A 72,089-nucleotide genomic window follows, 5' to 3' on the forward strand; every position below is an offset into this window, starting at 1 on the left:
GCATACTTCACAGCACCACTCCTTGTGCTTCCAACTAGTGTTGGAATATTTGCCTTTTCCTGTGACCTCTGTGTGCCTTAGATACTTGTATATAGACTGAAATGGAAGTTACCTGCAGTATAATTTTCTTGAAGGAACTGGATACATTTTTTTTTATTGAATTAATGAGTTCTACATGTTTTATCTTCAGATTGCTTTTTTTTTTAATTCTTGTTTTGTTTTGCATATAGCCCTTTAGTTTCAAGACAAGATTAAGATCATAGCCATGATGGAAATTCCTAGTTCTAAATCACTCTTATGGATTCTTGGCAGTTCTGATCTAGTCTGGCATGTGTCCTCATTCTTTTAATAGAACTCAGAAGGTGTTCAGCAGTAAGCTGAAATTTGCACTTTCAAAGAACAGAAGCATCAGAATTGTTCTGATAGTTTCTGTACTACACTTACAGTTCCATAACCTATGACAGTGGTAGATATCAAGACTGGAAGCACAGGATACTTGACAACCTGAATCTGGAAATTTGTAAGCAGTAAATCTATGATGGTCATCTTAAGAAAAACTGTTTCTTAGGCTTTCTGAAAAGCTGGCATTATTTTTTTTATTATCAGTGGTCACTGTGGTCAAGTACAGTGACTGGGACAATGTAATTTTCTTTCTCTGTGAATTAATATTCTTTCTGTGAATATGAATCAGTGATAACTTTGATGTGAAAGAAGAAGGTGTTGAATATCTAAGATTTTATGCTAAAGAAGTTGAAGAAGAGATAGGATTTATGCAGCGAATATTGTTTGTGCATCTACTGTGGGACAGTTGTATCTTGTGTTGTACCTTTCTACCTAGTTGAAAACTCACGAATTGTCCTAATTGTAAAAGCGGGTCCTTCTCCCTTGGCTTTTCATAATTTTCCTGGGTTTCAACCTATGGGACAAGTTTTTTTCAGGCTGGCCAAGAACCACATCTGAGGGTATGAACCTTCTGTCCATGCCAGTATTGAACATTATGAAAACAGAGACACTTTCTACTGTCTGGTCTTATGGTAATCACATATCCTCTGAACAGAGAGAGAAAGAAAATCTTCTCCCAGGATTTTCTTGGGAAGCTGTGAGAAAGCTCAGAGAAAAGAATGAGAAACAATTCTTATCTCCACTTGCTAAACCTGTTGTTGTGCACATGTGGAATGTGTTATAGAGATTTGTTTACCAAAGGGAGATTTCTTAATTGGCCAATGCTGATGGTGTTTGGATTGCGATTAATGAATCTGGGCTGTCTGTATCAGACTGTCAGCAAAAGCGATGAGTGTTTCTTAGTAGCAGAGTATAGTGTAGTATAGTACAGTATAGTACAGTACAGTATGGTGTAGTATAGTATAGTATAGTGTAGTATAGTACAATAAAGCAATTGATCAGCCTTCTGCAATCATGGAGTCAATGTTAATTATTACCCAACAGGGACCCCTGCTACAATATGGTCCCTACTATGCTATTATTGAGTTGATATTTAATGTATTTTGTGAGGTTTCTGTGCCTATTCTCAGATGTGTGGGTATGACTAGTGGTTGGGCTTTTGTGCTTTCCAAAACTTAAAATTGTGAATGTGTTTTCTGACAGTTAGTCTCTAGACTTTCTTCACTTAAAACACATACCTATTTTTTTAATTTTGCAGATAATAATAAAGTATAATCCACTGAGTAACTAATAATCACCTTAGATAAGGAAACCTTTTGTTATCATTCAACATCTCCTTACCTTATCTAGATGAAAGAAGCATCTTCAGGAGGCACATATTTTCTATTTGAAGTGCATTTTAATTTTCCTTTAAAGTCTTCAGAAAAATGTATATACATATGATTTCCTTTCTCCTTAAAATCTCTGGACAAGAAATGAAACCAGAAAAACGCTACCAATTAAATGTAAAGTGTCTACCCTGTATTTCCTGGTTCAACAGACAGTAAAAAAAGCTATCCTAAGATACCCTGTTCTGTCATAGATAATATTGTTTCTAACCTCTGCCTTCTCATTTCAAACTTTTTTTTCCTCTTTTCTAAATAAAGGATAAGAAGCAAAGCATGTCTAACTTTTCTTCTTTTTATCCAGATGTCCTATTTAAACCTTGGCAACCGGACAGAAACATAAAACAGAATGAAAAAACTTTGAAAAATCTCTGCATCTTCTTTTGTGTCTTGCCGTATGTACACTACTTTAGGTTTTATTCCTATTTTCTTTTTTAAATGCTAATACCTGAAGGACAAAGAAACCCTGCTCCATTATCCACCTGATGTGACTTTTGTACAGTCATTTTTTATATTCAGAAAACTACTATTTCTATATTTTGCCACCAATTCAGGAAAAATACCATTACCAGTTCTTTATTTATCCATCTCTGAAGTGGCTGCAGTTGAACAATTTATTAGGACCTTAGGGACAGAAATCAACAGAAAGCCTGATTTTGGTTTGGTTTGGTTTGGTTTGGTTTGGTTTGGTTTGGTTCAGAAAACCAAATTTCATTGAATTGCAACTTCCAAAGTGTTACAGTTGATAGCTGGACTATACCAGAAGTAAGTATACTAGTTTGAAAGCGAACTGGTGGGAGATCCCTAGTCAGAATTAGAATTTAATAGGAAAATTAAGATAAAGGCAATCATACAGAAACACTGGCTTAAAATGACAGTCAGGATACGACCTGACACCCTGTTGGTCAGGGTGGCAGTAGAAGTCCAATTAAATGGTGGCTGCAGTCCTGTTGGAATGATGAATGTGATTCTGTTGCAGTGGTGATCCTGTACTGAATTTGGTCCTTTTCTGGAGTCCAGTATTGATTATGAAACTCTTCTCCTCTGGGAATACAGTGGGTAGCGCTGCTCATGGTGTTCCAAGCCCAAATTATATCCAAGTAGGAAAGTTTGGTTCATTCTCCTGGGCAGAGCATCTCACAATGGGATGATGTAATTTTATCAGTTACGCAGGGAGGCTTGATGTCTCATTAGCAGAGATAGTCCCAGAGGAAGTTATCAAGGACGAATCACAGAAGAGATAAAGAATATTGCCCCACATGTTTTTAACAGCTTATGAAGATGCAATAAAATACCCACTTCTGGTTACATTTTCCATTATAACAAAAGACACATAGAAAACTATAAATTTGCATTAAATGGATAGCACTTTTCAGTGTCATTAAGAAAATTAGGAGAAAGTGGTCTTCCTTCAGAAATGCAAACATTTGCTTTTCAGCTGTAAGTTTATATCCTCGCTATAGCAAAGGCTGAAAAATATTTCCATAGTTGTGCTCACTTCACAGCTTGGAGTGCTAAGCATCCAGTCAATACAAGCAAGAAGCAGGTGCTAATTTCAGCCCCTCAGGACTGAGGAGACTTAACTCACTGGGTCTGTTTTTTTTTTTTTTTTTCTCTCTCGGCTGATATGAAATTATTCAAACCAGAATATGATGTAGCTTATTCAAATGCATACATGTGTTTTCCAGTAGCTTGGGTATATAGAATGAATTTCCAAACAAAACCTTCCATGTATATAGGATTTCATCACACTCAAAATGGCAAATTTGGATCTTACTCTCTTCTCTTTCACTGTTTGTCTTTGATTGTTTTTTTCTGTTTTGATGTGGGTTTGCTGTTCTTGGCGAGGGTGTTGCTTACATTTTTAACATATGTATTTCCTCCTCACAGAACCAGGTAGTAATCTCATTAATTAGTTTACTTGCAATAAACTGGGAAACTCTAAGAAAGAGAATGTCTTCAAAATCAGATATCACAAAATCTGATATTACATTTTGAGTCCCTCCCAGTGTCCCATTGCTGAGGGTTCGTATAGATCAGTATACAATAGATTGCAATAACTTGGTTGGTAACACATTGGCCACTGTTGACAGGTGAGATGCATTTCAATGTCTCTGTGCATGCACCTGTCTTTGTAATTGAGGTGGAATATGGAGTACTGGCTAGTGCATATCCCTGAATTGTCTTTCAAAAAGTTTTTACGGCTTTGAAAAAACATTGGAGTTTGTTGGTTTGGGTTTGTTTTTTTTTTTTTTTTAATTCTAAGCATTCCTACACTAACATATTTTAGTGTGTTTTGCATGAGCTAGGAGCAGATAGTCATTTAGAATTGAAGCTTTGTAGCTTTTTAAACTGCAGTAATTCTCTCATTCTGTAGTCCTATGTCAGTACCCAAAAGTTGGGTGCTGTGTAAATCTTCTCCAGTTGTTCTCTGTGTTTCTGGAGCATTCCTATTCTAGTGAGGTTTTCACAGCTCCATTCCTATGCTCAAAGTATTTCTCTTCCTGTGATTTATTCCTGGCACCATTGGCTCTTCGTGATTACTCAGAGCCAGAGTCTTAACAGAATTCTGCTTCCTCTAGTGCTTCACTTTGTACTGATCAGAAATGTTGAACATGACCCCCTGAACAAGAAAACATACTGTTTCTATGGGAGAAACATGAAAATGGGAACATTTTACCTATAAGATCTTCAGTACAGCTGGAAAATAGGGCATCATTAGCTGTCAAGAAAGACTGTCACAGATCTACAGACTGAGAAACAAATGCAGAAGGGTTATATCAGGACAATTTTACATTTTGGATGGCAGTACAGAAGAACATCGTGAGTTGAATAAGAAGCTGCTGGATCATCTTCTCTCAGTAAGTGCTGAATAAATACATGTGAAATTTTTGCTTGGAAGTCCTAGCTGTGAATTTCTGGGGAACCTGTGGAGAGCTGGACCTTAAAGGATTTAGGGGAAGATTTTAGAAAGTATGTAGATGCTCCTGAAATTTCAAGCCATGGAAGGCTGTAGTTCCCCCTAACATATATTAGGGGGAATAAGGCATGCAGGTGTTCCCACTGGGAACTTGTTCTTGTTTACAGTTGGGCAATTTGGAATGAGGGCCTCAGTGCTGGGAAATCTGAAAGTACTGAACTCCAAGCCTATCCTGGGCACATCCAGACAGCTATGGTACTTTCCACTAGTTCTTTCAGTTAATGCTCATGTTTGTGGGAAAGGAAATAGGCAGAGGGATATTTTTTGGAAATCTGCCTGCTATAAACCGCTTAATAATATGCTTACTTACAATGCATTAGATGATTGAGGCAGTCCACCTTCCACATAAGGACAAGAGCCTGGAAAATAAAATTATGTCTACAAATAGGTATTTGTAAGGCTAGGAGATTTTTATGTTCATGTATACATGAGACATTGACATAATAAATGTTCAGATGCTTGCCTGATGCTTTACTGAACCTTCAGGTTCTCCTCACTGTAGACCAACATTTTCTTCCTTAACTGAGATACATCTTATCCAGTCAAGGATAACAACTACTATTTTCTATTTGACTTGAAATGAGGTAATGTGACCATACTAGGTTATCTCCAAAGTGGAAGAAAAAGTCTGTTTAAACGAAATAGATCATAAAAAGAAAAAAAAAAAAAAAAAAAAAAAAAAAAAAAAAAAACAAAAAACAAAAAAAAAACCAAAAACCTAGCATCCAAATTCATCAACTGCAAGAATGATAGCTTTCACCATGGGTAGCCAGGTATATTCTTCTTTGTTCTCAAAGCTAGACCAGAAGCATCTGAACCATCATAAAATTACCCCTGTGCTATCCTTTATAGAGCATATATTCAGCAGATTCTACATACAGGCATGGAACAAATGAATATATTTTTAGAATTACTTTCATCAGCTTTTACTTGGATTTATCAAAGATGGTAAATATATGAGTGGAAGAATGCACTTATTTTCAGGGGCTTATTTTGAAGAGATCTACTTTCTAAGTCAACATATCAGAAAGTAAGCTGTAATACAAAAACCCCGTTGCACATTTTCAGATCTATCACTATCACCCAGAAGTGAGCCTTTTTTTGACATGATATAATAAGGCAGAAGAGTGTTTACATGAAAACCAATGTTTTGATAGAGGAACTAAATGAAGACTCCAAAGAGCACTCATGTTCCAATATTAATTGAAAGTAGAATTGGTAATATCAAAGTCAGATACTCCTTACACAGTTTTACATGAAAACCCACATCCTTCTAAATGTACCTAGAACCTGTCTATTTTAACTGCTGATATGAGAGCTAAAGGTTCACAATTTCTGGTGTTTTTGTAGAGGTTTACTGTCTTCCTGACCTATAATTAGTGAAAAAAACCCATATGTACAAGAAATATAAAATTTAGACCAGATTTTAACTCAAAAAAATTATGAATGCTTTCCCCTGGTGATTAAAGTATCCCCTTCCAAGCTTCCAAATATGAAACAATTTCAGCATATAAAAATAAAGCCAGCCCTTCAAAGTAAGTGCATTGCAAAGGGTTAGGCAAAAAGCAGATTCTCCTTTATGAAACTGGATGATTATGTAAAATGCAAGCAAAAAAAAGTTTCCAGCACATATGGCAGCAGAATTTGAGAACTGGTGTCTGCAAGTGTGAGAAAAGTTGTTCCTCCTTTTAGCTGCTGGTTAGAAGGAAAAACAGTCCTGAGGAGTTTATTCATTGTTTTCCTGGATATAAAAGACATTATATATATATATCAGTCCATTCCTGCAATACATGCCATATCTTCAAAGGGGTCTAAATTTCACTTTGTCTTTTTTAATGGTTCTTTTGTTGATGATCTTGTTTGTTTTAATTACAAGGAAATAAGGACAAACAATTATCACAGCTAGGTGCACCCTTCAATATAACTGACTTATTAAAAATCATTAGTTGACTCCCTATTAAAAATTTGCATGTGAAACAACTGCAATATTTTTGTATACTTGAAAAGATTACAAAAATATGTTTAATTGTTTTAGACATATAAATTCTAGCCAGTGATTCCTCACTAATTATGTGCTATGTTATTTGTAAGTTAGATTTCCTAATCTCTTGTAATTTTTACCAGTTAATATTGTTCTATTTTGTTATTGGATATAAAAACCTTGAGAAAATAAAGAACACAAAAATGAAACACCTGTGGGAAATTACACACTCTATATATTTAAATAAATATTTTTATGCACATAAACCACAATTTCTTCAAGAGTCTGTAATGACACTTTCTTTTGATAGACTAAACTGTTGTTCACATCAACAATTTGGAAATAAATTTAAAAGATACAGTATCATCAAAACTGTATGGTGTGCTTGTGCCAATGAATACTTACTCTCAGAACCATTATTTTAATTATTGTTTTCTGCTGTTTGCTCCTTTTTTAGTCCTGAGTTAACAAGTATATTATGTATGTTATACATACATAATTATACTATGTAACTTTAGCAAAAGAGGGAGTCAGTGATTTCTTAAGCTCACTTTGATATGAAAGGTTAACAATTGATTAGAGGCTGGTGTAAGTCTCAAAGAGTAACTACAAATACAGTGTGTATTAATTTAAACTTTGATTACTAAAAGAGAAAAATACAATTACAACTTTTAGAAATTTCCAGTATTTTATTTTACTGTTATGGAATTAGTGTCTAATTTTGTCATATTGCCATAGAACATGAGGATGCTACCATATGTTTCTTTTTATGACAAAAGTGTAGGCAGATATTTAAGTATAGTTAAATGAAGTAATTTATCTACAAGCTACTGGTATCTTTCTCTTCTAGCGTACTTATTTTCATTCAGTTCATACTTTCACCCATTGACTTACCAAAATATTATTTTCAATAATAGATTATTTAGATACTTTTTTTTCTGTTCTGAATATTCATAACACTCTTTAAAAGGTGAAATTGCTTTTTAATGTAAGAAACCATCCCTAGCTACTCCTTCTGCCCTGTTTTATTAGACTAAGTAGGAATGGAAGTATATGATGCTAAACTAATAATGGACTAGCAAGAGATAACCTTGGTCTGTACATGAAATGCATAGATGGCTGAAAGGAAACAAAATATCCCAGAGCAGCAGGAAAGATGAAGCTATCCTACTTATTAATGACTTCTCAAATAAAAAGTACTCTTTGTTCTGAATAATGGAAAGCCAGTTCGTGAAGGCTAGTAAACATAACTAATTTTCTGTCATAATTGGTTCCTAAGAACTGCACCCCTCTTATATTTCTTGTCTAGATTTTTCAAAAATTAAACAAAATTAAATATTGTTACAGTAAACTATTTACTAAGTCTTCAAAATAAAACCTATGAAAGCAGCCATTTTCATGGCAAAAAGCTTTATTAGATAGGTATTTGTTGTCAGCTTGGCCTCAGGATGGAAAACTAACAAACTAGTTGCTAATTACTTAAATTAGCTGGCTTCTTGGGAAACAGAGTTTCAATAATGCGTGACTTAAACACCACACTGTGCTGTTTATCCTTTACAAACGGTATCTGTTCCCTGCTGTTGTGTCTATTCTGTGGTTTGGAAGACATCATATAATAGTATTTAAAAGACTCGTTACACCAAGCCTGTTCAAGACAAATTACTCATGAAAGAGGGGACAGAGAGAATAGATGGGCTCCACATTTATTTAAAAGAATAACCTATTGCTCTAGAAATTTTCTTCTTGATACTACTTTGTTTTCATATTGCTACCCAGTTGTTATATGAGCTGTCATTGTGAAGAAGATAATTATTTAACTAGGAAGTGTCCTACAACCACAAAAGCAGGGTCATTATGCCAACTCCTAGGCTTTGTAAGATTCTCTCCTGTACAAAAAGTCCCCATGCTAATGGAGGGTGGAAAGGGCTTTTTTTTGAAGCTTAAACCAACTGTTTCTGCAAAGGCCCATGTTCACTCTTCACTTTGAGGTTATTTTTTGGATGGGGAATAAATGCAATTGATTAAGAATAATTGTATTTGTCAAGTGACTTTTATTTTCAACAATAAATAAAGAACACCTGCAAATCAGTTTTAAGGCTTCAGAAGCATTAGGCCTTTTCACCAAAGCATAGAATAAGTACAATATAACTTCAAAGACCAGCTTCAATGAATGTAAAATATTCATATTAAATAGCTGATGAAAGTGTAGTAGGAAAAAAGTCTTTTTCTTTTTAATACAAATAATCGGTGAAATAATTTTAAATAGTGAATGAAGCAATTTCATATGGGTGAACAAACATAAAACCTGACTTCTCAAATAAGTTAAAGACAATGAAAAATTGACTTATTTCAAATTGTGTAGAGATGGATAGAACTTTATGCTATACTAAAAGCCAACACACTCAAGCTTATAGAATTCATTTTCCAGAGAGCTCTCTCCACCAGGAGAATTTTAAAAATATTTTTTTTAAATGTTATATGACAGTTTAGGTAAACTTCCATTGAGGAAAAGTTTCATGCTTAACATTCTCATTTCTTTACTTCAAGTCTCGTTAATGAGATAAAGCAAATAAAGATTTGCTGTGATTTGTCAAGATATAGTTCTAATTTAATTAACTTTTTCAAGGCACGTGGAAATAGAAAAAAATAATTATTTCTTCTTAAATGAAGCATTACTTCCCCAAAAAAAAAAAAAAGGATTAAAAATCCAGTGTTCTTTATACTTGTGTTTTAATTATAGACAATATACATGAATTTCTAAACAAACTCCATAGTACATATGAGCTTCCAGATGCATTCCAAATTTTTCTTCCAATACAAAAAATTTACAAAGCTTCCAAGGGAGACAGATAATCTTTCTTATGAAAGTAGGTAGTGAAATAGTTTGAAAAATAATTACACACAAAAATGGATCTCTTTCAGGGTCTTTCTGACGCGTTCACTATCTTCTCAAGAATTCCTGGAGTCAACCTAATGCATGAAGGGCTAAATAATATCTTCACCACAATACCAGTTTTAGGAGTTTTTCCTGTCTATGAACTTTTCACTTACAGTTAGTCCTGAGTGTGATTCTTACGTAGCTTTCTCACCATTTGGTAGTGACAATTTTTGCATTACAACTATATGTTGCCATTTTCCTCTTGGGAAATTACAACTAAATAGTGTACCGAGCTTGCAAAACAAAATACTATACACTGTCTCTCAGCCTTCTAGGACAGAGCATTGTTTGTGCTACCTTTGACACAGGTTCCCCTGAGTTAAAATTCTAGCTGACTACAGATGGAGTGTCTATAATGCAGCACTTCTGTCTACCACCAAAGCACGTGTCCTGTACAGATGGAGGTACGCTGCTCATGGTTTGGCTGTACAGCTAGCCAGAATAGAAAGAGAGGCATTTTGTGGTTTTTATCCAAATTATCAGTGGAATGAATGCAAAGGTCTTGTCAAGGTTGCCATTCATCAGTATGAACAGCAAGCAGTAAAATCTTAAACGAAACAAGTAAAAAAACCCATAGAAAATCCCAAACCCTGAATGTAGAGGTTTAGTCTTACAGCTATATGACCTGTATGTATATAAGTTATATATAGGCTTATAGCTTACACTTTGAGTAAATTTATTGTAACAACAACAGGGATTGAATGTAGTACAGTTCACTTGAAATATTACAAGGAAAAAACACATTAGTCTAATTAATTCCCCTCTTAATGACTGAATGAGTGGCAAATTGTGACAAACTTGGTACAGCCAGGATCCAATAGACACTGAAACAGCTCTTAGAGTCTTACAGGAGTGCCCACACACATTGTCAAGAACATTGCTGTAGCAGTGCCTCAAGCTGTAACACAAACCTCAAACACTTAGATCAGCTCTGCGGAGAAATTAATCTTTTGCTAAACTCATGCTAAGTGGGACCAATGAGTCCTGTGGTTTGTATAAAATAAGAACACTGACTTCTCATTTTCAAATGTGTCCAGAAAATAGCAAAGACAACAGAATGCATCCATTGCCCTGCTTTCCTCATTTTCATATGCCTTACATTGCTAATGCTTAGTGTACTGGCTTTTCACTGTTCAGTGCTCTCTGGCACAGTCAACTTTTCACTGGTTCAGTGAATTGTTCCAGAGAAAATACACACATTATTACACTTAAGCTCAGACATGTGAGCAATAATGAAATGTTAATGTGCAGCAGCCATAGCGTACTGATTATTGACATAAATAGTAGCTCAAAAAATGGCTTTTTTTTTTTTTGTATGATGACTGAGCAATAATCAATCTAATATGTTTACCCATCTCTTGCTAGGAAAATAATGTAATAGGGTAGCACTGAAAAGAAGAAAAAATGTACATATACATATATTAGAGGTACAGAAAGAATCTGCTGAGAATATGGGCAAATGAAATATAGCACTTCTCCATAAGGGAGATGTGAGCTACAAATAAAGTGACAGAATTAATATAAGTTGTCTTTGTTTGGTCCAAAATATTCATGTGCTAGAGCTATATTAGGAAATGTTTTGTGCTTAATAAGGTCTGATATAATGTGCATTCTGCTTAATTTCAGTTCATCGATGGCATTCTCAAGGCAATTATCAACAGCCTTTGAAACATATAGCATTAAAATTTCTAAATGCACTCACATTTTTTTACTTGAATTACCAAATGACACCAAATTTGATATATAAAACAGATATGAAAATATGTTGGTAAATTTAGAATATGGCCATCTGAAGTTTTAAGGATGGTATTAAAGAGATTTCAGGATTTAGACACAAAAATCCAAGAGGAAAAATATATCTGTTTTAATCTCCTAGGGAATCTTGATAAAAATTTATGTTATTCATCTACTTAATTCCTTTGTCATGCTATATGTAAAAAAAAGGGGTGGGATTCTTCTCCATCCCCAGAACACATTGGTAAACAGAATTAATTTATCAAAACCTTAACATCGCTTATGCAACTGTCATCTTTTGTCAGCATGTGTTTGATTTCACTTTCCTGGGTGCTACTCTCATTGCACCCAGGTTCTGGGTGTACTAGCTGCAGACTTCTTAGCACTCTTTAACACAAAAAGAAAGCAAAAATGGAACTGAGTCAGTGGAAAGCTCCAGGAAGTTTCGAAGTCTGTTTTTTGCTCCTGAAAACATACTAATAAAATATGATCAAATATTCTGATGGGATAGTATTGTGTTCTCATTTTAAGTAATTTTTAATTCCTGATGTCTGTTAATTATTACAGCAATAAACTATTTTAGCAAATGTGAACAGAAGATGTAATCCTCAAGCACTGAAAATCATAGCTCTACAGAAGTCATTAAAAAAATATGTATTTTCCCCTACTGTTTAGTTATTATCTTTCCCCTTCTGTAATTCTGTTAACTTCTTTCTTTTAGTTTAGGAATCATATTTCTCTTCTGACAAAACTCTTAATTGTGATTGTCCTGGATTTTTTTCTCCTTCTTTTCACATAACACAAGCCAGCTTGCATAGCTCTCCAGAGACTGCTGCAAAATTGTATTTACAGACAAGACAGCATTTTTGACTAAGTGTTATCTCACATAGCCGTGTGATTTTGAGTTTCCTTTGCTTTGCAGGAAAACAAGTCAACATTTTTCATGCACCTAGAGTCCACTTTTCTTAAATACTTTGATATGTATTTACTTTTAAAAATAATATTATGTAGACATAATATAGATAAAATTTTAACATTTTAATGCATAAAAATTAATATATAAAAACGTTTAATTGTTAATAATATTAAATAAAATAACATAGAAGGGGAAGTTTAAGAGATACAGTCATTAGGAAAATTAATATATATAGTAATTAAGTAATGAACGACAAGTGGGAAGCTTCAAAAATTACTTAAGGAATTATACATTGAAAAATGGTTGAAATATTTCATTTCTTCACAGACTTAGCCTGAAGTCAGATACTATATATACTATACAATGAATAGTTATCTAAAATTTTGCTGGACACAGCTGTCATAATCACGTGGTTTGGGATTGCATATACATGAGCATTTTGGTATTACATAGAAAAGCCCTTATATATGTCACCATTTTTGTTAATAGAAACTACTCTTCAGTCAGGACTTCCTTCTTTGGGACAGAGCTATTTCAGTTAAGCAAACAAGTTCAAGTTTTCAATGACAGTACAGGATGCTTTTGCATCTTACAATGGACTTAATTGTATTTTCAGATGTGGTAACCAAAAACCCAGTTTAGGAGTGCTTCTAATGGACTGACTTTAACTCATTGAGCATTGTGATTAACAGGGGATGAGGGGAATTTTTTCTTCTCATTTGTTTCCCAAACCTGTAGGGTTTTTAAAATTTACTTTATTGATCATTCATAATGCATAGAAAGAACATTATTTTTTCTTTTTAATTTTGTTTTTAATTTTTAAGGTTAAAAGTTAAACCAAAAATTAGATGGGTCTCTTTTTTATGTTACTTGAAAGTTGATGGGGTTTTTTTGCATACAGTATGGGCTAGCTCTCATAAGAGATATAGTCACTATTTCACAACTAGGTTACAAGTTTCTTACGAAATTCAACTTCTGTTCATCAGAAGCCAGACAAGGAATTAAGCAATGTACCTCAGTAAATGTAAATTGCACATTACAGGTGCAGTGCACTTGCTGAAAGTATTGGGCTGAATTCCCATCAATGGCTAGGTCTCTGGATGTTCATGGTAAATGCTGTGTGTGCTCTGGTGCTTAAGGAACTCTATTAAAAATTCATGAATAGGTGATATTAGTTCATTCCACATCCAAAGGTTTACAGAGTCTCCTGAAGACACAGACAAATCGTCTTTCTTCTTTCCCTACAGACACTTTCTGTTCTCACGCCTTAAAATAAAGCTTTTTAGAGTCAGAGGGAAAAGCCTCCAATTTAAATGCAGCAAGCCTTCACTTGCTTGAGGCAATCACAATGTGTTAGAGGGTATACTTCTTCCTTTTACAGTGGTCTGTATTTACACGAATTGACCCACATACAAAAATCTAAAATTGTTGCACAGGTTTGCTCAGCCACTGTCTATTTTCAGAGTAATAAGGAAATTAGACTCCCTCCCCTATTTTATTCAGAAGAAAAATAAAAATAGAAAACAACTGACTTTTAGATGGCTTCTTCATATTCTGCAGGTAGCCTGCATCATGAGAGGACTCAGTATATAGTGGTCTGCAAATTTGGAGACTGCTGTCACAGGAAGAAATAAGGCCAAAAAATGAAAGTTTTTCACTGGAAATCACAAACTTATATTGTGTATAGTCCGGGAGCAGAACTCAGTGGAAAAAAAAATGCCTTAAGTGTAAAAATTTCCGCTGGGTAAGTAATCACTAGGTAAAATGAATGTCCCTTGCTTGGATTCCTAAACTTTGAGTGATCAGATTTTTTTTCTCAATTTCTTAATTATAGGAGAAGGTAGTTAGATTATGTGTTTTGTCCAGTCCTTGCTTAAATACAACAACTGATGTGTCCCTCTTTTTGTCTGTCCATTATGCCAATGGATGACAAACTTCATTGTCATGTGACATTTTCTATGTCTACCAACCAGCAATCTGAGACAACTAATGAGGTTAATTATTCAATTTTCAAGATACAATTGTGATGGCATCTTCGATGTGCACATGTACCGGCACCATAAATTTTCTAAAATTACTGTCTTTTTCCCTTGTGGTCAGAATAAAATAAGAAAGGACACGAAGATGGAGAGGTAAGATTTCATCTGAGAAAGCTGTGCAGCTAATCTAATAGTTAAGTTTGAAAAATTAAAGCGGGCAAACCTTAAGGAAATGCCTACTTCATTGTTTGACTTAATCTTCTCTGCTTTTTTTTTCAATGCTGTCGTGTGGGAAAAGCTAGATTGGGCTCAGGCTGCTTCTCAGGAAGACTAGGAACAATCTCTGCCAATTTATGAATTTGTACAACATGACACAAGAAAACTTCAAAAGGAATTCCTGTTGATGGCATTTTTAGAACCACCAAGGCTGTGGAGGAGAACCATTTGCTGGAAAGAGCACTTCCAGAGCTACTTCCAAAATCATTAAGAGCTTAGATCATAGAATAGTTCTTAAACTCCATTGCATGTTTTTCCCTCCATGTATGTTTCATAATTGCTAATCTTCTGAACCTTCTGAGGAAGACTTTTTTTAGTCTTCCTCTTTTATATTTAATCTTTTGCACTTCTGGAGCATCTGGTTCATAAAAAATCTAAATCATAAATATAGCCATTTCTATTTTATTGTGACCTCCCTTCTTTAAAATATATCTGAGAATGCTTCAGTGGTTAATACTAAACTCTTTTCTTATGCTTATGCTTTATTTCACAGTAGTCATAATATCCCTTACAATACTAGAGAACTTTTCCAAAGGCTTTCTGAAGCTTCTGACACTCTCTGCTATAAATTATAGTTGTACTCTCCACAGAAGACTGAGAACTACTTTGTGCAAATAATGGCACAGAAGCTCTTGCATTTCTGCAGAGCTGCTGAAGGCTTCTTTTCCCCCCAGTTTGCCTTCTGCTGTCATTCTAAAATCTACTAGGGTAGCCAGCTACATGTCATATCTGCATGTCGTATCCTGTAGCATCTCTCAGCCAATTTCCAAGACCTCTCCCCTGGTGATGGCAGTGACTAACCACCATAGCTTAGTCCTCCTGGGGAGAAAAGACAGACTCTCCCATGGACTCCCCCTGGTTTCTCCTTTCCCTGTTCCCTCATTGGTTGGATACCCCTGGTGGCTGTGCCCTTTCCTCTGGAGGCCAGGCCCCTCTGCCCAGCCCTTAGCTCTGCCCCCCACCCCTTCCCCTTCTTAAGCTGCCTGCTCCACAGGCTGGTTCTCTTCCTTGCAGGGTTCCCTTCAGCTTCATGTGATTTATCTTGCTGGAATAAAGCCTTGCAAAAAGAGCCTTTCTTGCCTCTCTCACTGAGCCAGCTGTGGTGAGTGTGGTCTGGGGATCTGACTGTGTTGCCTGAATGTTTACCCAACCTGCTTTTCTACAGGAGAGGTTTGTTGGGAACAGATATTAGGCAGCAGCAGCCACCATCCATCTCCCACATTTTTAGTATCCCCCTTGTTCCCTGTACCAGTCCTGCTTCCTGGAGCATTTTAAATTTTCTAGTTTCACCTAAATTTTAAAGGACTTGTTGAGTCTTGTCAGAGGGCTCCAGTATCTTACAGCTGAAAAAAAAAAATCAATTTCTAGTTAGTTGATAGCTGAGAAGTTTCCTGTTATAAATTGGAATTAATAAACTGCAGATTTCAGTTTTATTTTATTTTATTTCAGTATTCTCTTTTCAAATATGGAAAAGAGAATACCGCAGTGTCATAAAAAGTGTCACTAATCACAATCACAATCACTTTACATCAATATTCACCTGTAAGTAGTTTAACAACATACAACCGAGGAAAACACTTTCTTTTTAGTACCATTCTTTTGTTTTCTTCATCCTTATAGCTTGTCACTGTGTTTCCAAATGGAGCAGAAAGTTCATAAAATGGTTGAATATTTGGTCATTTTCAATGTTAGTGAAATAATTTTTTCATCCTCCCCATTTCTTACCTCCCAGACTTCATGCTTACTGCTTATGGTGCAGGGTTTTCCTCTTTGTTTTTTTAAATCAGAGGAGGAAGGGAAGGGAAGTTCCAGGAAGGGAAGGGCCAGTGTTCTTTCATCTGTTATTGAGTGCTTAAAAATAGTATATGTATCAATTTAATCTATTGTCAAAAATACTTACTCTCCTTCCCAATTACAGTGTTCAAAATTAAATCTTTGCCTGCATTAACTTTCCTGGAAAATTTATGTGCAATGATAACCATTGTATAATTTTAACACTTTAATCCTGCCATACCACAGGTTTGGGGAGATTTCTAGGAACTCCTCAGAAAAATACAGCAACTGTATTATGGTTCCTGATATTTAGTTTACTCATCTGGCCAGACTGTTGGCCAGTTTTTCTGTAGCTTAACCTCTGTTGCACATGCACACAATAAAATTTCAGCCATGTTCAGTTTCATAGAAAAAGGAGACAACCAAAGGAAATTTGTTTTTACGTTAAAATTTTTTTTATTAATTTCTTGGTATTCAGACAGCTCCAGGACAATATCCATTAAAAAGAAAAAAATCCAGTTTGCAACCTACTGACTTTTGTGTTTTCCTTCACATAATCTGCATTCATGGGCCTGCTGGGAAGAAATAACAAGTGGCTAGACAGATAAAATAAATATAGGGAAGTATTACTCCAAAGACTTTCTTTTGATGATATAATTGATTTGATGCATTTCTTTTTGTAAAAGTTATCCAAGATCTGTAATATATACCTCTAGTACAACAGTTTGTTTTAGAGGCTTGAGTATTATTCATAGAAATGAATTTTCTACAACAAGTCTTATGTCAGAAACATTCCATTAGAAGTGACATTTGTGTAGAGAAACTTAGATTTTTCTTGTTCTAAGACCTCACTCCCAAAAGTTTCTGCTTGCCAAAGTGATAATAGAACTTGGAGTTCAAAGTGCTTTTGACTGCATGCCAGGTATTTTGAGATGCCTGCAGCTAACACATCGTTGCCTGACAAATTATTTCCACTAACTCCTTTGGAGCAGACCGTCTGTTTGTCTGTTAAGCTCCTAGTTACTGGGAGGTCTCTTGAAGATCTGAAGTACAAGAAATCATCCACAAAGACATCTGTGGATGATTACTGTGTATTTTTGCACTTGTCAACCTTTCCTGTTAAGTGCTACTGTTTGGAAATGGAGGAATTCTCCACTTTATGGAGTAGAAGTCTCATTTATTACTGTTAAGTTAACATGTAATCACTGCTTCTCATTCACCACTATGACTATATTAAGTGCTACCAAGAAGCATTTGAGCAGTATAACTTCTTGCTAGAATGCATTATGTAGCACGTGTCCAGTGGGGGAAGATTAGGAAAAAAAAAAAAAACAGCAGCACAAAATCCTCCCAGCTAAAGATTGAAGTGTAGTTCTTTTGTTCTGAAAGAAATTTTGGAAGATTCATTCTTATCATAGAAAATATTGTTTCCTCTCTTGACATTATAAATTTCATAATAATGATTCCCTTAATTGTTGTTGTTGAAAAAGAAATGCCCAGAATATTCCACAAGTTATTTTCTTAAAGAAATGTACAGTCTGATGGTAGGAAGTGTTGAAAAATATTTGAGGGAATCGAGATCAAAATATCATGAAGTAGTATTTTAATCCTGTGATTTCATGCTTAGTAATGAGTGCCATCCATTTGATGAAAGACACCAGTGCTTGGATTTTTTTATGGTCTTTTTTTTTTTTTTTTTGGTGAGGGTTTTCTGCTGGTGGTTTTTACTGTTGTTTTTGTTTGTTTCAGGTTTTTTAGTTTGGTTGGTTGGTTTTGGTTTTGGTTTTTTTTGGTTATTTTTTGATAACCTAAATTGCAGAGTTCATTTCCTTTCTTTCTTTTCCTAGAAACAAGCACCAAGAAGTTTGGCTTTGTGGGAAGTGGACCATGTACATCTAGGACTAGGAAGTTTCCAAGAGAAGATAATTCACAATTATTTACATTTACATTACAATTTGTGCAAGAATGTTCTTGCACTAAATCTATCACTCTGCGTCTCTCAAGTTCACAATTTAATAAGATTACTGTAATTTGTGAAATGACTTTTTTTTACATTATTGCCTTCTGTTAGAGAGAGTAGTAGGAATAACGGGAATTTTAAATTGTTACTGTTTAATAAGTAGAATCTCAAAGGGAAGTTTTGAGTTTCATATAAATGTGGAAAGACTTGTTATCATACTGAATTCCTAGAGAAGTTTTAGACCATCTGAAAATGATACCAAACCCTTGTAGACTCGGCAGAAGAGATTCATAACTGGAGTTAGCTGAGCATCAGGGATTGCTAGATTCCAGTGAATGATAAGGTATATTTATGCTGTAACTGTATTTTCCTACCCAAGAATGAGAAGGAACTGCAGAAAATTGAAAGATGAGAAAATTGAATTGTAGGGAAATGAGAAGGGATTGGACAAACATTGTGTGCCATCAATGTTATGTGTAGCCTAAGCATCCAGCCATGATAGAATAATTATTCAAAGGTTATTCTAGTCCAAGCAGAGGTAAAAAGTACTCTAAGTTTCAAATGGAAACCTCTTTTCTGAGGACTGCTGGTTGATATTTTCTAGCATAAGCACTTCACATAGATTGTATTCTTAACCACAGGTTTTTATCAAAACCAATTTTGGACTATTTTCAGAATAAACATACTTTCTTCTAGGACGTGTACATTTGCAAGAGTTACATGAACTGAAGCAAATTGTTGGGTTTTATGTGTCCACATAACAGACTTCCATATAGCACAGATTACTTGAAAATATCACACCTGTTTTCCCTTTTTACATGGCTGCCATATGGAAGACAGCCAAATGTGCAGATGCTTTCTTGTCTTCATGGAAGTCAGTAGACTATGCACAAACTATTGAAAAAATAATCTTTAACCCTACAGTGAAAGCTGGTGTCAGCACTTCCATTGCTTTAGCACAGTGTACATTTGTTCTCTAAAATTAAATGCTGGGATTTATTTATTCTTATAAATAATGTCTCCTGGGAACTGAGGACCAACAAGATCCCCACTGTCATTTAATCCAGGTACAGGGATGCTTTCTTTCCTGATCCTGATTTCTAATGCAAATCCATAGAAGCACATTCTAGAAATCTTCACAAAGACATGGGGTAAATAATAAAATTTATAAATAAATAAACCTCCAGTGTTAATTTTCTTTTTCTTTGAGAATAAAAAAGAACAAATAAATACAGAACAGATGTTAGCCACACTACTTAATATGCTACAAGAAGGCACGCTGATGTTTCAATAATTGCAGACAGAGCTGAACCTGAATGGAATGAAGCAGACATTCAGCAGTAATGTGCAGCCTCCACAGAAATAAACCTGTCGTATAGACAGAAATATTAGACAAAGTTAGTCTGAAAACCACATTTTAATTATCAAAATTATTTTAACCTATGTATTCATGATCCAGAACAGGTTTTATTCTCAGGACCATAATTATATTTATTCATAAATATAATGAAAAAATGTCTTACAGACTGATCCAGATACAGTCTTTTACCATGCACTATATCTATATGGTAGTTTGCAAGAATGTATCAGGTGCCAACTTGAGACAGTTAACACCTGACTTGGGAAAAGGCAGCATTTTCTTTATTGAAGCTAGTAGATCATCAACTTATTCATCTTATCCATAGTGTCCTTTCTTGCCTTTAGGTCTCAAGAAAATGTAAATCAAAAGCTTTGTGAGTTATGGTTCCTGATGATTCACAAAGTAATCTTGCAAACACAGCAAGGAAATATACGATTTGCAAATTGCTTAAATGACATCTTTGCTATTACCTTAAATTATTGTTGCAGTAAATCTTGTTTTACAATATTTCAGCTTGATAATATTTTAAAATTGTACCTTTATCAAGATAAATACTCTACTTTTTATTTGCTTACGTGTTTTTTTTAACTTTATGCCTACTTAAGGACAGAATATTTTATCTCAAAATCACCTATAGTTCATTTCTTTATGCCAATCTATGTGTATTTAAACTAATTCTAAATCCTTAGCTAATACCAATTTTTATCCAGAATTACATTAGGATTTGCCTGAAAATTAACATTTCCAAATCGCTAAAGACTTCAGGTTCAGAATAACTTTGGATTAAGCATAATGTTTGCCTAGGTTTCTTAAGAGTATTACATTCCCTTCCAATTCCTAAAAGCAAATAACAATTTATTAACTATTTCAGCCCATGGACATATATTGTGAAGTATCACCTTCTGGTTTGTATGGAAAATGCTTAAGATATCCTATTAATAGTATCATGTTGTATTTAGCTTGGTAAAAAAAGCAGTCTAACTTCATGAAGACAGATCTCCATTTTCTATATTAAATGTAAGACACTTTAAGGTATTGAGGTTATAAAAGGCTAAAACTACCCTTAAGCATCTCTAGATCTGCCTAATTTATAGTAACATTTTTAAAGTGTATTTACAGAGGCAGCTACTTTCAAGTAATTATTACTTATTGGTGGTGGCATTGTTTTTTGGTTTTTTGCCTAGAGAACCATCAGAAACTGCAGTGGCAGTGAAAGTTCTTGTAAGACCAGAATGTGCTTCCAATGGATAGATGTCTTTCCAATAACAGAATTTTTATTATTTTTAGAGATTCTAGTAACCTATATATTTGGTATGTGTAATGTATATTTAATATGACATATTAAATTTGTCATGTGCTTTTAAACTTTTATTATATTTCTGCTTTTATTATAATTTACATAAGAATAACACCTCAAGCATTATTCATCCTACGAGAAAAGGTTTACTACTCAGAAATTGTCTATATGTCTGAAGGCACAATTTTACGCCATTCTTTGTGTCCCTTGAAATATAAAATCATCTGCAGAGAAATATAAATATAAAAGAATATATTATTTCTGGAAAAAAAAAACCCTGAAAAATCACTTAAGAATTTAGGTATTATTGTGAAGGTTGCTTGGGTTTGGTTTTTTTCTATTTTGTGTACATGTAGAATTATTATCTGAATGCTGCTTTTTAAAAGCAATTAAGCATTTAATCAGAAATTTTGGAAAATAAAGCCCTTAGACTTTAAGTCTTTATGAGTTAGGCATGTTTGAAACTACAAACCCTATATTATCATTATTGGTTAATGAATTCCATATATAAAATTTCTAATGGGATCCCAATCCAGGATGGTAACTCACATACTGGACTGAGACTGCCCCTCAACATTCTAGATATAAGATATGGATTTCTTAGGTTTGTGAGTTATTTTCCAGAAAAACAAACAAACAAAAACAAACAAACAAAAAAAAAAACCAAAAAAAAAAACAAAAAAAAAAAAAAAAAAACAAAAAAAAACAAAACAAAACAAAACAAAACAAGATAGAATAGAAACTCATCAAAGCAAAACCAAGCCAAACAAAAAAAAAGAAAAAATACAATGTTTTTACAAGGCTTTTTTTTTTTGTGTAAATATTTCCAAGAAGGTTTGATGCTAACACAAATCCTAATGACAAATATTTTGCAGCTGAAACCTCTCTTGCATCCAATTTTGAAAAATAATGTGCTGCTATAGAAATCTGCCTTTGTCTGGGCAAAGTGACCATTTTTTGCAAAGATACTTAGAGACCTCCCTTTAAAATGCATCGAGTGGCATTCAGGACTTTCAAGACTCATCAACAGGTCATACAGGGTAGGTGCTACCCTGAAATAGTCCTTTTCCATGAAACCAGTTTTCAGTGTTGTTACTGGGAAAAGGGCACATAATTTACTCTTCCCGTCAGTGTTTTAATACTGAAATGGATACGTTTCAAAGGCTTTTAATTAATCAGAAATACAGTTATGGAATGGCATGAAGTTGATGGTTGTAAAAGAACAGTCTTGGAATCCCAGATTGTGAGCATCATTCCATCCAGTAGCTAAGTGGGAGAAGGGTATTTTAATGAAAGCAAGATAAGGGATTTCTAAGGTCCTATCCATTATGACCCTTCTCTCTCCCAAGTGTTCTAAGTATCATACTTATTTTACTGAACCTATTTGTTCTTCCTCTACTTTTCTGAATTTTCTTTATTTAACACAGCAAAAGATTGATCTTTCTTTTAAAATTTTAAACTTAATTAAAATCTGTGGAGGAAGATTGTTCTCTAAGGGCCTCCCATGTGAAAAGGAAAGGTTAAAGGGTCATAGCTAGATATTGCCAACCAACTTAAAGAAGTGAATTTGTTGAAATGGCCAGGAAAAGGAAAATTCCTTCCATTGAGACACTGATGTAAATATTTGGAATGTGACAATGTTTATGTGACATTTCTAACCATAGCTGTAATGTTCACTAGTACCAGGTCTACTCTTTTATTTTTTTTGATCTCACCTTAAGTCCAGGTGAGATCTATGTTCTGATAGAACATAGTCAGCATTATATCTGCAATTTTGTGTGATATTCATGTCTGACAAGGCAGGGCTCTTTGAGACTCTGTAGTTGTACTACCAATGAAACAATTGATAGAGGGGAAGTGTATCCTACATGGTTTCAACAAAAAAAAAAAGTATTTCCCGAAAGCAGGAACCTGTGGGAGGAGATGTTTTCCACTTTCCCTTTCTGTTTCATTTCTGCTTCCCGTTTTCCTTCTCCTCCTCCTTACCCTTTCCCTTCCCTTTACTGTTACACTCCCTCTTCCCCTTCCCCTTTGCCTCCTTCTTCCTTCTTCCTTACATTTTCTCACTCTTTCATGGCTTTCTGCTCTAGAGATGTGCTGAAGCACTAATTTGGTTTACTGATTGGCAGCTGTTTGTGATGGCTAAAATGTTCTTTATGTAATTTAGCTCTCTGTTATAAAGCTATAAATCTTGGTTAAATTAGGTTTTACAAAGTTTATGAGATATTGTTTGAAATTCTGGAGACGAAGGCACCCTAGATATGCCAAAAGCCATAACTATCACCAGTCAGGTCTTTCTGAATTCTTTGGACAACCACATTCTTGGAGGGATACTTGAGAAATTATGCATCACTGTTCCTAATTTCACTGTTGGTGATTTTGCATTAATAAGATTTAAGTGGATACAGATGTCATAGCATTTATTCTGGATTTAGGCTACAGGTCCATAAGCTCACAGTTACCACAGCAGCTTAGCATCTATTTTTGTTTGTATAACATGTTATATAAGGCAAGTTTTTTTGAACTGAATAGTGACAGAAAACTGATGAAAACCTTACAGCCCATGAATTATATTCAGCCATAAGATATTTTTACTGAGAATACACTGATTTTTTCCAGTCATCCCTGAATTCTCCTGTTCTTGGGTACTTCGGTTTTCAGTGGTCTAAGTAGCCAGTTTTCAAACGTGACTGCCATTTTTTTTTCAGAATTTAGGAATTCATATTATCTTGACTGTATTTCAATGATGCCCATGTTGTTACCTTCAGGGAGGATCTTTGAGAGCTACATGCTATATCTTATCTCATAAAATTCTTCACTGGGCTGAAGTACAGTGTGAAACAGAAGCAAAACCAACACTTGAAATTCCTACTGGGGAAAAAACAATGTAAGCTGGGAAAAAGCAAAGTAGTGCTTCATATCTCAAGCAGAAAGGCAAATTTTTGTCAGCCAAGGCAGAGGAGACTTAGAATCATATTTTTCAGAAATCGGCAGGGAGGGGTGCTCTTCGGAGGAAGCAGAACCAAGGGCAACTCCAACACAGGGCAGGGCAGTGCAGGAAACGACCCTAACAGGTGCAGTTCACCTCAAGGGAGCAGGATGACCAGGCCAGGCCCCTCATGGTGACCACTGCTGGCCAGGATTCTCATTGAGACCAAAAGGTCAAGTCAGGGAGTTGAACCTGTGAGTCACAATCTGGAACAGCACAGTATATCACCAGCTGCTGGCACAGCTGCAAAGGCTCTTACACAAGGTGGTGGAGTGGGGGCATTACTCATAGCCTTTTCTCACAGCTGTAAACCAGGTCCAGGCAGCCTATCTTGTCAAAGACAGCCTTGACTACAGGCAGTAAAACCCTTATGGTATCAATGTGTGTGTGTGTGTGTGTGTGTGTGTGTGTGTGTGCACACCGAGGGAGTTGCAAGGTCGTTACAATAACTGTTAAACTTAGCCCAGCAATGAATTAATCATTCTGTTGTCATTGTCACTAAACAAGAAATAAAACTTCTCTCAAGGATGACTCACCTCCACAGTTTCTTGAGAATAAAATCGAGCATTTGGTAGTCTCTGAGACTATACAGAATCTTGTAGTGGTATAATCAGATTTACACAGAAAGGCAGATGGTAATTCTTGAAGTGATCTCAGTATGTTTAGTTTATATGGCAATGTCATATTAAGCTTTGACTAGTGAAAAGTACCTGCCTGTCCTCACTCCTCTGTTATTGCTCATCTAGCACCTCTTTATCCCTTTTGCCTTTGCATTTCTACTGTTACCGTCTGTCATTTGTCTCTCTATCTATTTTTTCCCCACAGCCCTCTCTGCCTCATGTTTCTTTGGAATTTCTTTCCTTCAACCAGTTCTAAATTATAAACTTTAAAGGTGTCATTCATACCACCTTTCTTCTTTTACCTTTGGCATAGTTAGTATTATTGACTTTTAAGCCTTATAATTGTAATAATTTTCAAGGAGAAAAAAAATAGATGTTGAGAATTAGGAGTCCAGAAACTCTTATTTGCAGATGGAGGCAAATATCGTGGTTCTGTTTTGAATTGCATTCACATGCAGAATTTTCCTTATTTGTCTAGGATAAAACAAAAAAAAAAATCCCCCCCACAAGAAAACCCAAAAAACAACAACAACAAAAAATTCCTGATCCCCCATTTTTCTTGAATATCTATCTTATTCTTAAGCCTTGATGTCTGAGCTTAAACTAGAAGCCAAATGCCATCAAAGAGCACAACAATTAAAATGTGACTAGCTAACCTCCAATTCAGTTTGGGCTTGCATCAAATCTGCAGTACTAAGAATAATACATGGGTATATTTGAACAATTTATACACATCATTACTATGTCAAGGGTACTAGCTTGCTCCATCTACTTCCTCCACTCAGGATTGGAATGAACTCAGAGTTGTTGGGCAGGAATGAAGTGGAATGACTCGGTCAAAGCAATGTTGTAAGTTTACATCCTTCACAGCAATGAACTTGTTTGCAGGTATGAAAGACATGTTTGGTTTAAAACCCATTTTCTTTACAAAACATTTATTTGTAAAGGGCTGCTTCTCTTTACTTTGAATCACAGTGATAAGTCTTGCCTCTAGTAGCATCACTCACAATACGGTCACCATCTTATATCCATGCAATCCATTAGCTGAAATCCTGCTGGATAAAAGAAATAAAGCTGTTCAAGGAATAGATTTACTGTATACCAAGGCAATGAATTAAGAAGTCTCCATACTCTCTAGTGTATTCTGTATTTCCTGGCCATTTAGCACATCTCTTAGAAAACAAACAAGAAAAAATCACTTTCTTCACCCCAACTTATAGAGGCAAATTGAGTCTAAAATAAAAATAAGATGCATAAATTCTTTTTGAAAATGCTGATGCGACATCTCTCTTCTGATTTTTTATCTTTTCACTGTCTCATAGCAAAAGAATGCATTCACTGAGAGTAGTTTATGTTGTAGCTCTTTCCTTGAATTCCTGTGCATGTCAAAAGAAGTACTATGCTAAAATTCTAGAGATGTAGGTTCAGTGCCAGGCACTTTGATAGATTTCTTATGTGACCTTGCACAAAGTGACATGAAGATAGATTTGATAAAGTAGTCAGAATTCATCACTGAAGTTAGATTTTTCATAAGCTTTGCCTTACACTTTTGAGATACAGAATAAAGAAAGCAACATTTTCTTCCCTGGGTGCTGAACTACTCTGAAAATCAGGCCATACATTTCACAGAGAAAACCATTAGAGACTATTATCTTTGAGTACTACCAGCCACAGAACCTGTCTTCTCAGAAATCTGGCCTTGACCTTTGGCACCCACCATTTTGAGCCACAACCTGCCACTCACAAAATGAACTTTGATTTCACTTTTCTTTTGAAGCCTGTGAGAGACTGTTTTCAGCTAAATGCATTGGTTGCACCTAGTACAATTCTTTCAGTTGTTGCCATTAGAAGCATCTTTTGTATCAATAATCAAGAAATTAGAAATCTATGATTCTAAAAAAAAATTGAATAGCACATATAAGCAGCTATCAAACACAAAACCAGACTGCTCTATTTGAATATATTGAATACTCTTAGTGAATACTTTGAACTGTCACAAAAGACAGGAAATATATGTTACATTGTCAGAGAAACCTTTAAAACTTACTGAATTTTAAGGAGATTTGGTAGATTTAAATTTACATTTTATATTGTCATATTAGAAAATTCTCTGTTGCCTTTATTTCTATGAGATGTACGGCCTGAGATTACTAATTCCCTAGTGAGGGAATGTAAATCCTATGTTCTGAGCTGACTCTGAAGTCAGGACTTTTGCACAATTGTTCAACCCAGCCTGGTAAATCCCTGGAATTTCAGCAGTTCTGTTATACACACTGTTCTTTATCTCCTGTGTTACATTGTCCAAAGCATATTTTTATCAGTCCAGTACTTTATGAAAGAAAATAAAGATTGAACTAACTCCTTGCTTAATTGCATACATATTCATTATATTTACTGACATGTTAATTCACTTGAATATGAGGGGGTTTTAAGGACTTAAAGTACATTAATATTTAAGTCTAGGACTAGAAGTAAGAGAATAGCCTGTGGCTGGATAATTCATCACATTCATTTTTCTTTTTTAAATTTTAGAATGCTTTGTTAGTGTGTTGTCCTTCCCTTTCAAGTTCCTTTAAGTAGATACTGGTACAGTTGAAAATATAATTCTGACTCAGCTCTTTGTGTGTATATTTTTCAGTGTATTTTTCACATGATTGTGAACTCCAGTAGTCAACCTCTTAACTGAATTAACTTTGATTTGTTTAATATTAAAGTTATGTTACATTGAACATTTAAAATTTTCAGAAAAAAAAAATTTCAGAAAGTATGGAAAAATTCTAAAAAGAAATTTAGTGATGAGAATAGCTAGAAAAAGGGACAATTGCTTTCAAGAATACTTAAATACCTTACAGAGAGTGTCAATCAGCTAAAGATGTTTTGGAGAAAGGACTGAATGGCAACATTTCACACTCTTAATTTTTAATACTGCTCCCATGCATCAGATGTATAAATTCTGTATTACTACATCCATGGTTTAATCATCAAATAGCTGATTTTTGAACTGTGCAACTTTATTTTTTGTTTAACTTCATAAAATACATCTTGGATAGGTGCACTCTTCATTGGATGAAAAACCTGCTGGTCCAGTGCGGTAATGTGTTTCAGAAGTTTATTTGTTTAAGAGATTGTTTGATGTATTTGTGATGGTTTGTTCCTTCGTACCCCAGTTTTCATAAAATAGCTTAGTCCTACATTCAGTCCTTCCCCTATACCTATCCATCAGCCCAAGTACCTACCTACCCCGTTTTCCAGCTTCTTCTATGTCAGTCCATGTAACCCTGCCCCTACTCCCTATCATCATTGTAAACCCTTCCCCTTTCTCCAGAACCTCCCTATCAGTCATGTAATTCCTAACTCCCCATTGGTTGTACAATGGTTGGACATATATTCTCCTCCCCTTTATCCCCTCATTGGTCACTGTGGATTGTAATCCCACCCTGTGTTCCTCCCCTGAGAATTCCAGATTGGTCAGTGTGTAATCCCCCTCCCCTGTTACCACCTCCCTTTATAAATTGCTGTACAGCCCGGTTAGAGGCCCCTGTCACTGCCTCCCTCCGAGTGTGCCTTGGTTTGCTACAGTGTGTCATCTCCTCCCTCCCCCTGTTCGGGGTGGAATAAAGGCAGCTTGGAGATGCATACAAGGGCCGTTCTCTTTACCACAACCCTCAGCATGGATTATTTCATCAGCCAACATTGGCAATAAAGGATCCCGACTTGTGGCCAAACCGCTACCCTCTGCCAGCTGGTGGCTGAGGCAGGGAGCAGCCACTCGTGGCAGGCATCTGAGGGAGGAAGCACTGGAGCTAGCCAGCTGGAAAGCTTCCTACCCAGAGATCAGGCGCAGCGTCATATGGGACTAAACTCAGCTGGCAGCAGTTGACTAGATTTGTTCCAGGGCTTAAACAAGAGAATGGATTGTTGTGGCCTGTCCTCTTTAACGTCTTTCTCGGTAATTTGGATGAGGATGTTGAGTGCATCCTCAACTTCACAGATGACACCAGGTTGGGTGGGAGTGTTGATGGGATGGAGGATAGGAAGAGTCTATAGAGAAATCTTGTAAGACTGGACTGATGAGCTGAGGACAACTGCATGAGGTCTTGCCTGCAATAAAGTCTTGCCTTTGAGTTATGACAATCCCAGGCAGTGCTACAGGCTTGAGGTGGAGTAGCTTGAGAGTTTGTCAGCAGACTTGTGGGTGCTGATTGAGAGCCAGCTGGACATGAACCATCAGTGTGCCCAGGTAGTGGAAAAGGCCAAAAGCATTTGGGCCTAGATCAGCAATAGTGCAGCCAGCATGACCAGGGAAGTGATTGTACCCCTGTACCAGGCTACAGGGAATCAACTCAATTTTGATTTTTGTCTCAACGTTGTTTGATCAGAGGTATTGGGGGATGGTGCTGCATACCTGCCACTTGCAGGAGGCAGCTAGGCGAAGACAGAAGGAAGCCCTGTCTCTGGGGAGACTTTGCCTGATGCTCATTTCATATCTCACATGGAATAACTGGCAGTTATTACCTGTGAGGAAGAGGAGACTGCCAAGGACACTGTTGTCTAGAGAGGTTCTCTAATCGACTAGCAAAAGTTCTCCACCAATGGACTGCAACCTAACACTTGACCACCCAATGGTCTCCTGCCAGCAGCAGATCTTGGGAGGAGCCATTGTGTGACTGCTTTACAAACTTCTTGGGGGAAGCTTGGGTGGATGCGCTGCTGCCCGATGCTTGGCTGGATGCTTGGCTTGGCTTGTGACTTCACTTTACTGACCGACCACCTGAGACCAAGTCCAAGCTTTGTGCCAAGCCCGTGTCCTCCCCTATCACTTCTTCTCCTTCACCTGCTCCAGCCCTTGCTTGTCCTGCCTGTGTTCCTGCCCAATGGCCTTATCTCCTTCATCCCTGCCTGAGCCACCTGCTTTCCACACTGCTTCACCAATCCAGCCTGCTACTTTGATCTCTGCTGCAACTCTGTCCAGGGTTCTGCACTTCCTGCTGGATCCCCCCTCACCTCATTTCAGGCTGCCCATCGCTGCAGGAGCTCTGCCTGTGCAGCTGTGCCTCTCTGAGAGCTTCCCTGGCTCCCCTCAGGTGGGAGCATGCATGCTCCACTGGCTGGATGGATGGTGACAGCTCACTCCCAAGTTCTCTCTCCTCTCTCTCTCTACTCTCCTTATTCTTTTTTTCATTTTCCTTTCTTCTATTCTGTCTTTTCTGTTCTTCTTTACTAGAGCAATGCATGGTTTATTACCAATAAACTATTTTCAGATATAATATTTGCCTTGTTTGGCTTAATTCCATCTTAGAATGTCTGTTTTAAAAGAACTTCTCGCAGTTCCCTACAGTGGAATGCAACACTGGCATTTGTGAGGCCACACCTGGAGTAATGTTTTCAGTTTTGAGCCACTAATTGCAAGAAATACACTAAGGTGATGGAGCATCTCCAGAGAAGGGAAAAAAAGCTGGTGAGAAGTCTAGAATATATGTCCTGTGAGAGGAGCAGAAGTTGTTTAGTCTGGACAAAAGGAGTCTCAGGGGAGACGTCATAGCTGTTCACAACTACCTGAAAGGAGGCTGTAGTAAAATGAAAGTTGGACTTTTCTGCCACATCTCAAGTAAAGGAACTATAGAAACTGGCCTGAAGTTGTGTCAGGGGAGGTTCAGATCAGATATTAGAAAACAAAAATTTCACTGAAAGAGTGGGTAGGCATTGGAATAAGTTACCCAGGGAAGTGATGGAACGACAATCTCTGGATGTGTTAAAGCCTCTGGATGTGGCCCTTGGGAATATGGTTTAGGGGTGATCATGGCACTGCTGGGCTGATGGTTGTACTAGATGATTTTGAAGGTCTTCTCCACTCTTGATGGTTCTGTGAATGTTCTACAAAGAGTTGAGTGAGTGTGTGTGATCTTTTCTGCTAAACAAAAACTTTGAGACAGAAAGTGCCAATGAGATTTCCTGATTTTTTTTTTACTTGATGTTATAGAAAAGAAGTAGTTCTTACTTTTAAAGAAATAATTTAATTTTTGAAAGCTTGTTTGGTGTTCATTATTATACAAACACAAAGAAAGAGACATGTGAAATTGGGGGAAGAAACAGGAGATTTTGTTCCTTCCTCTGAAGAGACTATAACTTCATCACAGCAAAGATTCCAAATCATGACCATATATGTGTCTCAGCAGTAGGCCGTTCTCAGTTACATCCATTCACATTTTGTTTCACTTCATGTGAATAATTAAATGGTGAACCAAAGAATAAAATCTGATTATCCCTGCTCCCAGATGAGAATCCAAACTTCCAGGTTGGAGAGAGCTCCTTCCTTTTTCATGCATATAAATATTCATGTATGTAAAATGATGTACTGGAAAAATTGAAAAGTCCAATCTTATGTCAAGGATTTTGTTGCGTCCCGGGTTTGGGTTTAGATTAGGGGTTCTGATCTGTGTTAGCCAGCCAAGTTGTGTGTACCCCCATGCACCCCCTGTGTTTCCCCCTCCCCTCCGTGGCTCGCTCCAGGCTGCCTGCTATTGGAGCTTCCCCCCATCACTCCTGTTACCACTCCCCGTCCCGTCCAGAGCATTCGGGGTCTGTCACCCTGATACCACAACCCCGTTCGCCCCGGAGCCCTGTGTCCGCCCTCGTTGGGCGCCGTGGTCCACGCCATTGCCACGGCGCCTGTCCCCATTGGGTGGGGGTGGGGGGGCAGGTCCTGCTCCCCTCGCCCCACCCCTGATAAAACCCTGTGCCTCCCATGTCCCAGTCACCATTTCCTCCACGCAGGAGCTGGAAGCGCGGGCCCTCCGCTGCAGCTCTCCGTGGCCATTACAACCTTCCTGCTTCCCTCGTAGGTGATTTGGACATTCCTTCGCTCTTTACCAATGTCCCTCGTGTGGGCGACAGAACTCGGCAAGCCCCAACCAGAGCGCCGCAGCAGCGGCACGTGGGAGCAAGCGGCGAACCCGAGCTCTGGATGGAGGTGGTGCCAAAAGGTGCTGGAGCTGCCCGGAGCCGGGGTAAACAACGAAGAGCTGCAGATTTGGGATACCTTCCAGGGAGGAAGAGGAAACTAGAAAAAGTTACTGACACCTTCTTTAGCACAACCCATTGGATGGTAATGGAATGACTATTGCTATTGATCAAAGCCTCTCGTGGAGATTGTGCACTGATACCTTCCCTGGGTTTTTGACTTTTTGCTGCTTGTTATAACCATTTAGTCAATTATAAGGGCCCACATAATAAAAAGCACTTAAAATATTTTGCTGAATGAGAGATTAATCTGTGGATACTATGAGCTTGTCAATATAATTCTTCATGTGTTCTCTTGCTCCTTTCTGGGTCTGAACAGAGATGTTTTTCACTTTGCTAAAGGGTCTTGATGTCCAAATTCATTGAAGCTTTTCTTTCTAGCTGCCTTTTAGATACAATCAGTGCTCTAGTTTTAGTAAATGAAGACTTGCATTTTCATTGAGCATTCATTTATTCTTTCATTTATTGACAAATACATTTTATTTAACATTGTTTAATATACTTATTTAGCATTACTAGTATTACTATAAAATAAACAGACCAAAGCTCCCTTTCTGCAAGCATGTTTCATGTTCCCTAATGAAGTTTATGTTTATCACTTTCATGGGTGATATTAATACTTCGCAAAATAAATTTTATTCCAGAGATGAAAGATGCATCCATAAAGGTAAAGAGAGTTTTGGCTGCACGCTGTGGCCACAGAGTGGAGAAGCGCCAGCTAGCTTGTCGCCAGAGGGCACTCACAAGAGTGGCCGCCCCTGAGTCTCTACTGAGACCTTTCCAGGTGGCAGTGATTGCAGCGGTGTGGGTAGCACTGCAGAAGCAATACACAAGGAGGCAAAGGAAGAAGGGAAGGGTAACCTGGCTGAGTTTCCAAAGGAGTTTATTCCCCTGAAGGGGTCATGAACAAGTGACACAGAAAATGGGTCCAACTAGCACTTTTAAGGAGGGGATGGTAAAAGGGGTGGATACAACTCTCATCCAATCAGGGAATCTTAGGGGAGGACTATATCACTTCACATAACCAATAGGGATCATTTGGGGGAGGGAAGAAACCTTATAAACCAATCAACCATTGAGACAGGGCTAACTGACACAGAACATTCAGAAACACAAGGGGCGTGACTACAATGATTGACAAGAGTAGGGGGCAGTACAACTGGGATTGACAAAAGCTTATAACGGAATGAGGGAGGAACGGGGAGACTGACGCACTGATGGGCAGACAAGTGGCAGGAAAACTATGTGGTAAATGACTTAGGAACAAACCATTTGAGGGAACAAAATGAGGTACATGGGAGAAACCATTATAACCGACTAAGACAGAAATTCTAACTTTTATATTAAAACAACTTTAAAAACAACAACTACCACAGAGAGTTTTCTCATATGAATTCATTAGAATGAAAATGGAAACTGAGTTGGGAAAATAAAATATCTAGACTGTGAAATAGATTACAGGCTTTAAAAAAATGTTTTCTCTAAAAAGATGACTGGAAATAAACTTTTTCTTATGTATTCTATTTGATGTATTAAGTCTATTGCTGGAAGCATTTTATAAAATATTTTCCACCCCCAGTTACAACCCATGTGTCAGAACACAAGAAGTGCTTTCTATACTATCACAGAAGCTCTGTTCAGGCAGCATGAAAGGGTTTCCAATGCTCATTGAACCTCTTTTGAAATGGAAGATTTTACTTATTAATAGGACTTTGGACTTTTATTTTTTCTCACTGAAGATGTATAACACTTAAAACACACCTAGCAAAGTAATAACCTGGTTACAGAAATAGATAGACCTTACTTCAGAGTTGTGTCTTTAAGAGATATTTATTGCATCTGACACTGTCAGATGTTTACTATTGGTAACGAAGTATCAGATATATTGGTAAAGAAGTGTCAGATGTTTACTATTGGTAAAGAAATAAATAAAGTTTTTGACAACCTATAAGTGATTTGAAGAAAAGGTGAAGGCCACAGCAGGCTCTCAATAATTTAAAATCAAATTTGTAAAAACAAAAAAAAAAAAAAAAAGGAAGAGCAAAAAGGGCAAGCTTGAGAAATTATCTTGCACAACAAAGTACATCTGTTTCAGGATAATACAGTCACTTAAGAGGCACTTATAGTAAATAGTAGCATTTTACTTAAATATGTCACCTACTGATTTTTCTTAACGATTCTACCATTAAGAAAACATAATAGTGAATTTTTCTATCAATGTTTCAAAAACATTTTCAGGAAATAAGAAGGTAACTCTTGTATCATACATGGGTGTCATACTTGTCTTGTTTGTAAATAAATGTGTCTGCACAATAAATAACACAATGCAGTTTGAGTGGGGTTTTGGGTTTTTTGTTTTGTTTTGTTTTTTGTTTTTTGTTTTTTTTTTAATTGGGAACTTCAAATATGTTTTCCATATGAAAGACATATCTAATTCATAATAAGTATTTAATTCATTCCACAAAATTCAAGCTTGCAGGGCATTACAATACAGAAGAGATTAAATTGTTCCAAAGAATAAGATAATTATAAATAGCCTGCTCATGAAGTGTGCCTTTTACACTTTAAAAAAATTATAGATATTAGCACAAAAATTTGTTTGTTGTTTAGGGGTTTTTTTTTATGTTTCATGAGAGTCAAGCAGATTGTTAACCAACAGTCATTTTCCAGGTGATTTCTGTGGTCTATAAAAGAGACCATTTTCCCCCCTCATCTTTGTATTTTCAAAACCCAGAGTAATCTGTTCCTTGCAAAGAAATATTCCTTTCAAATGACTGATGGAGGCATCCATCAGCTTGTAAGTAATTGACAACTGGACATTTTAACAGAAGAAATGCATAAAGTGGCATTATAGATGAGCTGAACAATTCAGTAGTTTGTGCTACTATTGATAATTAAATGTTACAGCTCAGTGGTGTGGTGAATTTTCAGCTGCAAAAGGTATTTCACCAATACAATAATTCCAGATGCATATCTGTTATGTGTCCAAATCATTGTCTCACTTGTCCCTCTAAAAAGGAGCAATGGCAGAAATAAACCAGTGAAGAACCAATAGAGTGAACACAAGAGCTAAGGAGTCATCTGCATTTCAAATGGATTGCCACAGTAATAAATTTTTCTCAATCCTATAATTTTTCTGAATCTTGCTTGCAGTGCTCTTCTCATAAATGGGAAAAGAGTGGTTGTGCCTATTCTTTCAGTAGAAAAAAATAATTATATTTCTTGAAGTGTGTTATCTACTAACAATAAACTGACAGTATCTCTATGTCTGTTAGTTGATTTTTTTTATGTGGTGTGTGAAAGAGGAATCATTTTGAGTGTATGAGCTACTCAACTATGTCAGTTAAAAAACTAAGAGTAGAAGTATATTATGACTATTAGAGCTAACCGTACTGCCTCTACCTGACTGAAAACAAATATTCAGATGGTTTTCCACCAAGCATGCAAACTAATCCATTGTCTTATTCCCTATTTTTGACAGTGTAGCAGCAATAATAGAAATACTGATTTCTTACAGAAGATTTCTGCTGTGAAAGGTATCATGCAGATTTAGAGAAATCATTGAAACACATCACATTACTATAATGTATGTGATTTCAGAGGGCATTAAATACCAAAACCATTTATGTCCCTTTCAAGATTTGTAGATTCTATCAAATCTCAGTGACTTCCACAGGAAGAAACAGTAGGTTCATGGTATAAAACAGTAATATCAGTTCCTTGGCCCCTGGAGTGGTAATAGATTGTGCTTTGGAATGAAAAAAAAAAAGAGATTTTGCAAGCAGCTGATCGATTTACAGAATTATTTAATGATTTATTATTTATTGTGCAACATAGAAAATATGAGATACCTTATCAGTCCTTATTGGGTGTGCTTCAATAGTTCATTGTGAAAAATTACAGCTTTCTATAGATGATTTTAATACTCTTCAGACTTGTGGTTCAAGAATCATAGAATGGTTTGGGTTGGAAGGGACCTTTAAGTTCCAATGCCCCCTGGCACAGACAGTGGCATCTTTCATGAGAGCAGGTTGCACAAGGCTCCATCCAGTCTGGCCTTGAACATTTCCATCTTCTTGGACCAAACTGCTCCAGTGTCCACACTTACTGTAAACAAAATTCTTCTTTATATCTGATCTAAATCAACTCTTTTGCATTTTAAAACCATTATCCCCAGTCCTGTTATTACAGGGACTGATAAAAATCCACTCCCCATCATTCTTGTAAGCTCTTTTTTTATATTGAAAGGCCACATATCCTTTACATAATCAAAGTTTGAACTTTAACTCTCTCATCCTTTATTCACAGGAGAGTTTTTCTAGCCCTATGACCATTTTCAAGGCCCTCACCTGGTGTGGTTCTCCTGCAGTCACAGAGCGATGGAATCCTGGCTAGCAAGCTCCTGGTGTGATGGGAGGGACACACGAGAGTGGCTGCTCCTGGACCTTTGCCAAGGCTGCGCAGGTAGCGGTGATTGCAGCAGCGTCAGTGACACTGCAACAGGAAGACCACAAAGAAACCAAGGTGAAAGAACGAAGGAGAGGTCACACGTATGGGGTCCAAGGAAGCTTTATTCCAAAGATGGGTCAGGAACAAGTGACAAAGAAATGGGGTCCGGTTAGGGTTTATAAAGGGAGTGGGTGTAAAGGGTGGAAACATGAGACAACCAATGGGAAATCACTAGGGGAGGAGTACAGTGCTTGTAGTAACCAATAGAGACAACACAGGGGAGGGAGAAAGCCTAGTAAACAAACCAACTGTCTGGACAGGAGTGATTGACACTGAACATTCTGGAACCAAATGGGAGTGGTTGGGTTGACTGACAGGAGAGGGAGGCAACAAAACTTGGATTGGCAGCACCTTATATGGGAAGGAGGGGAGGAACAGGGAGATTTGCAACTTGACGGACAGCCAAGTGGCGGGGAAACTTTGGTGCAAACTACTTGGGACGTACTATCATGAGGGAACAAAATGGGGGTACAAAGGATTAAACCATTGTACTAACATCCAATAACTAACTTTTATATTAAAACAACCATTGAATACATAACACATCACCACAACCTGGACCCTCTCTGACACATTCATGTGGTTTTTAGTGTTGAGAGCCCCAGAGCTGGATGCATTCGTCCAGGTGAGGTCTTATCAACACAGAGTAAAGGAGGAAAATCATCTCCCTCAACCTATTGGCCACGCTTGTTTTTTTTTCTGCAACTCAAGATGCCATTGGCTTTCTGGCCTGCAAATGCACTTCACTGCTTCATGTCCAATTTTTCCTTTGTCAATATCTCCAAGTCTTTTTCCATAGGGCTGCTCACAATCCCTTCAAACCCTAGGCTGTCCTGATACTGGAGATTGTCTCAACCCACATGCAGAACCTTTCACTTGACCTTGTTCAACTATCAAGCTGTTCATCCACTTCTCAAGTCTGTCAAGATCCCTCTGCATGTCATCCCTCTAGTACATCAACTGTACTTCATCCTGGTGTAATCCATAACTGGCTGAGAATGCAAATATTCTCATTGTTTATGTCATTAATAAACAGCACTGGCCCAAGTACAGACCCCTGAGGGACATCATATATCACTGATCTCAATCTGGACATTGAGACTGCAACACCTTGGATAGGGCCGTTCCATCAATTCCTTATCCATCTAACAGTTCATCCATCAAACCCGTATCTTTCCAACATAATGACAAAATGTGGGTGGCATCGCTTCAAGTCCAGATAGAAGACATCGGTAGCTCTTTCCTTATTTGCCAGCTCCATCATTCTGCATAGAAGGCCACCAGCTTACTCAGATATGATTTGCATTGGTGAACCCATGTTAGCTATTTCTAATTACATCTCTGCCTTTCATGTGCTTTGCCTGGCTTCCAGGCGGGTCTGTTCCATGATGTTATGAGGCATTGAGATGAGGCTGACTAATCAGTATATTTTTATACCCTTTATAATAACAAGTATTGTCTTCTTTTTTCCAGGCACTGGGAATTTATCTGATTGCCATGACTTTTCAAATACAATGGAATGTTCCTCTTCAGTAAAATTTTCTAAATTTCTAATGCTCGTTCATGGTGTCAGTATTGGAAATCTAAAGGTAATTATGTACTGACTCTTCACAGAGAGAGAATCTACAAGTGTAACTGGAATATGCACTACTTCTCCAGGTATTTGTCCAAGCTTACTACTACACAGTAGGTAGCTGTGCAAATGTACACTGCATCCCTGTTCTTCATCTCCCTACAAGGCAGCTTCATACTTGAAGGAATATGTGGGCTAAATAGCAGTTTTTACCATTTTTCATTGAAATATGGGTAGACAAAGCCAACAGGACTAAAAAGAACAACTTACTCTTGAAACTAATATTTCCATTATTCAGAATAAAATTTACCTTTTTTACCTTGTGTTTTGTTAATTAAGGTTTTACCCTGTATTTTGTTGATTAAGATTAAGCGAACAGTACTCTGAATCATATTTTTTTCATCTCATTTGGATGAACCACTAGAAAGTGAAGAGGTAAAGAACAGATTTGTTGCAACAGTTTTATCTTCTGTGCAGCACCAGTGGAGGCTGAAAAAATGATTTAAAAGTTCAGACAAGTTTCAGTTTCTTAGAATTCAAAATATGTTGCAAATGTTGCTTTTTCATTTTTTAGCATATTCTTGTCTTTAATAGGCCCCTTTGGAATAGCTTAGATCTCCAGGTCAAAAGTTTCATGGAAATGTATGATTTTAGGTTAATTTTTTCTGGAATGTCAGTTCAAGGTTCAATTAAACTCTTGAGGAATGACTAAGTATTTCAGTTCACCCAGCTGGGCTTGCTTTTATGCCATGTTTTTTGTTATAAATAAATTCAGGTGGTATTTGTAAATCATATGAAATTTTTAACAGGAAAGTTACTTGGAAATCTTCTTCCAAGAAAAATATTACCACTTAGCACAAAAGTTTTTCTGAATGTAGCAAGACATGTCTCACATTAAATGGCAATAAAACAATAAACCTCAAAAACATTTTCCTTGCTTTAGTGCTGTACTTTTTTGCATTTATTTGTTTGACTACATTTATTAGGGCTCCAGATTCATGCACTTACTCATGTTTGTGTAGTTATTAGCTGAGCAAGGGCTCAGTAACAAGGTCATACCACATTTCTTGTAAGTTTTTAAATAATGTTAATAATAGATAGGAAATGTGTTTGGTGCTAATCTTGTATGTCTTTTATTTTTTCTTAAAGAAAACCAAGACATTAGTCTTCTGTCTTTGCAAACATAGATACTTGCAAAGGGTATCTGCAAAGATAGCAAGTACTTAGTAGCAAAGGGAAGTCTCCCAGGTTCTGAAGTTAAATTTATGCTTTCAGTCTGAACATTTCTCTTGGATGAATTTCTTCATTTCTCATGTGAGTCACATGGCACTGAAATAGTCCAAAGCATTTTAGACAAAATGTGCAGAAGTGGAACTATGGGTTGTGTGCTTATTAAACTAATAAATTATTCAGGCAATAAGAATCAAAATGTCAAAGGCTTTGCCACAAACCAAAGAGCAGGGCTATCTCTCAATAATAACAGCCTATTAATGAGTAAGGTTCTGATGTATTATGAAAAAGCAAAACTATTTCAGACTTACTTTTTTCAATAACTGTTTTCCCTTTTTGGTTATATAGAGTAAGATTCTAATTCAGGAAATCTGATCCATGTAGCTTACATCATTCAAAACCCATACTAGCACACAGTCACTTTACTCAAGTGATTGATCTCTAGCATTCTGCCACTTGGCCAGTTTCTAAGGAACATATTACTGGGAAAACATCTGTGCTAGTTCCTTTTGTCTGCATCAGCATATGTTGGGCAATGAAGCATAAAATTTGCAAATAGTATCCTTAATTTTAACACACAATTGTAAACCACATTGCTTTTATTGTCTTTCTTCCCTCTGCCCCAACCCATGAAAGTATTTGGTTGCATTTTGCAGCTCAAATTCAGAGGACAAAAATGAAAACCAAATGTTTAGCTTTGAGCAATCATTCTCCATTACTAAGATTGTCTGGAAGAATAGAATATATAAAGGTAACTTAAACCTTAGCAGGAAAAATGTACGGTATCCAGACAGTATAATTAGTTTCTTGAAGCTCTGCCTCTAGTTTTATACTTGATCAGTTATTTCTTCAATGAAGTAATATTCTGCATGGTTAGACAAGGTCTTTAAAGCAATTACAAAAGGTTAATTGTACCAAACTAGCATATCTAATATTATACTAATGCCACAATATGTGGTGTCACACTCTTTCTCTTGGGTCTGGAGCAGTTCCGGCGCCCTTAGGTGCCACCTCCCCCAGACGCCCAGGTCTGCCGATTCTCTCCCGCGTGCTGCTGCTGCTGGCATGCCGGTCGGGGTCTGCTGGGTTCTGTCGCCCGCGCGAGGGTCTGAGGCAAAGAGGGAAGGAATGTCCAGATCACCCACGAGGAAGGCAGGAAGGCTTTATTGTCGTGGAGAGCTGCAGTGGAAGGGTAGCGACCCGCGGTTCCCACGCCACATGGGGGAAATGGCGCCGGGACCTGGGAGGGAGCGGGATGATATAGGGGATGTGATAGGGAGGGCAGACGGCCCCCTGCCCAATCGCCGCGGGTGCTGCAGTGATGACATAAGACAGTGACCAACCAGGACACTGCAGGGGTGGGCACCGAGCCTCGGGCTGAGTGGGATCGTGGGGATGGGGCAGCGGACACGGGATTCCCGGGGAGGCAACAAGGGAGTGGTCACAGGAGCGGCAAGGGGGGGAAAATCCAATGGCAGGCAGCCTGGGGCTAGACACCGTTGGGGGGGAAGACACGGAGGAAGTACGGGGGTACACAAAACTTGGCTAGCTAACACAAATAAGAACCCCTACAACCCAATCCCAGGATGCAACAACAATATGTGGTGAATACCAGTTTTACCCACCATATGTATTCAATTGGCATATCTATTTGGCTGAGTATTTCTGAATACAACCTCTGAATATCTGCAGCTGAATAGTTTAATGATTTTTTTGTAATCATTATTTCTTCCATTAATTGTTTATTATTAAGTATTCACGTTTTTTTTATCCTGCACAAATCTTAACACATCTGTTAATCTGCAATTTTATTTCTATAATAAAATAGTACAGGTGATCTGGGTATTACATCTTCATATATCTTGAATATATATTTTTTTAAAAATGTAGCTAACCTGCCTATTAATTTCAGAGATGACACTAGATAGGCTCAGTGAACTAAATTTCACAGTATTTAAACTGGAACATTTAAGCATCCTTTAGCATGTGCTTGCTCTTTTATATTTTTTTTAACCTTATTATGAGAAAAATAAACGACAATTTATTAAACTACATTGGCACCAGGAAAATCCTAAACTTTTCTTGCTGTTATATTAAGCTAGTCCACTGATTATATCCCCAGTGGCTAAAAGAGGAAAGTGTGAGCTAGATGTGAGCAGGAAACAATAGTGAAACACAAACCAAGGTTTTATTTTGCAAAACTGTATTAATCATATGGCAATGCTAGCTTACCACAAAGGTTTATGTCTGTGATTTTCACTGTGTTTTGAAGGATGGTGAAAAGTTAAAAAGTAAAATTATTTGGAACACTAAAAATTATTAGGAGATGAAGGGGAGGAGACAATGACTGTGGGTTTTTCCTTTAACTGGGAAAGAAAAGGCTTTCAGAATGTGTTTTCTTCAGTGGTGTAAGGGAGAAGCTTAGATGAAGTAAGTTCAGATCAAGTAGAACATAAGAGAGAAGCAGAGAATGAGAAGTCAATTTAAAAAAAATAAAAAAATACTGTAGATGAGAAGATGATGTTTGAAATAAGATCAGAGGAGTTAGAGAAAACAGTGAAGGCAGGAAAATGAAAGAAATTTTCCTTTAATGAATTTTGATTTAACACATGATGAAAAGGACAAAATAAAGGTTGCAAAGAATTGTTTTCAGAATATAATGTATGATGTAATGAAATCAGAAAAGTATTTTCATAACTTTAGAGAAGCACACTTTGTAGTTCATGATGGGTGTGTTGATGATATTTGACATATAGTGTCAACATGAATGCACTGCTATCAGCAGCACTTTAAAATGCCTCTATTTTTACTAGGAAAACCAAGGTTAATAAGTCAGCAGCATAATGGCAGTTGTGATCCAAAGAGTCATTGGACTTTTTTGACAGTTCTGTTACCTGACTCTATTCTGACCAGACTGATAGATCCATAAGGATTCCTAGATCCTCTTTCATCCATGATTTGTGACTGCTGGAAAGGCACCAACAACAAAAACAATCCCATAGAAACTACGAGTTTAAACAAGAGCTTCTACAAATGAGATTTTGTAATGGATTTTCACCTGGCACCAAGTGTGTTTAAGCCCACTCTGTGTCTTTAGTTATTTAAAATATAGATTAGATGTTTTATATGAAGGTACTTGTGAAATTCATGTGGTTTTTTTTAAATGTATTGCTTAGTAGTAGTGGTACAGGGCATTAGAATGAGAGGCAGTAGGAACAAACTAAGATGGTAATGCTGGATGTGAGGAAAAATTACAAATTGTAGAAATGTCTCTTGAAGCCTTATATGTCAAAAGTTTTCTTTGCTTAACTGTTCAGACATTTTTAGCTCATCTTTGTAAATTCTAAAGTTGTCCTTATAATGGTATGCTTTTAATCACATTTTCTGAAAAAGTTCAATACTAAGTCTTTGAAGCTAATTTATATAAAAAAAGTAATCTACTTAATTTACTTTATATGTCTAGAAAAGAAACTTAAATTCAAAAGTACTGATCTATTTATGATTTTTTATATTTTTAATTTTTATATTTTGTATTATATATTTTATATTATAGTTTTGTTTTAATTTTCATATTTTTATATTAATTTTACCATCTTTTTATTCTGTTTGAATTCATTCTAAAATATGTAAACATGCTTACATGTTTACTTCTGTATGCATACATGCTTACTTCTTTTGTCATAAAAGAAGTGACTGCGTCAAAAGTACTAAGCATCCTCTGTCTTTTGCATTTTAGAATGTTATAACCCAATGGATGTGACTAGTTGATAACAGCATGAATGACTAACTTCTGAGTCAATGTAAAGGTCTGTGAGTAGTTCATGTTGATAGAAAGAGTTAATATGCAGGAAGGTAGGATTTCAGGGGATTCTGGACAGGCTGGAGAAGTGGATAGTCAGGAACCTCACAAGGTCCACCAAAACTGAATGCAAATCCTGATACCTGGGATGAATAAAGCCTTGCAGCTGGACAGAGTAGGGCTGACCAGTCAGAAGCAGATCTGCAATAAGGGATCTGGTGCCTCAGGTTGGACATGAGGCAGCAATGCCCCCAGGAAACAAAGTAGCCCCTTGCTTGCTGAAAAGGATAATTCCCTGTTGTCTTTTACCTCAGAGATATCTGTATATATAGTTGTAGCTGAGTGCTGTGCCCTCTTCACATGGGGAAGACACTGATCCACTGATGGAGAATATATTTAGTACATAATCCAAGCTATTAGGCCTTTATCTGTAATAGAAATTTGCAAGTGAAATTTCACCACAGGCATAGTGTGGTGAAAATCTGAAATCTTCAGATCACCCACTGGGTCACCAACCCCAGTCCCTGCTTGAAGCAGGTCCAATGATAGCAGGTGGCTAAGGGTTATGATCAGTGCATCTCTGAGTATTGCCATTTTTAATCAGCTCCACAGTTCCCTTTCCAGAATTCAGCCAGAATTTCTCATGTTCCAGTTTTTATTTATTTGTTTGTTTGTTTGATCATGATTTTTGGTACTGTTGTGATGGGATAGATTAGTATCTTTTTTGTCTTCCAGTTTTTTTCTTTTATTTTTGCCAAGAAGATTTCACAGCTGTATATAGTTTGAACTGTGGCAATAAAGCTACTCGTGATATACACAACCACAAGAGCCTCTGAACATAATAACGAGTCAGTGCTAGAGGAAAGCATGGAGGATTGTTAGGATATTGCCTCCAGCATCTAATGCCCCAGGAATCCATTTACAATTGGAATCCATTCCATCACTTATGTTTTAGCGTTTATTAGGAACTTGAAGATCAATTTGTCAAATGCAGTGTGCTGCTGCATAAAAAAGAAAAGAGGACACTGCTCGAGGTTCTCGGCTTTATTATAGCGGGACATCAGCACTTAAATGCCTGCAATATAATCTGAGCCTTGTAATTAGTAATCATTCATTACAAGCTGAAAACACCATATAGAGCACTTACAGCCCCAAAGGACTTAATTCTTAACTGCAGCTAGTGTTGTTTTATGATTCCAATAACTAAAATCTATTGACTGTGATTTTATTATGGTTTGTAAAGAAAGAAATTGAGTGTCTCTTCCATTTTCTTCTAGCCTCAGGCAATTACTGTCTGTTTTATTTTCTGTTACCATTGAAACTGAAAATCTGGAGAGAATTACATTTCTTTGTATTAGATGGCCGATGGAAATTAGCAATATGCAAGGAATTGATGATATTAAATTAACATATTTAAACTTGAGTATCAAGCTGTCATGCCCTGTTCATTAATATACTTAAAAACATATGGTTGCTTTTGTTTTTGGTGTCAGCTTAGTTGGGTGGGCAATGCTTAGGCACAACATAAGATACACTTATTGATTCTTAAAAGGTCTTCATTCACACTTGAGCCAAAGCAGCTGGTAGAGGGCTAAAGAGCATTCAAGTCACCCAAATCTCTAGATATTGCTTTCTGCTGTACCATCTGTATCCTATTAAATATTCTTGACTTTTGCCAAGTTTGGCCAATTTATATGTTAAATCAGTTGCTGAAAACAGGATCCAAGATGCTTGTGCAGGGAAAAAAAACCCTAGTATTAAATTGCAAACTCTTATACATTAATCATCTGTTTTGGAAAAATCCAATTCAACTTCTGCTGCACAAATAATGGCAGTAAGATGTCAGATTTCTTAGTCTTTGAGACAAAAATAGGAGGGTAAGTGTAATTTTGATACATTTTTTTCCCAAAGAAGGGTATCATCTTCAGACCTGAGAGAGGATATCATCCAATTTCTTGCTGGAAGAGCCAAAACCCACCAGTTCTGTGAAGAGACTGCAGAATCACTAGCATATGCTTTTTCATCCAATATATGCTGTAATCAAATGAGTCCTAAACTGTTTAACTACTGATATTTCAACACCTCATAAACAACTAAGTACTGAAGTAATCCTCAGTGTCATACATTTAGTGTTACTATTTGATGATGATAATCTCTATGCACGCCAGGATTTTAGTCTTCTATTAGTTTAATTTATTAAATTAGGAGGTCAAAAGTCTCATTTCCGGATGAGATATTTTTCCCATAAACTGAACACCTGATGCATTTTTCCACCATCTACTGGTTTCAGGTCAGCCATCCCACTGCAGAAAGTGGAATCTGACCATCTCACTAAAATCACTAAATGCCTTTTATTTTTTAGAGGCATGTTGCTTTTGTTTTTATAAAGATCTTTTGATTCCTGACAGAAAGAGAATAAAAGAATCTTAAAAATTCACTGTATCTGATTTAGTATCCCTTTGCTCTTCCTCTATCCAATTTTACTTTTTATACATTTTAAGTTCTGCCATATCAGACACTTGCACTCTCACTGCAAGATTTGTATATATATTGCCAGCAGTAAGATCTTGCCAAATTTATGATAATAGTCCCATTCTTCTCCCTCAGTGCAGTAATACCATAAAGTATGATTTTTTTTGCCCTTTCTCATTCTTATCTTGAATGAATGTGCATTCATTTCAATAAGAATGCCTCTCTACTCAGATTTGATTGACATAAGAATGTAGCCTAACTTCAATGGTAAATCAGTTACTCAAAAAAAAAAAAGAGTTAAATAGCAATGTGGATAATTTCTAATACATGCAAGAGTGTCAAAAATAAGTACGTATTAAAATATTGGATATGTTGCACAATCCTGTCTCCATGGTTCTCTATTTTACCTGTGAAGCCATGAGACACAGAACACTCAGGTTTAGAAATTGCAGCCACCATTAATTCACTTTTAAATAAAATTCAAATTGATTCACTTAAATATTTTTTATTTGTAACTACTTCTGTTCTCCTGCCCCACTCCAGGAATATAAAAGCTTTCTAAAGGGAATAGATTATCATGTTTATTAAAAAAGCAATAAAAATAAAATATTATTTTTTCATAATGAAGTTCCACAAACTCTTCCTAAATCTACGTATCAGTCAAGCCTGTACATGAGTGGAGTAAACTTGAAATGTATTGGCTTTATTTATTTCTTTGCATTTTTAACTGCTTATTTTGTTCATAGGTATGTGTGTGTGGTTAGTGAAAATGCTGCTGAGCTGTTTTTTTTAAAACTTGTCTTGTAAAAGAAGGGCAATAATCATATTAAAGGGCTAAGGCCTTCTTTCTAGTGTCCCAGTTTTAATTGCCATGATACACAGACTTGTTTTTCTTATTGGATTCTGCCCTGTTTGTAACATGTTCCTTGTATAGAACTCATCTAGATGAAAATATAAATCTTGAAACATATTTGCAAGTAATGACTTCAGAAAATAATAATTAACTTGTTGATTGGTAAATAAAATTAATTTTGCTTTATGTACAAATCAACTTATCAGTAACCAAGAAGAGATGATAAACTTTCCTTTTCAAAATTGGCTTCAAATTAGGGAAAATAAATTTTAAAAAAACAGTAAGTGTTTAATTACTTATTTGGCTTTCCAAATGACAAGTCAGATGTTTCACAGTTCCAGTGCTCCATGTCAAGTGTTATATCAGAATTCATTAGAATGATGCCACTATTTTATTATTAGGTCTCAACTTCCTAAATTAAATTGGAGTTCTCAGCTCCTTTCATTAGGTCATGATGGCTAATTTTCTCAAATTCTTCATAACCTATTTGATATTTGTAGAATTAAAAGACATATGAAGGCCATCTCTGAAATGAAGTCATGCTAGGACTTATGATCTCATATACTACTTCTGCAAGAATTTTCATTATTGATATTATTTCATATTTTAGAAATCATAACATTTTCTCACAAAAGAAGAATAGATTTAAATCACAAGAGAGGAATAATTTAAAATATCTTCATTATCTCTGTGGGACATGGATGGGCCTTAGCATGAAGAAACTATTAACATCTTATCATTACCTTGGCATTCTGTGATCTAATAATGGCTGCCCTTAAGTAATATTTACTGTAATTTTACTTGATTAACTTTAGGTGGCATTTAAAATTATCTCTGATATTTACCTTTAAACAAACAAGGTTAAGTGTGCATACGTAAGTTACCTTAACATGTCTGTCACAAATCTTTATTTTTATGAAATCCAGAGCCCATCATGAAAAGGCAATGAAATATCACTTAAGAAGTTGACCCTTGCTGAAATGAATCACCTCTGCAAATCAGTATGCTTCCTAAACTTTTATTTTGTACATTCATATTTTGAAACAGGTATGTAAGCAAGAACTTATGAGTAAGGTATTTTTATTTTGCCATATGATAGCAATTACATATATTTATTTCTTATCTCTTTCCTAGATCTCTAACAAGTTTAATTGCATCATGTTTCTTCTGCACTTCCAGAACTTTAAACTTGAAGAATTTGTACAGCAAGAGTCTCAGCAAGAGTATGTGACCTAGAAATGTATTTTTAGAACACCTGTCTTAATTTAGGTAGCAGTAAGACTATGGAATCTCAGGCTTTCAATGGCGAGAAGAGGAAGAATGCCTTCACACATACGGTTATCTTAACTGTTATATGTAACAGAAAGCTTCTATATTAAGGAGCTGTGCTCCTAATTCACATTTTTCACTATAAAATTGTGAAACATTCAGATCAATGTAAAGGATTATAAGAAAGTTGTCACCGTTATGAAAAATATTTATTTTATTCTAATATCTCTGCTGTCCTAATTGCACTGAATGACTACAAGGTGCAGTGCAAGTGTATTAAGTGAAGATTGTATTTTCTTGGTTGACGTTATGTTTTGAATTGAAAGTTGCCATTATTCCCTGTGTGTGTGCTCTCAAGGTCTCTCAGTTTCAGGCTCAAGTAAAATTACACATGTATCCAAAGTATTCATACACACTAGATCTAGTACTGGAAGCAGTGCAGAAGAAGGAACACAGATTGTAGAGTCTAATTCATCTACTTCTTGTTCACAGCTAGATCTCTTGTGGAAGCTGTGCTGGCTAGCCTGTCTTACTGTCACACTGCACTCCACTTGGTAGATACCTAACTGCCTCACAAATATTATACGCTCTGGTTAGGTGCTCTGATTTCTAGTTTAAATAAGAAAGTTAAAAACCTCTAAATAATCAGCAACTATTAGATGTGAGGTCTGTCTCTTTCTAACTCTTCTAGTTGCATCCATTTTCATCTCTCCTTTGGATATAACAGTATATGTATTTGTCACTCAATTTCCATTATGTCACTTTCTTAATGTTTTTGCCCAGCCCTCTTTGATTTGATCAGATGGCCATGAGGGAAAAGGATAAACTGACACTCATTCAAACTTCTTCTCTTACTTTTCAAGCATGGTAGAGATAAAGGAAGGGTAGAAGAATAGCAGCTCTCCAGTTTTTTTTAGCTATCAGAGATATATGCTTGTCCTTTCTCTAAAAAACAAACTGAATTCTTCTTGTTTCTTGCCTCATCACCCACAATAAAGATTCCGGAATGAAAAACTAAACAGGCAGCTTATGATAGTGCATAGAAAAGAATGTCACATTGTATTGCCCTTGCAGTGCTTACCACACTAAATTTTTTGCTAATAAATTAATATATGCATCTCCTGACATTCCTTGGCATATGCCTACCAAACCACTCAGCAGGACAGGCAGGGAGCAAATAAAATGTAAAAAGCCAATGAGTCAAGCTAAAGTCAGTTTAATAAAGCAAAAATAAAGGCTACATGCAGAAGCTAAGAAAAACAAAGTGTTTATTCTCTACTTCCCTTCAGTTGGTGTGGTCCTACTTCCTGGGAAGTAGGACTTGAGTATGCACATTGGTTGCTCTGGAAGGCAAATGTCAGTAACAAATGCAACTCTCAAGTCCTTTCCCCAAAGTCTCCACTCCTCTCTCTTGGTTTTTTATGGCTGAATAGACATAATATGGTATGAAATATCCTTTTGGCCAGTTTGGTCAGCTCTCTTTGTTGTATCCCCTTCCAGGATCTTGCCAAATCCCTGCCTACTGATGCACTGTTGGAAAGACAGAGCTGATGATGTGCCAGCGCTGCTCAGCAGTAGCCAAAACACTAGTATATTGCCTACACTCTTTCAGTTGCCAATGCAAAGTTGGAGAGGGCTGCTATGGGAAAATGAACTCCAGCTCAGCCAGATACACTTTTTTCACACTACTTTCTTTTGGTTGTAACTGAGAGACAATTTAACAAATATGTCTTACACATTAAACTTTTACCCAGAAAATACTGATCCCACATGTGAATATTCCAGTCTTACTTCACACCCTTCTTCAGTATCATGATGAACTGCCAGTGTGAAGACTGAGATTTGACAATGGTCATAATAATTTCTTATTCTGCTGGATACTTTATTAATTACTTTAATTCTCAAAGTTTCACAGAAAAATGTTTTTAAGTGTATACAAAAGTTTAAAACAAAGCAACATCTTGATCTGATGGGGAAAAAAAAGAAGGAAATTCAGCTTTTTTTGGGAGCTATTTTTCATTAATTTAGTTAGATTCTTAGTGTATTTATGGGTCCCAAGTGAGGAAAAAAAGTTTAGAAGTTTAAATAGTAAAATGAACGTCAAGGAAGAAAATAGTTTCCATAATGTAGAAGAAAGGGAATCTATTACTAAATAGGTTAGTAACATATATATGATAAAACAGTTAAAGAGAATGAAGCAAACTGAAAGCCATGAGTATCAATGATGAGCAAGAGGATAGGTCAGAGGACATAAAGGACTCATTAATTCCTTTCACATGGAAATGAAGGTGTAGAAGTCCCAACAAGCTGGTTCATTTAACCTCAAAAATAAGGTCACATACCCTCCAACGTTATATTCGTTAGTGCAGTCCAAAACTGTTAAATATACCTTTGGCAGATAAACCCTAAATTAGTCAAGCATGGAACACTAAAGACGCCACAATATAAGTTCTTTTACCAAATCACCACTACCATCTTTGTTTTTGCAATAAAAATTTATAGGAATTTTGAAGATTTTCTTGCTTTATTAGCAGGGGCATTACCTTCAAACTAAGATGAAAGTATAGGATGTTCTATTTACTTGAGTTTTAAAAAGCAATTAAAGCTTCTTACCTTTAGTCATATCCAAGGCTAAATGTGCACGTCCTTGGACAACATGAGGACATCCACATGATATTTCAATTGAAATCAAATATGTTTTTGGTAGAAAAAGTAGGAGAAGCCTTCTTTTCCTGGCATCCATTATGCACAGTGGTCTATGAGGTTGCCCATGAAGTTTTCTCAGCAGCATTTTTAACATAAAAGAAATGGTAAGGAAAAAGAAGATAAGGTTGCAGAGCATGAATGGGAGGGAGGAAGGACAGTATGTTGAACAGTAGCTGTTCATGTTTATTTATTAGCTGTTCATGTTATGTTTATTTCATAAAGTGAAAATAAACATAGCATCAGGAAAAAAGTGATGAATGAAGGGGAACAAAGTAGGGAAAGATTGTTTAATAAAAATTCTATTTAATTGGTCTACATGGAATATATATTGTCAATCCATGGTACCTTGCCTATCACTACTGTTCTTTCTTTTTTTGTACTGGTTTTGGATGGGATATGACTAATTTTCTTCATAGTAGCTCACATGGTTTTGTGTTTTCAATCTTTGGTGAAAATAGAGTTGATAACAGAGTCGTGTTTTAGTTACTGCTGCACAATTCATACACAACATGTTTTTCATGCTTCCTTGCAAGGTGGAGGTTGGTGGTGCACAGGAGACTGGGAGGGGACAGGCCTAGGACTGCTGACCAGACTGAGCCAAAGGCTGTTATTCTATGCCATATGGCATCAAGATGAGTAAATAAAGCTAGAGAAGAGACAGGGGAACATTTGGAGTGATGACATTTGTCTTCTCAAGTCACCATTAACACATGCTGAAGCTCTGCGTTCCTGATGCCTGAACACTTGCCTGCCCATGAGAAGTGGTGAAAGAATTCCTTACTTTGCTCTGCAGCTTTTAACCTATTAATCTATTTTACCTCAACCCATCCATTTTCTCACTTTTACCCTTTCAGTTCTCTATCCCAAATGCTAAGGGGTAGTAAGTGAGCATTTGTGTGGTGCTTAGCTCTCAATGTGGCTTAAACCACAGCAGTCTATTTCAGGAACCCAACGGGGCTCAAGGGTTAAAGATAAAAGATTTGATTGGAGTGTGCTAGCCCAAATTTATAACTGTTCAGCTAGTAATTGAAAGGGTCTTGTACTTGCCATGGGGCTTGCTTGCTTGACACTATATTGGAGCCCAGATACTTTTTGCTTTTGCTGATTGCTGTAGTCCTTGTTATCTGCTCTTCTGTGACTGGGATCACTTCATTAAGTTGTTATCTGGATTGGTAGTTGACTAGGGCTTTCCTGCTTTTTGTGTGCTGCTGTACAGGGCAGACTGAAACTCCAGTGTGAAGTAGGATGTATGTCCACATGAGAAGAGGTACACTTCGAAGTGTCTGTAGCCATGGTTATGTGGACATCACAGCAAGTACATCCTGAAAGGATTGTGGAGCAAACAAAAATCCTTATTGGAACCTGTACAACTGAAAATGCCAGCACCAGAACTTCTTGAAGCTTCAGTAGCCTCAGAAAAGTCTTTGTCATAGTAAGTATACCCCTGAAAATATTGCTGCATTGAACACGTGACAAATATCAGAAATATTTTAAAGCAGTATTCAAAAGCTATTAAGGACCAAGGAACATTCTTCCAGTGGACATTTATGGAGAAGTTCCTGTGTTTGTACTAGCTTTTTGACCAGTAGAAGTCAGGGACAGATACAGAATTCTTCTAGAAGCATATACACTTTTTTTTTGGTAAAAATTTAGTTACAGCATATTCATGTTAACATGGAAGATCAGGCAATTATTTTAACAACCAACTGTGTTTACGTTTGATTTAACAATCAAATGTGCTTATATTTGATACAACATTCAATATGTCATGTGATCTTTTTCCACATGACATTTCCTGGAGATGAAGTTGAAGCATATATAATGGTTTCATCTTTGTAATTTAATTAAAAGCAACTTTGCTAATTTTGCTTTAAATAGTATTGGATGTATTTGATGACCTAATACAACATGCTGTTGCTAGATACAGCAGCAATTTTTGTCATCACTAAGAAGTTTATACCTCACCTGAAAATTTAATTTTTCATGGTGTTTTTATTAATTGATCTGAAGACTTTTGCCCTCTATGTGTTCTATAGTTTATTTCTTTTCTTTTTCAAATGTTTATTATATTAATAAAGCGTATTTCAGGCAGAGAAATCCATCCATTATGTTTTCTTCAATTAACAACTACATTTTGCTCTACAACTAGCTATCCTATTTTTGCCTCAGTATCTTATTTAACATTTTACAAGTTAGAACATGATTGATTCAGCTGACATGTATTAGGAAAAAAAGATAGAAGATTTTTATAGAAGAGCTATTGTCATTTCTAAGAAAACCCATCCATTATTATTTTAAGTTTAAAATAATTTTTATTCCCCCCCAGGAAAGCAAATTGTTAGGTGATGTAATTCAGCAAAATTCCACTGACTTCAGGGAAGATCTGCCAATTTTATATAAATTCTGAAACTACTTTCTGCATTCCCATTGAGTGTATTTAATGGGGATTATTTTCAGTTTCCATTGTGAATGCTGAAATGGTACTTATTATCCTTTTTAGTTGAATATTATTGAGTACTTTTGTTGTATCTTCTCTATTTTTTTTTATTTGTGCTGCTCAAGAAAATATGGTGTGAGGAAAATAATTTGCAACCAGTGACTATAAGAAAACACTTCTCTTAGGAAACTAGACCTCAGTGATCTTGAGGAATAGAATTCAAAAGGATCATTTGAGTTACAGCACATAGGTCAGGTTTTTTAAAGGGTCTGAATGGTTCCTTGTGGCATCCCGGAGTTTGGGTTTAGATTAGAGTTTTTAATTTATGTTAAAATAAATTCTGTAATCCCACGTTTCCCCCGTGTTGTTCCCCCCCGCGGTGTCTGGCCCCATGCTGCCCGCTGCCGGATTCTTACCCCTGTGCCGCTCCTGTAACCACCCTGCCGTCCGGCCCCGGGAAACCCCGTGCTGGCCACCCCGAGCCACATGATCCCGCTCAGCCCAAGGCTCGGTGCCCGCCCCTGCGGGGTTCTCTGGTTGGTCGCTGTTGCTGGCGTCACCGCCACGGCCGCCACCCCTATTGGGCGGCAGGCCGTGGATCCTCTCACCCCGCCCCTCCATAAAACCCTATTCCGCCGGCACCCAGACGCCATTTTCTCCCATGCGAGTGCCTGGAGCGGTCGCGTCTTTCCATCGAACCGCGCCATGTGTGACCAATAAACCGTTCCTGCCAAGCACGGAGTAAATGGACAAATTCCTTACCTCTTTGCCGGGTCCCTAGCGCATGGTAACAGAGGCTGGCCAGCCCACGCGCCTGAGACACGGAGCCGTATCCGGGAACCCGCGGCAGCAAACCCCGGCAGCACGTGGAAGCTACGCCACAGCCGGGCTCCCAAGAGCCGCGTGCAGCCGGGGAGAGCAAAAACCCACGCCGCAGTGCCTCTCAGAAATGGACTATCTAACTGTAATTCATATGAAGTATTTCAGAAACTATGGCAGGAGTCACGAGTTTTAAAACAAACTCTTACATCGCGCTCCAAACCACAGACAAATAAGGAGGACAGTATAACTTTTCATAAAGAAGGAGGTGCAATAATTTTTTTCAAATGCTACCAATAGTGGCTACAAAATTGACTATAAAATTTTAGGAAAATAAGCATACACAAAAAAATAAGCATTATCAGTCCAGAATTCAAAACTGTTAAGAATAATTAAATGGAAACTGATACAATATCAAACAATCCTAAAGTCCAAAGCAAAAGGCATTTATGTTGAATGCACACACAGAACACAGTATTGTCCACAGCAGAGGTGCCTTTTTAGTGATTTATTTTTAAATAACAGAGTCTTTAGTATACAAATGAAAAACAGGAAGGAAATCTTTGAAACCAATGTATGTGCCAGCACATAGCAGAGTGTTTTGTGATAGACTATATATTATGACTTGTATTTTGGACTGCTCCCAACAAAACAAGATGAATAATGAAATAATAAGGTCCCAATTAGGCATGATTATTTTATGTGATTCAAAATGAATAGTGATTTATGAGTTTTCTTTTGCTACTTAATAACATGAGGTGAGTGGGTTTTTAGACACTTTGCCTTTGGCATGTTCGTAATGAAAGCAAATACACTTCCGTTCCCTCCATAATCATCCACATATTGGCAGAGCAAATTATTTCGGTGTCACATGAAGACACTTTTCCTCATTAATGTTTCTGAAGGAAAGAGCTGTTTCATTCAATGTTCACTAAACACAATGAATGCTGAAGTTTCCTAAAACAGGCTGATTTAAAGGTGTAATTATCTTTAAACTTTCAGGTACAGTTGGCCATTCAACTGCTTTTTCTGGAACCAGATTTCACAATTTATCTGCCTGTCAGGCTTTATTCTGGGTTAGGCTGGGTTAGTCTTTGAATGGCTGCCAGGAGACAGGCTTTATTCTGGGTTAGGCTTCAGAAACAGGACATTACTGCTACCAAAACTTCACATTTCTCTGAAATGATTGCATCTAGGAACAACTGCAGAACTGCTCAAGCCAACCATTCATTTGTACAACAGGCAAGGTTAATTTTCCTGTCTTAGGTGCTATTAATGTTTTGATTTTTTTTTTTACCAGGCAATGATGAAAATGAAAATGAAAGGTTGAAAGGAAGATAAAAGTATAATATTTGAAAAATAAGCAAAAAACTTACTTTTTTTCCAATGCAATGTCTAAGATAAAGGTACACTTGATGTGGGTTAATAATAAAAGAGTGTCAAAAGACACTCCTGTGAATGTCATTATTTGTTCTTGAAAGGTTCATAATTTCTCCAGTTCTTCTCAAGATTATTTATGGCAACTGAAAATTTAGTTACTAATACCCAAAAGGTCTCTTTATCACCACATCTGTGAGGCAGTGATATATTTGGGGTTAAAGAGAGGCAAATTGCAAGAGCATAAGGCAATAAAGAAACTGCATATAAATACAGAAGAGCCAGAAAGTATAAGCTTCCTGTTGGTTTGCTGAAAGCTTTTTACCACTGACAATGCTTGTTTATTTGGACTAGCTTATAGTGCTTGTCAGCAGACATATGATCTTTTCTTTTCTGGCATGACTCTTTTGGGTGACAATAAAAAGTATTTTTATTCCATACAAATTGCTTCAAAGGAGAGTGAGGAAAAGTTACAGTTAAATAATGACTTCAGAAGTATGAGTTTTTTGTATGAGAAAGCTCTGCCAGGGAACACACGTGAAAGGCTCTATTAGGTACCTGTTTTTTAGCAAGTCTGACACACAAAATGCCATTACATTAGTGCTATGCTAATTATTTGTTTTAAGGTCACTGAAATCGGTATGTTTACTCAGATAGCAATACAGCTACTGAACTACAAAATAAAAATAAAGGATTAATTTAATTTGTCATTAAAATAGATAGGAAAAAAACCAAAAATTAAATAATCCTGCGGCTTTCATTCTTCTTGCCCCGGCCTCCAGTAGCTGGGACCCCCGGCTAGTGGCACTGCCTTTTGGTGAGACTGGGGCTGCCTCATGTGCAAAGCTCTAGGGCTGAGCCTCCGCGTGGATTTGCCGCTTTCGTGGCCGAACACTGAGAGGAGACAAAGGGAGAGGGAAGGTACCCCTTGTCCTGCATGGCTGGAGAACGTTTATTTCCCGCTTAGCCACGGTGATGGCTGGAGTGGCTGTCTCCTAGCACCCGCGTAGACAAAATGGCGATTGAACAAAGGAAGCATGGGGTTAAATAGGGGGCGGGCAGATGGGGCGGAAGCCCCCCTCTCCTAATGGGGACAGGCAACAGGGGAGTGACGTGGACCATGGCAGCCTACAGGAACATAACAGGGGTGGGTATGGGGCTCTGGGACAAATAGGATTGCAAGGATGGGGTGACTGACACGGAACTTTCAGGAATGAACAGGGGGTGGCTATAGGATGGACATGGGAAAGCTCCTATGGCAAGTGACTCGGAGCGAACCATTGTGAGGGGGAAATGGGGGAGCATAGAACTGACTAACTAGCATTTATTGAAACTCCTAACTGAACCAATCCGGCATGCAACATAATCCTAATTGAATTTCTGTATCTTTACTGTGCTTTCCTTAAAACATGTATTTTCCTTCTAAATTATTACCATGTGACAATACTTATGAATTATCTTTTCTATGTAATAGAATTCTACAGCATTCTGTACTGAATAATTGGTGAATATTTCATGACTAAGAATACTGCATTTAAAAGAAAGAAGGGGATCTTATATTTTCAGTTGCATTTGCATAGAACTGACTGTCTACATTTTCAAAGACTGCATATGGGCTTGCAGTCTTTGCATCAGAATTGTTTATTCTTTTCTTACAGCCTCATCTTCACCCCTTCTGTCCTCCCTGAGTAATAATGTCAATATTTTATACTTTGTATAATTTGTAAGGAGATTATTGGCTATTTAGCTCATGTGTAGTTGATTTTAGTTAAAAGTCACTATTTATAAATTACTTTGACTGCATTGATATTTCACAATTAAAGTCTATGAATTATGTATTCAGATACCATTTTGTTTGGTAGGCCTTTCTTCCTTACTGGGCTGTACATACCACATTATTTCAGCAGTTAGCTCAAATTCTGATAGTTCTGGGTTGTAAGGCTGTGGTTGATAGACATTCTTCTTGCATAGCTTCTCATGCTGCCTATCCAATGGCTAGTAATCCTTCCTGGGCTGTTTTCCCAGCATATGGTCCACAGCAGCCTCTCTGTGCCCATATGGCACAGGTGTTCAGGCCTTTTCTGATGGAATTCTGCCAGATTTTATGGATCTATGCAATGAGATTAGTTAGTCATTTCAATGTTGGAATTCTTTATCCTTTTTTATTTGTTTGTATAAGCATACAAATGGGTATAAAGCGAAAACAACAACAACCAAAACCAAATGCAAAACAACAACAACAATAACAAAAACCAACAAAAACAAAACAACAGGAAAAAAAACCCAAAAAACCACAACAGAAACAAAACCAACAAATACCCCACAAAAACAAACAAAGAAAAAAAAAAAAAACCAACAAAACCCCAAACAACTGAATGCTTTACAAATCTCTGTGAGATACCTTTAGTTAATTTAATCTTGTTTCTGGCACATGTATCAGTATACTCCACCTATAGCTGCTTCATAAAATTCAGATACGGAACAATCCGCAGAAAGTTCCGTGTCATAAAAGCTAGTAAGAGACTTATCTTTGATTTACATCCACAAGACAGCAACACCTACAGAGATTAACTGTTGAACAATACAGGTTCCAGAAACTGTACATGTAGAATACGTTGTACACATATATGCACAGAGAATATTAATGCATTACTGGGAATTTCAGTTATTTTCCATAGTCTCATTCTGGATATCTAGTCTCACTTTGGCCCATTGCAGTGCACCAAAGTAACTGGTTGTAACTGGTTACTTGTGCCTACTTACAAGTTAGAGAGTGCATCATGTTTAGCATACTTTATTGCTGTTCTTCTAGCATCTCGACACCCTTTGATGTTTTCATGTTGATTATTATTATTATTATTATTATTATTATCATTTTCATTTTCATTTTCATTTTCATTTTCATTTGGTTTTTTTCCCAAAAGTCATGAAACATCATTTCCCTCAATAAAGCACTCCAAGGTTTCAAAATAGTTTTTGGTCCATTTCAAAATAAACAAAAACCCAAACAAAGTACTTTAAAACATTTTAAAGGAATGTGTAATACCTGTGTATCCAATGTATCAATAGAGTAATTCCCTGATTCAGAATCTTAATTTCAAATATTCCATCCGTATTCACCAGACTACTGTCTATTCCACAATACGTAGTAGTCTTGATGTAAAACCAGCACATACTGAAGAATATTACTACTGAAAAAAAATTGTTGAAACATAAACATTTCAGTAAAACCTATAATTTGCAATGAGAAAACTGTATAATTTTGATCTGCCACACTATTTTTTCATCACATAGCTGTTATGACTTTTGGAATCTAATTTTCAAAGTCTGCCTGTGGTATTCATTTTCAGCTGACTCAAAAAAATTGTTGCTGATCATTTAAATATTATTAATGATATTTTTTGTTGTTGTTCTTTGTGTTGGCTTTAGGGAAAAGCATATCCCTTCCCATAACCATCTCTTCATAAAATTAGAATACACCAAATCCAACAGGAGTGTTAAAACAGGATGTGTAGAACTAGACAATATATTTTCTTTTTCTCTGAAAAAATTTTACTTAACTGATATTTGTGATAAACTCATGTTAGTGGATTTGCAGTTACAATGTTATTAAACAGAAATAAATTAATGGCAGTCATTACTACAACATCTTCTCTTTGACCTACCGACAATATATAGTCCCTTTACAAAACTTCCTTCCTAAAAAATGAAATGCATGGTGTGGTAAAGAATAGTGGAATTATCTTTCTTCTGTGGAACACTTCATAAGTATTATTCCATTTTTATAATCAGTACTGAACACTTTTTAATATGTAATAAAGTTTTCCAGATCAAATGTGAATTTCTACCTGTGTTGATAATCTTAGATAAATCTTGAGTATGATTTTCTTTCCAATCCTGATTGGTTGGCAAAGTATACACTTGCAGTTCAAGTATCTAATCTCTATTTGTTACTTGGAAATAAGATATTATAAAATTATTAATTTTAAATCTGATTTTAGTGGAAAGAAGTAAGGAGGAAAAAGTAAAAGTCACCAGTCACAGAGATAGATTGTATATTACTGACTTCAGTTGTGTGGTGCTGGTTTTCTACTCTAAAATATGCTTTCTGTAGGATGTGTGAGGTATTCTGTTTTCTGCTCACATGATTTTCAGTCAGTTTTGTCAGTTATGTTCAGGTACATTAATCTGTTTAATATCAGTTAAGAGAGATAGGTATTAATTTTGCCTTTTTATAATCTTCTGTATTCACAACTGTCTCTTGCTTGTTCTGATTAAAGTATTTGCATGTATACTATCGAGTCTGATCAGCACAATAAAGAAGAAGAGGTTTTTTTTGTGACACAGTATTCTGATAAGTTAGTGAGGTATATTGGCTAACATAGTAGCAGAGTGAAGACAGAGAAAACAGTTGAATTACCATGCCACATACAAAAGCATAAGCAAACCTCCCTCTGCAGACATCTCAGATTGACTCTGTCAGCTGCTAAAACCTAATCCTTAGTATGGAGGAACTCAAGTTTAAAAGCAAGTGAACAGTGTAAAAGTAAAGGGTCATACATAAAAAACCACATTGACGAATTGGTAAGCTAGAAATGGAGCTCACCATTTCATATGTAATTCACGAGGCAAGCATTTACAATATTAGAAAAGGAAAGTTCACCAAAGTAACAGGACATATTTAAGTAGTCCTGAATAATTGTTTTGTGTGGCCTGCCATCTGATAGCCAATAACTTAAGAAATTTTGAATGCAATAAAGTTTACATTAAAGAAGAAAGCCTACCACTGATTAATCAGCTGTGGTGGGTACTTTGTGTAGCATGTAAATGTCACTCTGCAGTAAAGCCAAGAAATGTCTGCCATTTACTGTTTATCTACCTTCTTGTCTGAATCCAAGGTGAATCTTTCCATTCTATATGACACTTTAAGCATCTCTGGTAGTGCTGGCTCTTACTGTCCATACAATACAATCTACAGTGCAGTCCTTTGTCACACTAACTTTTGGTGCAGGCTGTGTTTATTCTGCTGGTAACTAAAATATATCCGCTTTGTGGTTACTTACTCATAAACAACACGAAAAAGCATTATCAAATTTATGCAATGTGCTAATTTTTTTATTGAAATAATTTTCTTTATATCTAGAGTTTAAAATAAGATTTTTGTTGTTTTGCAAAAGCTTTAGTTTAAACAACAATCAACATAGCATAGAATTATAAAAGAGAAAAAACTGAGTCTGCATTTAAAAGAGTCTGAGGTATTTATTGATTTCTGAAGAAAGAAATTGCTGTTTTCCAGTTTACACAAAAGCTGGTAAATTATCATTCCCTATATATCTAAATTTTGTGTCTTTATCAACCAAACACAACATGTCAATATTTGTTAATCTTTCTTATTTCAGGAGTGTGAAAAGAAGAAGGGGGAGGCATGAAAAGTAATGAAATTGAAAGGAAATGAGACAACTTAAAACTAGGTGTTACTTCTACAAAATGCAGAACTTCTTAAAATGCGAGTAAAAGTGTAAATAAGGATTATATATTCTCTTCAAGACACTATTCCTGACATGGAACCTTTTTTAGCACATCATCTGGAAAAGATGCTGATATAAAGGTGCTTGAAGACTTTCTTTGTCACATTCTTTCATGCCTTATATCAGTCAATCGCATGCTTTCAAGTGGCAGCAAAACTAAAACACTGAGATAAGCAGAGGCAAAGCATGAAGAAAGCAAAAATATTGAATAATTCTGCAATATCGTATAAATATTAGTTTGATGTAGTGATTTTCTCTTCAAAACTTGAAAACTAAAGAGAAACATTGCTTTAAAATCACTAAGGGTGGAGTGCAGTGTTTTCTGCCCCTTTGATACATGGGAGAAATTGACAACACTTTCTATAAACAGATTGCACCAGTCTTAACTAATGGTTATAAGAAACAAAATGGGGTTTTATTTTGGCTGGGTGTTAAGAAACATATAAGTAAATAATTACTCCAGGCACTGGTCCTAAAACAGAGCATATGGAACAAAGTCTTCTCACTGTCAGAAATTTCTTATTTTATTAGTAAAAAGTATTTTACCTCAGCTTCTAGGAAAATGCATGTTCCTCAGAATAATAAGAGGAAATCAGCAAAGGGTGATCTTTATTTGGAAGGTTTTGGTAGACACTGGAAAAGAAGAATGTAGTTACTGTCAGTACTCTGTTTGGACATTGATTAACCTGTAATGACATTCAAAGATAGGTAAAACTCACAACTCAATGCAATAAAATAACAACCGGTATGGATAAAACTAATGGAATACAGTCTCTGCTGTTCATCTCTTAACCAAGAATTTAAAAAATCTACAAATCCACATCTGAGAATATAAAGTACAAGTCTCCATCCCCAGATTATTTATTTCATACTCCATAAAGTAAAATTCCATTATATTTATAATTCATTAAATGTGGTTTTGGTGGGATTTTTAAAATGCTTGTGAATTGCTTGTTTAATAAGATGTGTGTTTGCTGTTCCTCCTATTCCTCAAGGAAAATAAGGCAGACCCCCAAGATGTAGGAAAATAACAGGACTGAAAATCATACTTTGATTTCCTGTCAACAAGTTGATCAGATCATATTGCCAAAATATAAGCTGAGGTATTCTGATACTGAAAAATTATTCTGGTGTTCATATGTTGAAAGCAAATATATTCTTATAACAAATGCTTTTAAGCAAAAAGTTTTAAAAATGTAATTTGTTGTTCTTGCTTCAAGTGTAAAAGTAACATGGAAAAAAAGAAAAAGTTGAAAAACACTGCTTATAGTTTACTATTTAAAATTTTGCTTTTATTTATTTGGATTATACTACAAAATAATTTTTTAAAGGCTGTATGTAGAACTGGGTATGGGTAATGGTATTCTTAAGATATGACAGATGATCAGACTTCCTCTAAAAATCTGGGATAGAGAAGGAAATAACAACTGTATTTTGAATGTGTTCCCAACGTGTACAATCATACATGTTGTATAGAAGTGGAAAATGCACTTTCATTCTCAAATTCCATATCACATTTTATATAAAACTTCTGGTCTGAGACTTTTTACTTGTTCTTTAAAAAAAATGTCAAGGTTTTTTCTGTTCTTAAATATTTTTTAAAAAAGCAAAACAAATGGTCATATTCTGAGAAATCTTAAAAGTAGTGAAAATATTTCTGTTTTAATACAGAATACTGGGGCAAATTAAGCCTTCACCCCCCAAAAAAACCCACTAACACAGTCTTGAAAAGGAAACATTTTTCTGCTTATCTCAGTTATGAATATTTAAAAGTCGCATATGGCAAGATTCTTCCTAAGCCCTTACCATTGGCTTAGTTGTTCTAGTGGAATTAATGGTAAGATGCCTGTTAATTTCAATGCAAGCAAATTTAAAGCCAAGATTTTTAGTGTCATTCTTGACAGACTTGTGCAGAAGATACAAGCAAATTTTAAAATGCTGCAGTAAAATAGTGGATTGCGATTTGGAATGAATTGGATTCCATTTCATCAGTGTTGGTAGTATAACAGCTGTCTTTCTGTCAGTGTAAACTAGCAGAAGCCATTTAATGCCTTTGTATAATAAGACAGATTAAACTATAATAGCTATAAGTGAAAACACAAGCTCATATCTTTAGGTAGAAGCTGAAATATTCAGTACCACAAGCTTTTGTAAGAAGCAGCACAACAGTCACTGAGATGAAGTCACTGATTATATTAGAAAGAGATTACAACCTCTTACGGAATGAATGAATGGAAGGAGCAGATGATACACCAGATGCATGCATTGCCTCTCAGAGAAATCCGGAAATGCTGAGAACAGCAATCTCACTAAACTCAACAAAATAAAGGGACACACCTTGCAGCCGAGCAGAAATAAACCTATGCTGGTGGTCTGTAAGCTTGTGCACAGCTGTGCAGAGAAAGACCCTTTGGTCTTGGGGAACAGTAGGTTAACCTGAGTCAGCAATATACCCTGGACAGCACCACCCTGACACGTTAGGAAGACCACTGCAAGCAGATCAAAAGAGGCAGTTGTTCCCAGTACTCAACTCAAATGAGACACATCTGGGTGCAGTGTTCAGTGCTGGGCTGCCTCGCACAAGAGGGACATGGATATACTAACTGGTCAAACTAAATAAAGGGAAAGAAGTGGAAAGGCAGTGGAAGTAGGGACAGGTATACTGTCATAGTTTGACGCTGGTGCAATACCAGTGCCCCCCGTGAAAGTACACCCTCCCCAAATGACTGCTGTGAGATGTGATCAGGAACAGAGTAGAGCAGGCTTGAGCTTAGAAATAAAGGAAAAAACTTTATTAACCTACCACTATAATAAAAGACACACAGACTAAATTCAGAATGAAAACCCTCCAAAACATTCCTCCTCCTCACACCCAATTTCCAACAAAACACAGTGAGACAAAACTTGGACCCTCAATCAAGTTGCTACCCCTCAGATAATCAATACTTGGTCCATCAGGGGAGAGAGAGGAGTCTCTCCTCTACCACAGACCCCCCAGAAAACACAATTGCAACCTCTTGTGTTTCCATGTCACCCATGGCAACCGCCTGGAGAAAATCTGCCATTGTGACATCCTCCTTCCATGTACAGTGCTCTCACCACAGTGCGTGGACCAAGACTGATCACAGGGTTCCTTTAAGAATGCTTTGCCAAGGACCAAAGAACAACAGCTTCTCATCTTGGGACAATAGTCTCCCCCATTTTGTCCTCCCCTGGGGCTGAGGGTACAACAGTTTCTCATTTTTGGGACAAGAGTCCCCACCATTTTCTCCTCCCCTGGGGCCGAGGGTCTCGGGGACAGAGATCTTCTTCTTCCTGATGACAGAGGGCATCACCACACCCTCCTCAACTTTTCTCTCTTCACTCCACTCCTGTCACTCTCTTGGTGTCACTGCAGCAGGTCACTCACCCATTCCAACCCATGCAATCACTCACTGAAGCAGGCCACTCTCTTGGCTCAAACTGTTGCATCCCCCTAAGAATGCAGTCTGTGTTGCAGGAGAAAATTGGTTCAGTCTATGGCTATACAAGAAAAGTCCAGCCAAAAGCCACTCCATCATCTCCTCCCACCTAGAATTCTTTCCCGATATTCTTCTAACGTCTTGGGCCCCAGGCCATCTCTCTTCTCTTTCAGATCAAGGAAGATTAATGTTCCACAAAACTTTCATTTTCCAAGAAGGGGTTAAAAGTCTTGGGCTCCCAGGATGGCTGAAATCTTGGCTCCCAGAACTCCAACTTCCACGACTGTGCACCATCCCTCCCAGCTTCTCCTTCTTCTCTGCCAGGGTTCTGCTGGCAAAGTCTCTGTCTCTCTCATTCTCTCTCCCTCTGGGGGAGGAACAAAGGCATCTCAGTTTCTCTCCACCCTTCCATCCACAGCAGCCAACCCAGTTCCAGTCCCTTCACACCCTGGCCTACCTCGGCCTAGGCTGCATGGCTTCCCCTCCACCACCCAGCCTGTGGCTAGGTAGGGGAGGTCTGAACTCTTCTGCTGACCGGAACCAAGAGAGACCTCCCCTGGGAGTTCTCTGCTTTTAACCCCCTGTGTTCTCAGAGGTGTGTCCAATGTCTTCAGTGGTCACTCCAAGTGTCAATATCCAAATCTGACCACTGATTGGCTTGACCCCAACTTCCTGAGAAAACTCACTTCCCTGTCAAACCAGGACATATACTGAGAAGAGAATCAGAAAGTGATATCTGGAGGCTAGTGGTCAGTGGCTCAGTATCCAAATGGACATCAGTGAAAAGGGGTGTCCTCTTTTGAACCCCCCTGGGGTTCACTTTTTAATGTCTTCATCAATGACACAGAGACATCGAGTGGAACTCTCAGCAAATTCAAAGATGGTACCAATCTGACTGGTGCATTTGACACACCTGAGGGACAAGAGATACATGGCAAGAGGTGGGCATATGGCAACACCATGAGGGTCTACAAAACCAAGTGCAACCCTGAACCTGGCTTGAGGCAGCTCCAAATACAAATGCTGTCTGGAAGATTAAGAGATTATGAGCAGTCCTGTCAGGAAGGACTTGGTAGTACTGGTGGATGAGAGGCTAGATACGACCCAGGCAATGTATATTCTCAGGCCAGAAAGCCAATCTTATGCATCAAAAAAAGCCTGGCCAGCAGGTTGAAGGAAGTGATTGTCCCCTTCTCCATATCACAAGATCCCATCTGAAAGATCGTGTCCTCGTCTTCAGTACAAGATATGGACCAGGTGGATCAAGTCCAGAGGAGGGCCACAAAGATAATCTGAGGGTTGGAGCATGTCTTACAAAAGATGGACTGAGCTAAGGTTTTCAGCCTGGAGAACAGATGATTCCAAGGTGACCTTACAGCAGCCTCCCAGAATTTAAAGGGGACCTAAAAGAAAGCTGGAGAGGAACTCCTAAGAAGATCCTGTAGTGACAGGATAAAAGGCAATTTTGATTTAAATTAAATGTAAGAAAAACGTACTTCACAATGAGGATGGTACGGCACTGGCAGTTGTTGCCCAGAGATGTGGTATATACCCTACCCCTAGAAACATTCAACGTGAAAGATGTACCTGATCACTGCTGGATGACCTTTAAAAGGTACTTTCCACCTCAAACTTTTGTAGCATTCTTTCGTACTGTAGAGAGTCCTCTGGGGAATCATGAAGGTAATGAAGTGACTGGAACATCTGTCACAAGGCAGAGAGGCTGAGAGAGCTTTGAGTGCACATCCTGGAGGAAAGGCTCAGGAGGCTCTTCTTCAGATGTATATATATTTAGGGGACTGCATTAAGAGGAAAGAAGCAAACTTCTCAGTGGTGTCCAGAGACAAGACAAGAGGCAAGTGACACAAACTCATGTGAAAAAGATATGTGAAAATAATTCTAAACATAAGGGAAAGAGATTTCATTGTGAGGGTTATCAAACAATGGAATGTGTTTCCTCTCTTGAGGCTGTAATATTCATGGAGACACTGAAACCTTCCTGGATGTACCTAGACAATGTGAAGGTGTGCTGGTCAGTATCAGTCATTCTGTGATTCTGTGATAGGTCTATTAGAAAAACACCACCAAAAAATAAGCGGGAGCAGAAAGAAAGAAAGAGTGAAGAATTACAAGGCATAGAGTCATGGCTTCATGAATCTGACAAAAAAAGGACTTCTAAACTTCATGCTTTATAAGATATAATTAGAGCCAGTATTGAAGTGAATGATGCCTGTTTCTTGGTGCCTCATGTGTTGGTGGAGCAGGAAGTCTTTATTCACACTTCATTACTTTCCACCTTATCTAGAGACATACATATTCCACCATCAGCATACCGTTTTATTAGAAACAGAATATGCACAAGCCTGAAGAATTCCTCAGATCAAGGAATGATAACAATATTTTGTTTGTTTCAAAATATTAAACAAAATGGAGAGTTTGGCCAGATCAAAACATGTTTGATTTATCTTCATTTGCCCAGCTAACTTTCAGACTACTGCAGCCATGTTTACTGTGTTACATCTCCAATAACCTCTCTTAGAAACAGGTAAAGTTATATATTTTCTTTTTATTCCTTATTTCAAAATTCTCATTTTTTGCTTGCTCGTTTCTTGATTAGTATAGGCACCTGAGATGCATAAAAGTATGGGAAGAAAGCAAAATGGAGAACATTACAGACAAGCAGATGATCTATAAGCACTTGTTATAAAAGCATAGGATATCTAGAATTTTATACTATGCTGTCAGGCTGGTTGAAGTGTTTTGCATTAGAAACCTGTAGAATTTAAAATATGCATTTCAGATAAGATATAGCTGTAATTTTTCTTTATTGTATTTACCAGAAGCTTACTTTTGATTAATTTCAGACAAACATCTGGCAATCATGGTATTGGAATAAAGTGCTGCTTTGTTTACCTTTAGCAAATACTATACTGACACGTAGTTTCAATAGCTTGATAATAAGCAGTAATTTGTTGTAAATATTTTGATGACGTCTGTCAGCCTTACATTTATTTTTGAAAAAAACACCATGGAAATTACCTCTTTAATTCAACAATACTATATCAATTTCTAAAATAGAGATCATAGCTTTATTTATACTAGTTGACACTTCGGTCTGTTCACATTATAAGGAGATCGACAGCCTATTCCTATCTCATATTCAACAACCAGTAAATTGGTAGTTAAATTATCTCAGCCCAACAGAGTAATCTCTAATCTTCTCATGGTTTTTGTTTTCTTTGAATGCTCTGTTTATGTCAGATGTTTGAGTTAGTACCTTTTAGACCAAACAAAGACTAGCATGTAGGACCAATATAAAACTGTTTAAAGTTTATGTAGGAAGATGATTTTTTTTCAGACCACCAGCCACTGATGCCATCTTCAGGTGGTTGGAACATCTTTATTTTATTTTGATATAAAGTATTTTTTACAATTGATGAAGGCAGAGGTTAAAAGTATAATTCAATTAAAATATAGAAGTGCAGGAAATATTTTTAGATTTTATTATGCTTTTGGGGTAGAAATACTATGAAAAATACTTTGTGAGTTCTGATTCTGAAAAGGCATCTTTGATAGTTTTTTTTCTCTGTCCTCTAATCTTTTTCACCTCCCCTAGGCAGTCAATCCTATTGGTTTTCTATAAAATGGGTAAAAATACCCAGTTGCTTGAAAGTGCTAAGATTTTTCCCTTTATAGATATTGCATATTAAGTCCATGAAATGCTTTTCCTATATGCAGTTTGAATTTATTAATTCTTCTATAAATCTGCAGACAATGATGCAGCCTTTAGTATAAATTATAATGAATATGGACTTTCTTTGTGATGCAAAATAAACGCCATCACACGGCTGCTAAAAGGAGATGTCAGCAGCTTCAAATCACTAGAGGTTTGTCCTTTGCTGTAAAGAACAATGCTATGTGAGAGCTTTGAAGGAAGCTCTGCATAAGGAAAGGGAAATGCTTGAAAACGTTACTAAACTGTTGTGCAAAACCACCAGGGAAAACCAGTCTTCTGCCATAAATAATTTTCAGCAGATATCTCTCAAAGATTTTTTTTCTATCTCATAGGCTGCTGATCAGTAAGGAGAGAAGACGCCTGAACACAAGGTGATTTAGGTCTTGTGTTTGACATCATGCATCTTTTATTCAACCAAATAAGTAGTGAAATACCCAGAAGCAAACTTTTCTGTATCACATTTTGATATATCAGACAGCAGTCATGCCACTGTTGTTTCCATTTCATTAAGCTACTTCCAGAGAGAGAGAGAGACCAAATACAGAAAGAGACCAAATAGCCCAGTCTTTCCACTTGCAGCAACAAAATGCAACTGTCAATGTTTGTGTCCCTTGCAAGAGTAGTAAAGTTCTACTTATTATTTATTACTGAAAACTCACAGAGTGAGCTAAACCAGTAATTATTTTGTCAGTGTTTCTTTCAGTGATAGCTTATGTTTGGTTGATCATAGTATACATAGTTTAATACTGTTGAACACTTCCCCCAAAACGAACTTAGTGGAAGAAGAGTTAATAAAATACATAAATAACTTGTACACAGTGGGATAGACAGAGGTTTTAGTCTCCTTGCACATACACGTATCCATTTGTTTTTCATTTATCTTGTCTGATTAATATATTTTAATCCTTTAAGGCCTCATATCCCCATATCCCATCAAATACTGACATTTTCAAGTTCATCTGTTTTATGATACTTAAAAGCTCCTTGACATCATGTGGTTTGATTAACGGCTGACAGTATTCTAAAATTATGTTGCAAAGGGTTACCCAAAGGTAATCACAGGAATCAAGAGACTACATGGTCCTATTTCAGTTGAGCTGTCAATACAGAAATCACCAATGATGCAGTGTTTAATTATAACTTGGGGAATTCATTTTATGTTATACAGTGATTTTGACTTCTTAGTATAGATGGCATTTTTCAGACTACATGCCTTGCAAAATGGACATAATTCTCTCCAGCTTGAAAGTTTATCTGTGGTTTCATTGTTTTTTTAATTAGCTTCCAGTTTTGGTAACAAGAAAATCATATGATTATATTACTTAATAATTTATAAACATAGTGTCACAATACAATACCTAAAATTTCAAACTTGCAGCATGGTACATAGTTCTTGTCCTGTCTCTTGAAATATAAATGCATTTTACTCTATTTCAAAAGGCAGTAATCTTACTATTTCATTATTCATTCACGTGATTATAAAACATCTTGGGTATTTAGGGTGTCATTGAGTTTGCAACAATCAGGCAGGAGTACCTGAGAAAGTATGTCATAGAATAAACCCCATAACACTTAAAATATTAAAAAAAAACTAGACAAACTTCATCTCCAAAAGGATTTCTTTCCTTATTTGTGGATTTGTATAATCACTGTATAATCAGTGACTTTAGTCCCAGATGCATGTGTGTACAGTGCAAGCAGCTTTTAAAAGAGAATTAATGTGGTGTTGCTTTGTTTTCCCCAGTCCCGGGCAGCTCCAGAGACCCCGGCAAGGGCGCTGCTTCTCAGCGGGACCAGGTTGCCGCTTTTCCCAGGCGCTGCTGCATTCTGCGCACCAGGGTGGGGCTGGCCATGCTCTGTTGTGAGGGGCGAGACAAAAAGGGAAGGAATGTCCAATCTATCCACGTGGTTAGCTGGAAAGCTTTTATTTGTCGCGTGGAGCTGCAGGGGAAAAGCTGCGGCTTGCTCCCCAGCGCTGCGTGGACAAAATGGCGCTGGGACCAGGGGCACGCGGGATTATATAGGGGGCGGGCCAAGGGGGGCAGAAGCCCTCCTCGCCCAATGGGGGCAGGCTACGGGGGAGTGACATGGACCGGGGCAACCAACGGGGACATGATGGATGGACACAGGGCTCCGGGGCAAACAGGGTTGCAGGGACGGGGTGACAGACACAGAACTCTCCGGACTGGATAGGGGAGTGGTTACAGGACTGGCATGGTGATGCTCCAATGGTAAGTGACCTGAAGTGGACCACCGCAGGGGGGGAACACAGGGGGTGCACAGCGGTACACAGAACCAGCTAACTCACACATATCAGAACCCCTAATCTGAACCCAAACCTGGGATGCAACAAATTAAGAGAACTGTAAGCCTTGGAGACTTATTATTTGAAAATAATTTTTTTTCACGTGGTTATCAGATGAAGATACAATTCCAAACAGTGCAACATGTTGCAAACAAGCCACGTAAAATAACCACATTGAAGATGACTTTTCTGTAATATGGAATAATGGAAAAATATACATCAGAAATTATTTCTGGTGGTCATCTGGTCCTGTGCTCAAAGAAACCAGAAGTCGTTCAATTTCTTAAGAACTTTTTTCCCATTTTTGCTTAAAATCACAGATGGCTATTGCAAAGCTGTTATGACTAACCTCTACTGACTACCCATAATTTGCAAATAATTTATTGTTATACCTGGGTGAAAACTTCACTTTTGTATGTCTCTCTTTTTGTTTCACTGTACAGCTTTGTGTTCATAGAATCAAAGAATCATAGAATGGGTTGAGTAGGAAAGGACCTAAATAATCATCTGGTTCCAACACTCCTGCCATAGTTAAGTAAACCTTTTACTAGACCACAGCCTTATTGAACCCAGCCTTGAACACCTCCAGAAACTGAGTCCACAATTTATCTGGGCAATATGCTCCAATGCTTCCCCACACTCACAGTAAAGAATTTCTGCTTAACATCTCATCTAAAACTACTCTCTTTCAGTTTAAAACCAATTCCTATTCTCCTGTCATTACATGTCCTTCTAAAGTTTATCTCCATCGTTTTTGTAGGCTCGCTCCAAATACCAGAAGGCATAATTAGGTCACCCTGAAGCCTTCTCTTTTCCAGCATGAACAATTTCTCTTAGCTTATATTTCTATGAGAGGAGCTCCATCCTTCTAATCATATTTGGTAGCCCTCCTCTGCACTTTCTCCAACAGTTCCATGTTCTTCCTGTGCTGGGACCCCAGAATCTGCACTGCAGATGGGGCCTCAGCAGAGCAGAGCAGAGGGGCAGAATCCCCCCATCTCCCTGCTGCCCACTCTGCTTTGGATGCAGCCCAGGACACATTTGACTTTCTGGGCTGTGACTGCCCATGGTTGGGTCATGTCCAGCCTCTCATCCACCTGCACCCTCATGACCTTCCAATCAGCACTTCTCTCAATCTGATAATCTCCCAGTCTTTATCAAAACCATAATGTAGGTGCAGGACCTTGCCCTTAGTCTTCGTAAATTTCCTGAGATTCTTATGGTCCGATTTCTAAAGCTTGTCCAAGGCCTTTTGAATGTCATCCCCTCTTCAGATGTGTCAACCATACAACTCAGCTTGGTGTCATCTGCAAATTTGCTGAGGATGCACTTAAACTCATTGTCTGTGTCATTAACAAATATGTTGAAAAGGATTTCTCTCAATGCAAACCCCTGTGAGACACCACCTGGTACTGATTTCCATTTAGAGAGTGAGCCATTGACCACTACCTTCTGGATGTCACTTTCTGAACGATTTCTCATCCACTGAACAGTCTACCCATCAAATGTATATCTCTTCAATTTAAGAGAAGGATGTTGTGGGGTGTCGCAGTGCGCTGTCGTATTGTGCTGGGCAGCGACAGCAGGGGTGCGACCTTCCCCCCATGAGCTCTGCTATTTGCAGTTATTGCTTGGTCCAGCGCAGGAACAGATAACGACGACACGGGACTTGGGGTAAAACTGGATGGATTTATTAGGTCCACAACCTGGGACCCCAAGACAAAACGTAGGGGTCTGCAGAGGTTTTTATAGGAGGAGTGGTATAGGGCAACCAACCAATGAGGGCATGGCAGGGGAGGAATCTAGGGCAGGACTAACATTCTATAAACCTGTCAGGGAGGGCAGGGGAAGGGGATAATACAAAGTAACAAATGGAGTATTGAATACTACATGATAGACAAGGAACACTCTGGAAAAAGGAGTAGGGATAGGGAGCATTGACAACTTGAGAGGAAGGAAGTTAGGGAAGGGCTTGGGGAGATTGGTAACTTGGGAGGGGAGATTAGGGAGGAGAATAGTGGGCAAACACAAACTTAAAGCAAAAACCACATCACAGCAGTTGGTGACCATTTCAAAGTCTTTACAGAAGTTCAAATAAATCACACCCATAGTTCTCAAATGACCTCCCTGTACTCCATGAGCTGTAGCATAGCTTCTAGGAGTATCTGTTCCATGATCTTCCCAGGCACAGAGGGCAGGCTGACAGGTCAGTAGTTCCCAGAGTTCTCCCTTCTACCCTTCTTAAAGACAGCTGAGTGTCTTTATTTTTCTAGTCACCTGGGTTTTCACCAGACTGCTGTGACTTTTCCAATATCATGGAGACTGGCTTGGCAAGTAAATCAGCCAATTCCCACATGATTCTGGGATGCATCTCATTGGGTCTCACAAACATTCAGGTGCATCAG

The sequence above is a fragment of the Vidua chalybeata genome, chromosome Z (genome assembly GCF_026979565.1).
Source record: "Vidua chalybeata isolate OUT-0048 chromosome Z, bVidCha1 merged haplotype, whole genome shotgun sequence".
In the NCBI taxonomy this organism is placed as follows: domain Eukaryota; kingdom Metazoa; phylum Chordata; class Aves; order Passeriformes; family Viduidae; genus Vidua; species Vidua chalybeata.